We start from the raw sequence: 72,089 nt of genomic DNA, 5'->3' as shown, positions 1-72,089 counted from the left end.
GTACTAGGTGTTATATAATTGTACAATCACAAGGGAGACTTTAATTGTACAATTTATTCTTTAATTGTACGATTATGACATCTGACAGCAATTCTAAATTTCCTGTAAGTGTTTAGCTTAGCTTTGGTCATTGTCCCTCTCTGTGTGGGTCGAGTGAAAGAGTGGTGACATGTCCTAATCTTAACTATTACTAAACGTAAGTCTCGTGGCTACAGAGGCTTCTCTGTGGCAGGTTCTAGACTCTGGAATAGCCTTCCTCTTTATATTAGATCTGCACAAACATTCGAACATTTTAAATCGTTACTAAAGACACATTTTTATGACCTGGCTTTTAACACACTTTGATGTAAAGCCTTAGTTGTTGTTGTTGTTTTAGTTGTTTTTATTGACTTATTTGTTTTCCTACATTTTACTGTATTATTGTTTTGTATTAGATTTATTTTAGTGGCATTTTATATTTTTAGCACTTTGTGCAGCATGGACTGTTTGGAAATGTGATGAATAAGCTCCAGCTTCAGGTGACCCTGAATTGGCATGGATGGATGGGTGGATGGATGGATGTTCAAATTTAAACTTAGATCAGTTTTTATGGTTGCTTCTGCCTCCACATGCCAACATTTTGTTAAATAAAATGCTGACATTGAGGCTCCACAAATAAATGAGTGACATCACAGTGGCAAAATTTAAGTTTTATATGCAGACTTTTGCTACAACAGATGCGATTCTGCATTTTCCATCCACTATCTCTTACTTCAAGACCATAAAAATGATGTCTCTATTGCCAAACCTCAGCAATCTTTGAATGAAAGATTCTGCCCTCCCTTGTAACAAAGTCCCACCAAGCTAAAATCTGTGTGCCCAACTGAAAATCTATATTTGTAACATTTAAAATTGTACTTGGGTATTACTAATTGCTTCAGAAAAGGTTATATGCAATAGAAATGATTGATATTGCAGCTTTCCCATAGTTTCTCTTGTCTTGATTCCATAGAAAGCTTTCCCCAGTAGCTGTCTGTCTGTTGGTATGATATAATTGCATGTTTCCAGTTGTGTGGCTCTTGTTAGATTTGTAGTTAGCACTTCTTTATATCCTACCAGATACTAAAGACGAAGAATCCCTCAGCACGGGTGTGTTTGTTTTGAGCCATCCATATGAACCTAATGCCCTCTGAGGAGCCGGAGGCAGCAGCGACAGGCTGGCAATCTGGTGACCACAGCACATCAAGACAAAACTAGTGGTGATCCACCCTGATCCTTCTAATTGGGTCTTTGGCTCCCACTTAAAAGACCAACCACAAGCAAAGGGGTGTTTTTTTCCCCTTGGATACCTCTGTTGTATGTACAAAGGGAATCTTCCACACTGGACATTGTGGTCTGCAGCTCTGTGCTGTGGTATTTTGCCTTCATTTGGGCACTCTGCCCTAACCATCTTTTCGTACTGACTTTCACAAGTTTCTGTGAAAGGAGAATTTAATATCTAGGTCAAGTCTAACTAACTGTGCAAAACTTTAATATTTCATGAGGCAGACTTGACTAAAAATGCATATACCATGCATTTAAAATGCTGCATACAACTGGGACAGGTTCTGAAACAATTGGATATACTGCAAAAGATAAATGTTTTCTGCATAAACGGAGCTGGAAAGACAATAATTTGGATTCAGATCCCCAACACCCAAAACACAGAAGGCTAAAGATGCTACAGTAAAGCTGGAAGACTATTACCAAAGTCGTTAGGATTTCACTTTTTAGAAACAAACTCCATATTGATTCATGCCATAGTTGTTGAAATATTCCGGTCATCCATTTAACCATCAAACTTGCAAGGATCTCTCCAGTGATGTAATGATGCATTGCACATGCCTCTATCAACAGTATCTTAAATAAAATATTACTCGATATAACAACTTAATTAAATCTTTTGGAAAGAATGAATGAAACTGACAAGCTACTCAAAGCCCAGTGGCAGGTACTTTTTTCACAACACTTGCGGTAGCAAAAAATTGCATTGCTGTTATATCTGTCAGGTGCTGCTCTGCATAATATTAGGGTTGGCTTAATAGAATTACAGAGTAGACCTGAACTTAGCTGTGGGTCCTCTGTGTGAGATGGCAGAGTAAATTTAGCCTCAGAAGGTAAGGATTTGATTGAGAAACATGTGCAAAGCACAATGCCAAAGTCAAGTGGTGGTCATTATAGAGCACACTCGGGAACCCCACCCTCACTCTCCCTCCCTTCTTTCTCCAGCACACGTAAACACTGAGGTTAGAAACCATGGGGAGTTGTGAAAGCTAGAAATCCCTCAGATCTCTCAGACAACACAGCCTCCCAGGAATGCAAAGCTTAAGACTGGCTCACAAGGTCAAAAGCTTTTTTGTATCTTGCCTGGTAGGTATCTCACAGGGGAACCTTTTAAAGCAAGTGAGACTACTGATTAAAAAAGGTTTAAAAATAACATGTTTAATTATTTCCCACCATGCAGCTTGGGAATAGTAAGAGAGCTTATGTAGAGACACATGCATGCTTAAATGCTAATACATACACGCTGACTTTAGGCTCAACCTCCCTCCCCCACTTGTCTCTCTCCAGTTACCAAGGTTTTGTCCCGGGAACTTAGCAGCACTTGCCTACAGCCTCTCGCTCTGAGCTGCTTACATACTACAAACATGCTCAAGGTCTTCCCCTGGGCCATTCAGACTGTCAATAAACACTTTCCCCACACACCCCACCCCTGCCCACCCACCTCACTAATCTGAGCCATGGTCTGAGTAACCCCCATAACTCAGATAGAAAAAAAAAAGAGTCATATACTAAAATTAAAGCTACTTTCAGCTGCTCCTTTATTCACAAGGGGTCCCACAGAAGGTAGCATCCACACATTTGATTTGGGATTTTTTGTTTAATGCTGGATGCCATTCCTGATGCCACTGCAAAGGGATTTGTGTCTCTTAAGATTGAGCTATGGATCTTTTCCTCCTGTTAGGCAAACATGTAAACCACTATATAATGCAGGGACTAAAAAAGAAATCTTGCCCATGTTTATGCCTTGTACCAGGTTTTCTCCATCATGTACTGTATAAAACACACACAGAGCCTCTTGAGATAGCCTACATCACTATCTCTGGCTTTTATGCTCACATGCATCAAATACCCCCCAAAATCTGGAAGAGTTTAAGTTGCTGATGGGAAACTCTTCTTCTAGGCCAGAGGTGATCTGGAACATCCAATATCTTAAAAACAAACCACAACTCTTCTTCTTTGACATGAATGTACTCAAAGGCCGTGTTGACCGTCTTGATACAAGATGTCGCAAAAAAAGAATTAAATTAAACCACAGGAATGGTTTTGTGCACTGCAAATCATTCGGGAGCACGTATTCAGTATTTTTGTTAAAAGACTTATACTTATTCCAACCAGACTTGCGATGTAACTACTGAAGATCAAGATTTGTGTATAAAGAATAAGAAAAGCAGTTTTTCTCCCGTAGACAATGCATGTATTTCCTGGGTAAAAGACTACTTTCATCACAAAGTTACAAAAACTGCATTTTGCAGGGTTTTTCATGGCTTAGAAGTGGGTTTTGGGGGAGGGTGGTAGGGCTATGCATGTAAGCACAATCTGCCTGTGTATGTTAACAATGAATCTGTTCTGCCTCATTTAATGAAATGTAAACATTTCTCTAACATTTCTGCATTGTTGTGCTGATAAAGTGGAAAAAATAAACTGTAAAAAAATAACCTAGTGTAAGGGTGGTTGACTTGAATCCCCCCAAATAGTTTTTGTAACGAAATGAATGCATTCGATTTAATTTGAAGAGATTCACTGCTTGGGTATCATAACGGATTACATAGACTTTCCCTTGCAAAGAAAAAAAGAAACTAAATATAGCTTTCCTTGAGCTAATCATAAGCTCACACAGGTAGAAGTGCAGAGGCATGATCATTTCCAGACTATGCTGCACACTACACCTACTCATATACACAGGTACTCTTTCAAGGCCCTCATTTGACTTAGTCACTAGGCCGAAATAACTTGAACCAATCAGTGGTTTGCGTATGTTTGTCTACGTGCACATTCACACACACAGCTTCCTATAATTTTCACTCTCATGGGAAGCTATATAAAAGTACACATATGGCCACCCAGCTATGTACATTTGTGTGCTCAGTGCTGGGTGTGTTGATTGCTTTTGGTCCAAACCACACTTTACTGATGCATGCTGCTAAAATCTTATAGTCTGCTTCCACATATTACGTTGCATAGGTTTAGTGCTTTGCTCATTTGCAGTCTCATTATGCATATCACAGAAAATGAAATAGAGGGGTGGGGAGAGGGGGGCTGATAACAAGTCAAATGTTAATTAAATGGTGTTGTTTTTTATACTCCCTGGTACTTTTCAGTATTTATTCTCCGTAACTGCAGAACTCACAGTATGTACCTCAGCAATAATGATCTGGCTCCCAGTGAACAATGAAAGAATGAAAAACATTTACTTCCTGTATGACGTTGGAAATGTGTGCCACACTCTCCTTTTTCAGAGAGGAATGTGTTGCGACAGGTAAGAAATTTGAGAGCTTAGAATAAGAACATAGTATGTAGTCTAACAGAGATCTTTTTTTTTTAAATTAATTAATTGTTTTAATGCCGGGAACAAACATGGAAATATGTGTCTAGAGGGTCCCAGGTGTTCTTCCTTTTAAAGTTTCCATGGCACTGCCAAGACAGTGGAGCCTGCCAAGGTTCCAAATGTAGGGCAACATGAAACCTCAGTTTTAAACTAATGAGTCATGGTCTGGGCAAAGGTGACATCATTTCCTTTTAGCCACAGTAGGTCTGGAATCTGAACCCCCTCCTCGCCCACCCTCCAGCCTTTATTTAGCAAATCTGTGAAACTCGTCTAGAGTGGAAACAGTCACGATTAACTGATCAAAACCACTGAGTCAAAATCAAATGTGACGCAAGCAGGCTTGTCTCTTGCATCAGAGGGGTCTTGAAGTAAGCAGGCACTATGATAAGGTGATTTTACTTGTGGCATTTTAACTAGCACAAAGAAAGTAATAGGATGACAGTGTGATTTGGGTGTTTTCCCAAATGCTATTTACACTGATGCACCATAATCTAGGCCTTAAATTGCAGGGTAGCGGCACAGAAAGTAAGCATTAAGCGAGTTCTTCCACCATTGTGTCCCACCTCTTGGATAGAACATTAAGCTAAATGCCAATATGAATGGAGTCATTACTGTGCTCCGATGAAATTCTTTTGAATTTAAAAGGTGTCATGTAGCAGATTCAAATGAAAATACAAATGCCAAGAGTTCAATACCCCGAGAGCAATGGCAAGAACATTGAGGATATTCACTGAGAGACTGCAAAAATTCTGAGAATGATGCCTGTTCCTAAGAATTACATCACCCACACTGATACTGAGACTTACTGCTGATAAAGACGTATAAATTCTCTAGTGGCTTGAAAGGATAAGTGAGGGAAAGCTCTGGGAGCAGTCATGAATTATTGTTGAAATACTCCATATCTTCACAGCTGTGTGGGAGAGACATTTGGCCAGTGAAGTACAGTATGGGAGTGGATGTTGCTAAACAAGCTGCACTGAAGGACTAAACACTCACAAATCTACACAGCACTGAGTAAGTCTTGTACCCACCCTCATTTCATTATAGATAGGAACATTTATGACAAAAAATAAATGCAGATGCAGAATATGAGGCAAAAACAGAGTTTGTACAATTCTAATTCCAAGGTTGAACATCTATATTTGGTATGACCACCCTTATCTTTCTACACACCCTGAACTCTCTTAGGCATGCTCTTCTTTGGATGTTGGCTGCCTTTTTGTTCTGTTCTCTGTCAAGATGACCGCACACCGCTCCAATAATCTTGAGATCCAGGCTCTGGGGAGACCAATCTATAACTGATAGTCCTCCAATGTGTGTTTTACTGTTCCCTGACATCACTGACTGAAAGGCAACCCCAAACTGCCATGTTTCGAAGCAAAGACAGATGGACCCAGAATGCAGACACAGCCAATGAGAGCAGCTCAACAGATATATTTACAAAGACGATGATGACAAAAGAGTCTGAGAAAGGATATTTAGTCCTTACAAATTCTGAGGCAGGCGGTTAAGTAGCCAAAAACACTGCCCTTCGGCTGACTGATTTCCTGAAGAGTGGGCAGGTGGGTCAGAACAGTATCATTCCAGAATTGGGTCTACTCCATCTTACAAGTTCTCAGGGGAGGAAGCACTAGCAGGCAACGTGCCAAGTTGGGGAAGGGTTAGGAGAGTGATCAACGCAGCTGGCGGTGACGCACACACACACACACTGGGAGATTTCTTGGAATAGAAGACAAAATTAATGGTAAGTAAAGATTAAAGCAAAGGCTATTTCCTAAGAGCCTGACGTTACCACTTAAACAGTTGAAACAAAATGGCAAAAGTGAATAAGCACAGGCTTTTCCAGCTGGTGGCCACATTTTCAGAGTCTTTGGCCCAAGCAGATGCACAGCAGAGATATAGGACCAAAACTACCAAGGAAGGAAAGAAACCATGATAGAGCCTGTACTATGTTTTACAAACTGGAGCCTTTCAACGAGGTATGTTCTCCTGACCTCCATCCTATATATTGGCTACTATCTGAACCAAAGTGTCAAATTTGGTTTCTTTAGACGATAATACATTTCCCCACTGATTTTCAGGACAGTTCTTGTATAATTTGGCACATCTCAGCCTTTTCTTCCTCTTCTACTGACACTATTTCTGATGAGACTTTGGCAAATGGTTAACTGACGAACTCAAGGGCCAGATGCATCTCCCAGTTTCCAAAGTGTTTTTGAGGGCACACTGCACACCACACTGTGATCTGCCAAGTTTTCAGTTAATGGCTCTTTGGAAATCACCTTTTTTTTAACCTGTCAAACTTGTGTTATCTTTGGCATTCTCATAGGCTCAATGGAAGAAATGGGAACAAATGATGTTCTTTAAAAACACGCTCTTTGCTAAGTTATCTGTCACATGTAGACAGATCACTGGTTCATCCCTTGAATTAGCTGCCTTTTTTATGCTTGAATGATTAGGCAGGTCAGTGTTAAGTGGATTAAAAACAAACAAACAAACATTCCTTTGAAAATGCTCTGGTACAAGGACTGGACTATTGCTCAAGACCTTTTTAACAAACTACAAGAACGTCTAGCTACTTGTAACCCAAATACAAACAAATATAAAGAAATGAGTTGTGGCTCAAGACTTGTGCACAGACCTGTATATGATAATGGCACACCTTTATACAAATGCATGCCTCAGATATGTTATCTTGTTGAGTCTTGTTTTAAACTGCATAGAGAAGAAGCACTAGCCTCTGATCTGGAAGCAGAGAAGGTCTTTTTATTATATTTTAAAATGAGTTCATGTCGCTGATACCTCTTTCGACATGTGGGAGACTCAGTACAAACAAGGTCTGGTTACACAATGCAAAGTAAGACGACTCATAAGGACTCAGGAGACAAACGTTGCAGCAGCTCAGTTTCTTCCTTTGAAACATACTTTGAAACCAGATCAATCCAGATTCATTTAGACTGCCTTCAAACTGTATTAGACAGTGTTCCAGTGCATCCCGTGTGACCGCCTTCATCATGTTTCAGTTTACCATCAATTTGACTGAATATGTAAATAAACTGAACCCGCTGCTAAACATGCAGCTAAAGGAGCACTTACTATGCCAGCATGCAAGGCTTTGACAGCTGCTGGTTGTGTTCTTTGTGTTCACTTAGAACTTGTAAGGAGTCTTGCATCATTTAGGTCTGTCAGCTTGATGGGTTTCTCTGTTGTAAAACAAAATGAATTCAAAAGATGTGATTTTTAAATTTGGGAGTGTTTGCAAGCACATGGTTAGAAAATTCTCATTAAAATTCTAATTCTAAAATGCTTCACTCAACCGCTACAGTATGGTAGCTTATTTGTATCTTGCTGTGTTCTGAAGGGAGATTACAAGTGCTGTAGGTGGTCTAACAGCACAGTCAGAGTGATGTTTGTCTTTATTTATCTCTAAAGGGAAAAAATAGATGACAAAACACCCTTAGTTTATTTTAGGTCCCTTGACTTGCTTCAGTGTGGAGGGTCAACACAACAGTTTAAGCTCAGGCAAAGAAAACATTGTGAGAATTACAGTAGCAAGTTTCTTTTAAACATTATACAACTGCACATCTGGAACTGGTACCATTTGTATGTAGATGCTGTTTGGTGTTGGTTAGACTCTTAATGTTGGTTAGTATAACAAAAAAAAAGGTATTTTGAAATTATATCATCACAGGACTATCAGTGTATCTCAAGTAAATCAGATTTCCTCACAGCTGAAATGATCTGATTTAGCTGAAACTCAGTATTTGGCCACAGATATTAAATGCACAATGTCCTCCACAAGATGTCACTGTGAGAAAGACCCTGCTCCAAGTAAGAAATGCCACAATTCTCATGCAAAATAATCAGCACACTATAGGAAGAGAACAGAAAATTTTTTCCCTGCAATCGGTTTAGATTGAAACACACACACACACACACACACACACACACACACACACACACACACACACAACTAATTAAAATTTTTCTAATTTGCATTTATCAAACACTCAGCCATCAGAAATATCAAAAGCAGACTGAAGTTGCTGTCAACATCATTAACAACAAAGCAGAATTTCAAATGAAAAAGAAATATTTGATCACTGAGATGAGACGCTCTGCGTCATCCGCCTGCATCCGCTCCGCTCTCCTTCCCCCTTGTGGCTAAATCCAAAATCGGCATTAATGAAGGAGTCGCTTTAAGATTTGCAAGCATGTTTTTTTTTTCAAGTGTCTTCATCCTTACGTTTAGATTACTTTTCCCCAACAAGCTACTGAAATAAAAATAGATTTTTATAAAAGCAAAATAAGAATACATCATTTTTTACACATCCATTCATTTTATGAACAATTCAGCGATTTCGAACAATAACACCAGTTAATGTGAGTCTGCTAAGAGAGCAGGTGTTTGCCTTCACACCACAAGGGTGCGCCAGTGAGCTGCAAATGGAATTTTCAGAACTCAAAAAAAAAAAAAAAAAAAAAAAAAAAAACAAGAAAGAAAAAAAAAGAAGAGAAAATCAGTTTAAGTTTAACTAACTAACTGAGCAGGCTGGCTGTGAGCTTTTAATTGATGATGTAGGTTTTGGGTTTCCATTCATAGGGACCAAACTGGGTCATAATTTACAAACATCATTTAATAATAATAATGCTAATTCATTAGTGCAAGACCCAAGCAATCTCTTTCATCAGTTGAATAGGAGAATGCCACTGGGGCTTGAAAGCAGGTCGGCGCGGGGGGTGGGGGCAGGCAGGGAGCGAGGGTAAACAGCAGTGCACATTCTCCAGCTTAATGTGGCTGCCTGGCGGATTTCTGTGCCTTCAGTGAATTTGTGATCACAAATGAGCTTCATCTGCAAAGTATAAGTAAATGTTTTTTTATGAGACGTTGCGGATATTCTAGACTTGGTGATGTCTCTGACAAAAGAAAAAGACACAAACATAAACATAAAAAAGAAACAAAAACTCTTCAAAATGTTCTTTGTAATAAATGTAAATGCCAGACATATTTCCCATTGAAGATGCAAACGCATTTGGTGTCAGTATTTTCACAAGCAGAAGAGAGAGAGAGAGAGAGAGAGAGAGAGAGAGAGGGATAGAGACACTAAAGTGCTGTCAACAAGAATTGTTATTCAGTCCATTCTTCTTTACACGCGATCAGAGGAGACTACAAAAGTAGAAGGAGAGAAGGATGGCGATGGAGGAAGCTGGGTCTCTCTATTCCGAGTCTGTGTCCGGGGAGATATGATGTATGCCTGTAGTAGCTGTGACACTAGATGTTCTCAGGATGGCAAAGGCATAATACAATTTGAGAGATTTTTTTCTTAGTGTGGGTCCCGTATCACCAGAGGATAAGGACACTTATCTAGCAAAATTGCAGTCCTGAGAGACAACATCAGGTGGCAAAGGAACGGAATTGGCTCTCATCCTGCTCTTTGTGTCTGAAGAATGACGGCAACATAAGCACTTTGCGCGCACATTATTGAACCAGCTCGGGGACTGACTCACAGCCACGGTGAATGTTAAAAGAGAACACGAGCTGCAGACAATAAACAAAAATGAAATTATTGGCAGGGGTTAAATGATATTTTCATATTGAGGGCTTACATGATTTATTCAATAATTTCATTTAGTCTCTCTGCGGGAAAATAATAATAATAACAATTATGATTGTCAAATAATTGATCCAACGCAAAAATAGAAGTTTTTCAGCTTCTCTAACTCCTTGCAATTTGATGATTAATCTTAATTGTTTTCAGAGAGGTGGAGTCTATCCCGGCTCTCACAGGGGGAGGGCGGGGCACACACTGGAAAAACTGCGAGTCTGTTGGTGGCTGGGTCGCGTCACCGTAAGCACGCCGCATAATGCTTACCTTCACCAACGAGGTTATTAAATTATAACTGAGTTGGCGGAGAAGTGTATGGGCCAAGGAAGAACTTCTTCACTTTTGATTTCTGCCCCCGGAGAACTGTACTGCCCCCACTTGTTAAAGGCTGGAAATGCATGTAATATTTGAATCATGTGCCCAATTTCCAGAAATGCCCTAGAACAAACCCATATTGTAAACGGGATAATGGATATTATATTTTCTCTTGACACAATTTAGTTTTCACCAAATTCGGTACAGATAATCTTCAAACGAAGGCTCACAAAAGCAATCATATGGATTTCTAGTTTTCCAAAGAATTTGCCTGGGGCAGGCAATCCAAATCCAAACTGGGTCTAACTATTAAAATCAAACTAAGCACATGGACTTAGGACCACGTTTTTGAGACATTCGCATTTATTTCATACAGAATTGTATACTACATCCTCCAGTTTTCAGAATCAAATAGTATTTAAAAACAGGACTTTCTTAGTATCTGGTAAATAAAGTGTCAGAAAACAAATTGAAACAGCCTGCAAACACACAGTGTCTTTTCTGTCTCCACTTTAGTTTACTTTGCCAATTATACATTATAATCATACAATTCAATGGGATAAATGAGACTATCATTTTAAAACTATGATGTACAGACTAACTGCTGATAAAAATCATGAATTTTAATCCTGTTATTATATTGGCATTATTATTATCTATTCATTCTTCCATTCATTATTGTTATTATTGGTTAAACATTTTACAAAAACTTAGAAAATGAATGCCATAGCTGATCCAGTACATTGGAAAGTTTGTCAATGGCTTTTTACTAGATATTCAGGGTCAATTTGGTTCAGACCTTGTCTATTAAGTCATCTGGTAACAACTCAGGACATTATGCCAGTACCTCAATGTTGGAGCACATTGAATTTTGAAGGTATTTTAGACGGTCCGTCCCCTCTTGAGAGCCGTACAATGGGGAAATGCAAAAGGTGAATTAATTCAGCTGGGAATAAAAACCTTTTCAGTCCTCAAAGACACCTTTCAGTATCTCAGATAAAGTGCCACACGTGACAAAGATTATTACAGTCTTTTGTCTGTATAGCACCCATCTGATTCAACCAACAGAAGAAGAGGTTAATGTTGCCGAAATTAAAATCCCTGAATGTCATTAAGACCTTTGAGCTCTTATTTTAATTTTTCTAGAGTGGGAAGTGCAAACATTTGGTCTGATAAGACAAATAAGACCTTGCTATAACACATGCTTTTTTTCTATTCCTTTGTTTTGAATTACAACATCTCTTGGTTCTCCAGAGTAATAAAGTCAGTTTACCTGTGTGGGTGACAAAGGCATCAGTAGTGGCAACAGGGCAGCAGGTGGTATCTGGATGATGCATTTAAAAGTGTGGGTGGGTGATCATAAATTGAGCCATCACCTTTCTTCTGCCGCTGCAGGCTGCTGCCTTTAGTTCCTTATCTACCTTATTCTCATTACATGCTCCCTCGGTGTGTTTTTCCCTCCTTTCTTTGGTGAATCACAGAGGAGTGGTAAATAAGAGGGACATAGGGAGAATTTAAAAAAATTAAAAAAGCAAGGAGGGAAAGGACCTGAAATACAGGCATCCCTACCTCAACCCTACCTCCATAAACGCTGTTGTCAGTGCTGGGTGCAAGAGCAATTAATCTCAGCCAGAGGAGGGAAAAAGGAGAGATGCACAAGTACAAAAGCTATCAAGATGACAAGACTTCGTAGTGCAATTTACTAGGTTTCTTCTCCCGTCAAGGATATAAATGGATGTTAAACTTGTTATTGTGTGTTGGGAATTTATTGCCGATGTGAGCCCTGTGTTGTAATTGAGATTTTCAATGACATTTGCTTTGCAGCTGATGAGGGTATAGTAAACAATTTAGCACACACACGATGGGACACATCTGTAAGATTAGTTAGATGTTATTTAAAAAAAAAAAAAAAACTAGGAGTATTGTTGTCCTTTGAGAGTCTTGAACATTAAAATCCAGTTTCCACCGGTGAATTTCAGTGAGCTTATTTCTCTCTCTCTCGTTCCTGTTCCTTTAATGTATGCCACACTCCTGTGAGTAGCCTTTTCCGCAATAATGAATTACTGAGACATCAGCTCTACAAGGCCAACTGAAGTGACGCTACAAAGACAAGTGAAATGAGTCTTCAAGTGGTTGGCCCTCACGTGGAGAATAACATTATAATGGCCAGAGGAGAAGGAGCTTTGATGTAGCACCGTCTTCATTTTTACAACCACCAAACAATGACATAAACTAAAAGGACACTAATTATAGACAATGAACACATCAAGAAGTAATCCCTACCTCATGCGTAAGCGCTAAGTGTCGTCTTTATGGTGCATTTCAAACAATGCATTAACATTTTATGACCAAAATACTTCATTGTACACCACAATTCTGCAAACAGGCTCTGCATTATTTCCTAGCACCTACTTAGTCTTGGCCTTTAACTGCATTGTTGTTTGTGTGGCTACATTGCATACTGTCCACTCTAAATTTGGTCTTTTCATTGTCTATTATGATGAGGCTATTAGAATGTCACAGAGAAGCAGGATCAAGGTCGCTCGCTACTAAGCCGACTGTGGTTCCTCCCCATTGCATATTTAGACATGATTCGGTGGGATGCTTGTATCTAAAGAACCCAAGCACGGGATTAGACATGTACAGCACTTCTGTAACAGATGGCATGAGTGCTGTCAGTGATATTTCAAAGAAAATACAAGTCATGGACTCAGACAACTTAGCGCAACTTTACTCCTCATATCACAATGACAGCTGAGTGTGTTTTCTTTAACATTTTCGGAAGTGGTTGATGACTGCGGCATTGACTGACTATATTCACAGGACATCAAACAGGCCTTGAGTTTTTTTAAGTACAAGCAGCAAACAGACTTGACAGCAACTGGGTATGAGTAGAGGAGCAGCACATAGGTAGACAGATTGAAGACATAATATCAGTGTAGTCTCTCTCTTACTACTCTGTACTGCAGATATGTCAATGATACAAATGAGAATGGTTCTGAATTATATGGTTTTACAAACAATATTACCCAGAGGCACAAAAAGAATCCATTTCATGGGCATATGGCATTCAATTAGTTTTTTGTTTTTAATTTCACCATGCCAGTGCACTTTTGTTTCTATTGCTGGCATAAAACAAGCAAACAAACAAAGAAAAATTGCACTATCATTCACAAAAAGTTTGAGTCTTGAACACTTGGTCAAGATGTGGCACAGACAGGAATTAACGTAACACATATCAAGACCATTGTTGCAGACCAGACTGTAAAATGTAGTCAGTTCAGTAGCCCTAAATAGATCGTGTACGCATAGCACGCATGAAAAAAGAGAGAACATTATCAAGCGGGAGAATAATTACAGCTAACAAAGGAAGCAAATTTCTTATTATGTTACAATGCATGCGTTAAAGACAACTGAATGGAGAAGAGAAAAAGATGAAGGACAGATAATGTTCTTTTGTTTAGAACAACTTTATATATTTAGACTTACAGAACAGCGATGTAGCAGATTTATAAAAGCAACTTAACTTTCAGGTAAGTTAAGTTTCCTCAATATACAAAATACTGTTTATACAGAATTTGTTTCGACTGTGACATCATCAAAAGAATTAGACTGATTAAAAATAAATCTCACAAAAAAAATTTAAAAATTAAAGGCATTTTTTTAATAGCAAACTAATATTTATTGTTACATGGCAGACCAGGAAAGAAAGCATCCAGTGGGAAAAATGTATCTGACTGCAGGTTTCCCCAACTTTATAAACATTTGCATAATGACTGAAACTAGCCCAGTGAATGAACATTGGGCTGTGAGGTCAGTTTCTTGATGCAAATTGTCATGACCACTGATCAAAGACCATTGGTCAATGACATTTCATCAATGGCCATGAGTACCATTCGCAGAGATCTGGGGAATGGCTACCCTGAGGCCCCCTCCTCGATTCAGATATGGTCTTTCCCTTTTCATGTACAATGCCTCCTTGACTCCCCACTCAATTCAATAAGGTTTCCCCGGGTTCACCAAAGTTGGACAGCAGAAATCGGGAAAAACGTTGCCTGGTCTGATGAGTCTCAATTTCTGGTGTGACATTCAGATCATGGATGTAACAGTTTGGAGCAAATAAAATGAAAGCCTGCATTCATGCTGCCTTTAATCAAAAGGCTGTGGTTTCCTGTTCATATAAGCAATGAAGTGACTTGTGAGTCTATGCTGTTTGTCTTTTTGTTAAATTGTACTTTTGAGCTCATGAAGGCCTTTCTATACTCGTAGTGAAGAACGTAGAAGGAAGGAGTCTGTTTCATTATTTTTATTCATTATTTATTTAATGAAAGAATAAAAAATAGTGATTGTAATGTTGTGGATAAGAAGTTGGATTTACTGAGCTAGTACATCATATTTTGTCATGCAGCAGCACAGCAGAAATAAGACATTTTTAGAGCTAGTTGTATCTTAAATTTTCTATTAACAATTGGATCTAAAACACGAAGAGAACAAGAACTGAAACCAAAACAAGGATGCACAACACAGCGTCCTTTGGTGAGATTTTAATGTGAACAAATGGTGCTATTTACAATTTTCCAATTTTTATATCCACGAATTAAAGTAAGACTGATGAAGTTAGAATATAATCATCCAAATGCATTGCTGTATATAGCAGCTTAATCTGCTTTATATTTACTAGTCATGTTTTCTATGGAAATAAGAGGTTATCCCACAAGGCCCTGGATCAGCTGATTGGAGTCTTCCCATAATTGGGTTTATGGAAGAAGCAGTTTACTTTTTATACCGCTGAGGTACTGGATGTCCCTGGGACATGAGCAATGGAGGAAATGATGTTTACAGAAGGATCCGAGTGCCCTTCTCTCAGAGGTGCCTAACCACTTTACATTACAAAAGAGAAAAACAGCGACAGGGAAAGCTCATTATGCACCTGATATTTACCATTCAGCCAGACAATCTAACACACTGGGTTGTTTTCATAATTTTTGTTTCTGTATTTGATAAGATATGGAACACAGAGCTGACTTTTAATAAGGCACATGTACCACACTGCCTTTTCTGCTCCCCAAGAATCAACATTCCACCAGAGAGAGGCAGAAAGATGCATACCAAATAGGAAATCATTATTTCTGCCTTTCACAATGCGGAAAATGAGGGGCATAAGGTTTTTCTTTGGTAGCAGAGTAGATGGAAAACATTTTATTTAATTTTTTTTCTCTAACTTGGAGCTCAGCTCTCATATCAAATTACTGTAAGCTTCAGACAGATCGCCATGCTTTCACTTGTGCTATGTGTATTCAGATGCAGACACCCAAAACAAACTAGAAGTCTCTCATTTATATGCCATAAGGCCTATAACCTCAAGCATAACCTCAAGCACAGGCTGACTGATATATGAACAGTAAACAGTGATTTGTGTCTCTAACAGTTTTACGAACTGAGAGAAAAAAAGAAACAAATTCTAATTAATAGCTTGAACCTAATGCTTCTTTCATGTTGTGCATAAATGAGTCAGTGTCACCTGGTCTTGCCCATTAAAAAATATCATTATTTCTAATACAATGTTGGATCCTATTAATGATGCTTTTTCAAATGTTTTGGCCGATGGCAGCTCTGTGGATCCTTTTTAACAAAGTTTTCCCAAAACTTTATTCATCACTGCTGAGTTCTTTTTTCTTTATTCTTTTTTGCTGGTTTGACAGCTTCATGGTCAGACACTCAAACTTATTGGCAATATTCTCCTGTGTCCTGAGGAAATGAGCCCCTCATTTGAGTGACTGTTAAGGAATAGCTAATTAGCCTGATTGTGTTGAGCTGGGAAGTTTCTACTCTGTAATCTATGTCCATGCAGCTGACCTGACGCTGATCTATGGTCGAGTTCAGTTATGGGTGTTCCAGTTCCAGGTTTTCATCATTTCATCTGTTAAACTAAGCTTTTGCGTTAATACTATTTTCCCACTTAAATGGGTTTGAGTGATTTAGGTGACTTTGAATGTGGCATAGTTGCTGGTGCCAAATGGGCTTGTCTGAGTATTTTGAGAAACTGCTGATCTGGTAGGGTTTTCCAACCATTTCTAGGGTTTACAGAGAATGGTCAGAAAAAGAGAAAATATGCAGCTTGCAGCAGTTCTCTGGGGGAAAATGCCTTGTTGAAACCAGAGGTCCGACTGCTTTAAGCTGATAGGAGGGCAGTGGTAACTCAAAAAACAACTGCCTCCAACCAAAGCATACAACGTTGAAGCAGATGGGCTACAGCGGCAGAAGACATTTTGAATAATTAGCCCTCTGAATTGTTTCCTCGCTTGGATTTCTTTTCCTTTTCTCTGCAATTAAGTTAACTACAGTCTGCTTTACCTTTACTAATACCTCTGAAGTCCCTGCTTCAAGAATCTTAAAGAGGTGGCTCTGTTAAGTTAAAGTGCCAGTAAATTAAAACAGTAAGATTTACATTGGATCACCATATCAATAATTTTCCCACCGCTAGAACTTTAAGATATTTGTTAAGTTCTCACTTGCACTTTCCTTATACAACATTATTTTTATTTGATTTATACTTAGTTCTTATAATTATCTTGTATGAGAAATGTCAACGTTAACACAAAACACAGAAGTAACATCCATCCATCATCCTTTAACCCATCCCTCCTCTTTCGCTTATCCACTCATGAAAAACAGTTTCCAAATGTTTGTTCACCTGTGTAACATAAATGTGTGCTGCAGCGTATCAACAAAAATAAAAAATACACGTATTTGCATAACTTTTCTGCCTCAGCTAAATTATAGTGCATGCAGAACTGTTTATGCAGCAACCCCAGTTAAGGTCAAGGCTGTAATACAGCATTGGTCCAAAGTTGAGTGTATTCACATTCGGCTCGTCAGTACCAGATCATACAGCAGGTCAAAGTGCATTTCAGATTTAAATACTAAAGCTTTGTGGTTTATAATAGCTTGACTTGTAGGCCAAATTCATTTTTTCATGGGAAAAAAAAGAATCTTTTCAAGTTTCATATAAACGTTTTCTCCAGATTTGACGTGGCAATATAGACAGTAATAAATTATTTATTATTGTTGGCAGCAGATATTGTTTTACGCCACAGTTTGTAAGGGTTGAAATGAAGTTTAGCTTTATTCCCTTTCCTTTAGTAAGACAAAACCGACTACTAATAACATATATGTACGTCATACATTCATACATGCAACATTTATCATTAAAAACATTAAACATCCAGGGAATTTTGGTCATATAAAGAATTCACAGTCAATACACTATTACTGAATGTGCTTTATGAATATGCATTTATTTTTCTACCAACAGTCACCGTGCACAGAAAACAATCCACAACATGTTATTTGGAAAACTGGCTTAATGCACGTTATTTCTGCATTAATAGAACAACAAACATGGAAAGCAGGTTATTTTTAGAGGGCTAAAGGCAGAGGGATTACTGTTGGGGGTCTCGTCCACCAGCCACTCTGGCTTGCTAACAGATGGCCACTCTGTCAGACCTGGACCACGGGTCAACATTATTTGCATATCAAATCAGTCTCTGAGCAGGAGTCGCTCAGCTTGCTTTCACCTGTTCCCCTCTTCCTCAAAGACCAGTTGGAATACCTGTAAATTATGTTTTTATGTACAAAGCAGCAGACGAATAAATAGTTTATAAAAGAAAAGAACAATTCTCCTACAGCATCCATTTTTATGTGTTTCACTACATATTTCTTAGATTAGCTTCTATAATAAGCTGAATTCTAACAGTGGCTTCCAGTGGCACCAGTACAGAACAATCAGTTCATCTTGTTCTTTACTGAATGTTTTAGTGTCCTCCTCGAGCTCTGGTAAAAAAACAAAAACTGAGCGGCAATGTTCCCTCTAATTTTTCATGTGTCTGAGCGAACACACAAACTCCCTGAGCGGTCCCTTGGACCACTGCGAGCGACATCAGAGGTGTGCACAATTTTGAAAACACAACTTTTTTTTTTTATAAAGCTCTGACTTGTATTATGAGTATGAGTCTGTGGTCTGGGAGAGAGTCCTGTAACTCTCTGTCTGCAAAATACAGTAAATAATGACCGATGCTGGGCAATTAATTATATAGTTACTTGTTCAAAAAAGTTACTGAGTTTTGCAAACAAAGTTTTTTGCAGCTGTTTACCTAAAAATGCAGCCAAGGCGTTTTTTATAACAAACATTTCAAGCTATTTACAGAACAATCAGCTGTTCTGCATCAATTTGATGCCACACAAATTATTTGTGCCACTCCAAAAAATAATTTCTGTCCACTATGAGATAAAGGAGAACAACAGCCTGATACCTGCAGGCCTGACAACAGGAGATGTATCACTCCTGTAACACCCGTAACATTCAGCAGTCGCCTCATTGTTCTGACACACACAACAAAACCATTGACTACAGTACACACTAACTACACAAGATTTGCGCTAAACGTCGCAAATCTCTCACATCTCAAAACACCGCCGTCACTCCTAAAACTTCCCCCCTCCCTAAACAACTAAATGCCATGTTTTAATTGGTCGACATGGTACATTTTTCGACCAATTGGTTTTGTTTTTGCTCACAGGCGGAGAACGCTTTCGAGCATTTTCCTTATAAAACGCCGTTTTTACCGTTTCTTCCCGCAGTAAATATAAACAACGATAGTATTCAGGAAGAAAACCAAACATCAACATCTACATCAACTGTGGAATGAAATGTCCACAGTTTAAAAAAAAAAAAAGGGAAAAAAAAGCTTAACAGAATGATAATTTGTTCTGACAAATGTTAAAGTTTTCTGCAAAATGATTTCTCCTGTCTGAAAGAAAGGCCTTCAGTTGTCATGCCTCGTAACAATGATGAAAGACAAAACCTTTGCAAGGACTTAGGTGCAACATATTTTCTACCTTTTCTCCAGGATTTCTTCTCTGTCGTGGTTACGGACAATGAGGTTTGTAATGAACTCACTCACTTATCCTGCTCGCAGGGAGAGATGCCGTGCATGACTTCGTCTTCCCTTTCAGGTTTTCCTCCACTGCTTTTCACCAGCGGTGTTTGCCGGGACACAATTTGATCATATAACACCGGCTCACCTCCATAAATTAAAGCAGGGAAATGTGATTTATCTTCTTTCTCTTGCGGTTCCTTTCAGCTGACTCTCTGAAATAACAGCAAACATAAATAGGGGGTATAAAAAGGGGGCTCTGAACACTCGAGAGAGTGGATTACGCCATGAATCAGTTTATTAACGGTGGGCCATGGAGCGATGTCGGTGCGAGGGAAATTTATTCATTCATAAAGCAGTGTTTACAGCATTTATCTTCACCCGAGAGCAGGGCCCTAAAATGTAACAAAGCACACTAAGACAATGATATGGCGTGATGGATCTAGGGCTTCCTGTGTCAGGGCCGCAAGCCGACTCTGAGGTATTCCTCTGCTGCTCTAGGTTTGGAGAGGAATAACATAATCTTCGGCGCAATGAAATGGAGCGGACAATGTTACTATTGTTTCTGAATCATGACTGCATCTGGTTAACACAATATAATCCTTAGTCAGAATGACAAAATGAGAATGAATGTTGTGGGACATACACAGAAACACATATCCAAATGCATGCCTCACATGAAGAGACTCACAGACTCAAATATTCTTTCACTACAGTGGTTTCAAACCTTTTTCCACAAGCTACATCTTAATGAGCTAAACCCCTGGAGCGTACAATATGGTCAGAAGAAAACTGTTGACTTTGATTTTGGATCCAAACCATGCGTTTTTTTCTTCTTCTTCTTAAGTGAACACAGTTACTGGAGGCAGACTTTGATGTTCGCTCAAGCTTGATAGCTGACTCTGGTTAGTGCTCTTTAGTGATGGGACATTCAAAAGAGCATTAGGATGTTTGAAATTTCAAAAGATAAATGATGTCAGTGTCAGGCCACAGACTCAATCAGATTCCTAGCTCAAAAGCAGAAAAGCCAAAATACCCCAGTTCCTTTCAATGAAAGCTAAGTGCTTTATACAAAAGAGTTTGGTCTCCTATCAGAAATATAGAAACACACATTAAAAATACTCATTAAATGTAGAAATATATAGAAGGTCCTGTGTTCAATACCACCATCAGGCGGGGTCTTTCTGTGTGGAGTCTGCATGTTCTCTATGTGTTTACGTAGGTTCTCTCCAGATACTCCGGCTTCCTCCACAGTCCAGACACATGCAGTTAGTGGGGATAGGCTAATTGAAAACTTTAAATTGCCCATAGGTGTGAATGTGAATGGCTGTCTGTGTAAATGTGTTAGCCCTGCGACAGACTGGCGATTTGTCCAGGGTGCACCCTGTTTTGCCCTAAGACAGCTCGGTTAAGCCCCCCCCTCCACAAAAAAAAAAGGATAAGCAGAAGAGGATGAATGGATACTTCACACCTGAAAATAATCACCAACAAGAGCAGCTTGGTATGGCTTCTTGAAATTGTTTTTCAAGGTCAACTTTGACCTTGGCCACTAATAGTGAAGGTCAAAGTCAAGAGCTTAGCCAAGAGAAGTACTCATGTCCCCCAAGGCGTAATATCTTGTTGTGAAGTTTGAAGCTGATAATCATGTTAGGTAGCTTGAATTTATCATTTGGTTTGACGCTGACCTCAATCAAATTGTCACCAGAATTAAATCAGCTGGAACTACCATCACACAAAGTTTGCAAATGATATCTTGAAAACTGTGGATGCTAGCCTGTTAACAAACAGACAGAATGCAGCAGATATTCAGGAAACTTGGAAAGTACTGAGAGACTCAACAGATTTTAGTAGGGTTTATAAAAACATATAGGATTTGGGTGCAGAAGAAAATATACATTAACTCAGCATTCTTTTATAACACCCACTAATATCACTGCACTGTCGTGCAATCATATATATTGCAGTGAAATGATTATTTTCTCAGTAAACATTTTGAGTGATACTGTAGATCATATATTGTGGGGAGAAAAAACATCAGGTCCCTAGAGACTAGACTAGCCCCATAATGTCAAAATCTAATTGCTTGCCCGACTCCTCCGAAAGTCCACCAAGTGTACACCAAGCAAGCACAGAGATGGTAAAGGCATTTTGAGATGAAATGTTGAGCAGATGGCATCTTGTGGGTGGTACCGGCCATCTCTGATATGGGCAGTCATGCTGGGTGAGATGAAGTCTGTGGCTGATTGGTGTCTGTCTGACCCACTGGTTGGTTGATTACTAGCATCACACACACCACAGGATGCAAGCCTAGTGTTTGTGCAGTGACAGCTCCCTGAAACAATCATTTACTATGTATTGACTTCATTGGTCATCAAGAAACACAGCAGAAAAAAAAGAAAAAAAAATCAGACAGAACGGTAATCTGTGTCACATAGCTGACAGTCAGAGGCAAGTGCTACATTATGTGTCCTCCTTGTACTAAGGAGAAATTCATTTCAAAATTCCAGGCATGAAATAATCATTTGTGCTGCCTGTTTTGTAACATTTTCAGTGTTTTCACAAAGCATTTCCACTATGTCACTTTTTCTTTACTCACACAAAGGTGCCTCGGCATTGTTGCATCATTAGATCCAATTTAGTAAACCATATGACCCAGCGATATTCTTCTATAGCCTTGATAAAAATAATAGAAAGCAAATGCATTATGTCAAACAACATGTCAAAAGTGCATTAACTGTGGCCAATTTATGGGTGCAAGCCTGTATAAGCACTGAACTCTGCCTCTTTGCTCGCCAAATTACTGTCTGCAAAATGATTGCATTACACACAAAATTGCATTTTCCTCCGAGCCTCTGTATTTAACTGTAGCTGAAGTCACAACACTGGCCTGCTGTGAGTAAAATACTCAGGCTGCATCAAACTCAATTTGTCGAATTATTGCCAGATCTTTTCAAAAGGTTTTTGCCACAACAGCATTTCAGTCTTTGTAGCTCAAACAAGACCTTCCTGTGAAATACTAGAGCAGGGACAGATATTAATTCATGTATATATATATAAATAAAGACAAATGTCTTAGTGCCCTGTCCAGGGTGGACCCTGCCTTTCACCCAGTGTCAGCTGGAAAAGGCTACGGCCCAGCAACCTTGAATTAGGTAAGTACATTTTAAAAAATTGATAGTTGCATCTAAAGATACATAAGAACAAACTTGTTGTAGGTCTCTTTGTCACTAGTTATTCTTTAAGCCTATGAGTAACACACACAAACTGTAAAGTGATTCCAAGTAAAACTTTAGTGAATAGTTATTTTAAAGAAGAACAAAATAATAACGCTAAAAAATTGCTAATAATCTGATGATTGATGTTACTTTGTTTCCATTCATTATAATATGAAATATTAAAATAATAAATTAGCACTGCTGCCTCACAGCAAGAAGGCCCTGGGTTTGAATCAACCATCTGTGCAGAGTTCGCATGTTCTCCCTGTGTTTGCATGGGTTCACTATGGGTATTTGGGCTTCCCCCCTAAGTCTAAAGACATGCAGTTAGTGAGGTTAGGCTAACTGATTATTCTAAACTGTCTGTAGGTGAGAATGTGAGTGTGAATTGGTTTCTTGCCCCACAACAGGCTGGCAATCTATCTGGGATGTACCCTGCCTCTAGCCCCATGGCAGCTGGGATGGTCTCCAGCCCCTCCAGTTACCCTGAAATGAATAAGGGGAAGAATATGGATGAGTGGATAAAGGAGCCAGCTAAGGTGGTTCTGGAATGCCTCCAGAGGGCCTCCTAGGTGAGGTGTTTTTGGGCATGTCCGACTAGAAGGACGCCCCAGTGCAGATCCAGGGCACTTTGGAGAAATCACATTTCTTGTCTGGCTTGGGAACGCCAATTAATTATTTTCGCAGTGATGTATTTGTCTTTGATATATTGTTTATGAAAAATCTAGGGTGGGTGGATAGAAAAAAATACTGGCCTCATTAGTTATCTTGGTCAAATGCTAGTCCTTGTGGAAGCAACTCTTGGAATGAATCCAAGCAGTTATTTTGATGTCACGCTCTAAATTACTCTACTTCCAATGATCAGATAGACATAACATACCGTGTGGCACCGATGAGTCTTAATACTATACAAGCAAACAATTTTGCAAGGCTACATCTTCCCAGCTTTAATATCGGCTCAATATAGATTTCCAACGTGCAAAGCGTCACCACTAATCCCACAGGAGCACTAAACAGTCGCCATGCTAAATGTATTGAAGACTGTGAGGTAGTTCAGGCAGGCTATGATGAACTGAATCATACACACTAGCACTCCCGAGCCTCCTCATGCCACAAACACACATTCCTAATCTGCTGTTCGATTTAAGCTGCAGAATTTCCTATCCCTATGGTATATCAACGCCCTGCACTCCCTATGCAACACTGCCTGCTATTCCAACTCCTCCACCAACACCGTCTCTACTTTTAGGCTCTAGAGGGATATTTACTCACTATTCCCCAATTTCTGTGTGTATTATATTTACAGGGAGCAATGAGCTTGGAGGCTAGATGTCAAATTGTATACTGCTGCTTTAATAAATCAACAAATCAAAAAGAATAGGTTAAAAATAATTGTATTTTTATTACAACACTTAGAGAGCTGCATTTTAGCCAGCATTTTAGACTTCGTAGATAGATTTCTATCCAGGATTATTTGACTGCCATGGCTTACAGTGGCAATGGTAGGCTCCTTAAATTAAGCAAAGACTTTACAGTGTCTGATTTAATCTTTTAATCTTTCATGAGATAAATATCTTTAAGTTAAATACTGTAGTTGATATTCACCTTAAAAAAAAGCCTTGAAATGCAGCACATTGTTGTTTGGCACTCCAGCTGTTACTGCTGTTTTTGTCCCACTAAACAGCGAGGCCCCACTTGGCTCCCAGCATCTCATTTCTCCTCCTTCATTACTGGAGCGCAGAATATTGATGCACGTCAGATTTTGCTGCATTCTGTCGATACGAGACAGGAGAATGGAAAAAACAAAATTCTAACACACAAGGAATATCCCCAGATAACCTGGGAATAGCCGCTGTAGCGACATGGCTGTCAATTATCAACATCACAAACAGCATGTTTATCCCAACGCACCTCACCAGCACCTGAGCAGACTGGTTGACCATGTGTGGGATTCAAGTAAACAAAGGTTTGACTCGGTACAGTTTGATCATGTTTGATATTTTGCTTTGTTGTCCACTTATAGTGTATGAAGGCAGAAGTGTGATATTTTTATTGGGATAAGTCTGCTTTATCTCCATGATGGTTAATAACTGCTAATTTTTTTTCTGCTATTAGTGAAAACACTGAGTGTCGTATAATAATAATAATAATAATAATAATAATAATAATAATAATGCATTTTATTTGAGGGCGCCTTTCAGAAACCCAAATCTAAATGAACATATGTAGATGTTCATATGTTCATTTAGATTTGATGGGGCAATGGTAAACACTGTATTACATACAAGTGAGAGACTTCTCTATTTCAATAAGCCTACATGCTTAAGTGTGCGTTTGTCTGTAAGCCTCTGTTGGGGTTTTTTATAAAGCAGCTGTGGCCAAGACTAGCTGTTGCTAGGAGGCATATGAGACAGCTGCATATGGTGGGGAAAGGCACAAGCCAGCGGGCGGGCAGCAAAGAGGCAGAGAGTGACATGGGGCCATTATGAGCCAGTGGCTACTTATGTCACGGAGCAGAGTTCCTGCTCGGCATACATCACATAAGTGGACAAAAACAAGAAGGAAAGGACATGCATGTGTATGTTCCAGAGCAAAGTACTGAGAAAGAAAGAAAACTACTTTCACAAGTAGCACCTTTCAAGCTTATAATACATGGTGACTTTTCCGATGTCCTAATTTAAAAGCATGTCGTTGACAACATGACCACAAGATTCAATCTAAAAAGCACAGAATTAAAAGTTAAAGCTACATCTTGCCAGCAATTTTGACTACAGCTGATCAACTAAAATCATCACCATGCATTTGCATGTTTTAGCCGACCAGTTAATTGCAGTTTTCATCTACATGTATATCCCTCCTGACTTCTTTTGGGTCAGCATTTTACCCTGTAAGACATTTCTGTGAAAATGTTGACACAAACACAAAAAAGATTTTTGGTACCAGACACTTTTTTTTTTTTTTTTACAGCTGTCACATTTAAGGCGGTTTGGAATACCTGCAAGTAAAGAGTCAGTGAGCGATCAATGCACCATCAGCTTTTTTGTTTGACAACAAAGAGTTTTAATTAACTAAAACTGTTAATGAATTAATTACATTTGCATTGATGAGACAGCAAACAATAACTTGCACACTGAAAAGAAAGCCATTATTTGGATACCTGTTGGCTACAAAAGAAGCACTGGCAAGGCAGTCTGAGATTTATGGTCCTGTTCTCATATCCATTTGTGTAGGTCTTGTGTAGTTATATAGCGATGCAGCTATTCAAAGAGCTAATGGTGTATTACCCACCGGTGATGGCATTATGTGTTGAATGCTGTTGAGCCAAAAGGTTTACATGAATAGGAAAGAGTACATCAGTGACAGTCATGAAGTGAAGGAAAGAACAGAACAGTAATAATAATAGTAATAATAATAATAATAATCATGTAACACCAATTCTTTGGAACTCATTATGCTTGTTTGTTAGTACAAATGATAAATTTGAAACCGACATTTTTCTGGAACAGCAAAAGGATATATTACCACTTGAAATAAAAATATAAAGATGTCTTATTACTCTCAAGTTCCAGTTCAGTTTTATTTTACCTACAGTTAGTTGAAACTGTGAAATATCTACCTTAATTAATATGATTATCATTAGCATCAGTAGTTCTACTCGTGTACCTGAAAAAAATGTTGGTAAGAAATAGTAACAAAGTTTGTCCATGATGTGATAAAAAGCAATCACTTCAAAGTTATGTGGAGCTTACAGTTGGATAACTACATTATTCAAATTTAACAACAATCCCATTTTGGTATTTAGCGATGTTGTTTAGTGAAACTGAACCAACAGATTAAGTGTATTTCTCTAGGCAGCCAAAGCAGCTGTGAAAACAATGCCGTCTTGGAGTCACAGATTGGTATTCTAAAGACCATGAAGGCAAGAAAGGGTGGAAACATAAGCGGGGTGCTTAAGTGTTCCCTCCTGCAGTGATGCTCTTGATTTGTCCGTGGCCTTTTGCACAGATGAAGCATAAAACACTGTCCATGGTGCTGAATTCTATCATCCCCGTGTGCGCACCCTTGACAACCATTAGTTACAATAGCATCTGAGGCCTTCTGGATTATAGGTGTGATCTTACCATTTAGTGAGCTTTGCAAGTGTGGGAGATGTACTCTTATTTAGCTTTAGAAAGTGCACAAAGTCAAAAAAAATTGAAGGTTATTTAAGTTCTTTAAGCTGCTGCATCTTAAAAGCACTCATTTTGTTTCATTTGGAGGTCTTTCAGTGAGAAGCATACCAGTCCGCATCTGGTGCTAGATTATTTGCATGAAGCATTAAAGAAGGGCAGCACTATTATACCTGTTCACCTGACCTTGTGCTAAGAAAAAGGTGAAAAACAGAATCTTTATGTGTGCATCCATAAATTCAAACTACCCTGCTGAAATAGTGTTAAGTGTGCTTTGTAGGCAACCATTTACTTTAGTTTGAGGCTGATCACACTGGGTTAATGCCTTACGGTGATTTAGTTTATGGTGATTATATTTACGGCTCTGCCAGAAACATAAAATGCATCACTTCCTGTGCACCCGGGGATTGAGAACATCAAAGACTTTCCTGAGGGTTTTGGCAAGCTATGTGCACAATGCTCAACTCTATTTGAATTTTTATTATTGAACCTGTTTCTCAGAGAAGATACAAACAGGTGAAGACGGTTCAAAGAATATATTATACTCTCAAATTAGTACTAGTCTTTTTTTTCCTCACAGATGCATGCATTTCATGTAGAACCATCCTGTTTCTGTAAATAAGTGACATAAATGTGCACATGTATGTGTAGTTCTCTCTTATTCATATTGCTGCATGTGGAGATAAACAAAAAGTGATTCAACGCACTTGTTCTTGTGAATAGCAGAGGAGACTATGCATACAGCTATTGTCCAGGCCCCTTGTAGCAGCACTGAGTATACATTTCTAATGTAATGTTTTTTTTAAAGCTATGCTCAAACTCTGCCAGGGATTCTGCACAAAAAGCTTCAGCAGTGCTGAATGCGCTTGCATATATTACTTGCTAAGCATTCATATACAAATCCCTAATCCTCTCTGAAAGTCATGTAGTGTTCACGAACCTTCTCCCTACAGTTATATTGCTAGCTTGCTATAGTTCTACAAGCTGATCTCATCCAAGGACCTTATTAACTACTTGTGAAGGGTCTTATACCGGGGTCTTCCCTCTAGAGTCTTGATTAGGCTAATAAAGCATATCCACAGGCATGTACCGCACAGTGATTTGGCCAATTAGGAAGGTGACAAACCCTGGACGTAATCTCTATGCAGACACTCAGAATCTCACGTTATGATAATGACGCGAGGGGAGAATCTTGAAAAAATGGCCAGATACAGCAATGTGCAATACATTACTACATCCTCCTTTCGTACTGTTGTACCAGGCAGGATACAGCTCTGGAAGTGCCTGCACATCATAAGGTGACAGTGCTTGGATGGAACTCTCTGTGTCTGTGAGAAAAACAAAGATACACACACACATACACTCGCACACACACACACACACACACACACACACACACACACACGTTCTGTTGACAGTGTTTTGGTCCTGATGAAGAAGTTGCGCTTTACCCAAGGCCTAAAGATATTTGCATTGTGGTGTCTACACAGGCTCCTCAATTTCTAAGCTACAGCTTTTGCAACTTTAATCAGCAAATGACATGCTAAAGGCGATTATGTTACAAAATGTCAATTATTATATCAGGTATAATAGTTGCCAAGTGTCTCCTAAGGCATACATCTGATGATAGGATTTTCTTTCTTCATACTTAATATTTTCAAGCAGGTATATTCTCAAGCTGCCAAGACAATTAAGAGAAAACAAAAACAAGACGGCGTATTGATCCCAAACGGCGGGGTGATGTTTGCAGCATGTGGAAGCATGTTTGCCAAGCACTTAGAAGCAGGTAGATTTGAGATGAAGGAAAGGAACATTTTATTAAACTGTGACAGCCTGATATCACAAAGCCAAAACGGAGCATGCAAAGCTGACACCGCCTCTTAAAGATAATCACCAATCCCACCTTAAGATGAATATTTGATATCAAGAAAAGACACAGCGCTGTGGAATGTAGCGTCATAATCAATATGACAACCTGGTTTTGATAATAAAGGAAGTGTGTGTGGGATTTTTTTTTCTTATTCGGAGTGCCAGCTTTTTTTTTTTTTAACCTCAGTTGAAGGTGACATAAATCACTTTCTTAGTGAGAGCTCACATTCCACCTTGAGAGCACCTAGTCCCATTTTTATCAGTATTAATGGTTGTCCCCTTACTTAGCCAAAGCTATTTCACACTTGGTTAAGTGCGGTATGAGAACGTCTCCTCGGCTGTATATTTAGCTTGGCCTTCCTAAATATTTTCAAGATCCCTAATCACTAAGCAAAAGCTACCATGTGCACTAACACACAATGAAAGCTCACAAAACTAATTCATTCTTGTTTCCTCTATTGAGCATTTCTCGGCTAAAGCACCACGATGCCTGTGGTGAGGTTGTCTGTGAATCCTAATTGGTAAATGTTTAATAATGTTGAGCAGCTTTGACTGCGTTTTATGTTCTGGTCTCACTCGCTTACGCACATACAAATCCACACAAACCCAAAGGCGGTCTGATGTCGGCTAGGGATGGGTATTGATAAGATTTTCACGATTCCGATTCCATTTTCGATTCTGTTTAACGATTCGATTCTTTATCGATTCTCTTATCGATTCTTTTTAACAAAGGAGAACACTAAGTTCAATTAGCTTAGAACTTCGTTTTATATCTTCTCTTTGAACAAGATAGAAATTTAGGAGTAACATGGCCTTACAAACCCAACAGTGAGATCTTAAGAGATCCAGACTACGGCTCTTCAATGGGGTGTCACAGGGTCCCCAGAAAAAAAAATTGTAAATGTAAAATAATAAAATAAATATTCTTATAGCAATAACAAAGTATAACATAAATTATTCAGTAGCAATTACACAAGAATATCCAGTAATGTCCCTGCCTACAATTAAACACATTCACTTACCTAAAATTGGGGGCATCTGCTGTGGCAAATGGGTTCAAGCCTTTTACCACAAACTTAGTCACTGTTCGGTGACATTCGTCTATCCTGGCCTGAAAGGAGACGCTACCGGTAGACTGCAGCGAGAACTGCCAGCATCTGAGCCAGACTCTGTCAGTCTCTCTCATCACGGTCACCTAAATGCACAGTAATGGTTTTGTAATAAGGCAGATCGCGCTAACATAATATGCACTGTTAGTTGATTATTTACCTGCCGCATTAACGGAAGAGGACGTGCAAACGTTACCGCTGCTGCTGGGCTGAGATTCACGAGTCCGGAGCGGAATTAAAAACACGACATTCATTTAAGGTTATCACGTGTTTTGTGAGCAAATGCTTTTGCATATTCGTAGTGTTTCCTCCCTTAAATGAAATATCTACTTTGCAAGTATTGCAAGTTGCCCTGTTGTCATCCTTTCTCGTAAAGTATAACCAAACTTTTGAGCGTTTGAGCTGCTTACGCGCCGTGTTTCCTGCCAGGTAAATGACGCTCCGCAACGTGGTGACGTCATTCGGGGCGACTGGAATCGATAAAGGAATCGTTTGCAAAAATGGCAAACAATTCCAAGGAATTGAAACAGTGGGAACCGGTTCTCAACAAGAACCGGTTTTCGATACCCATCCCTAATGTCGGCCCTCTTAAAAACCATCGCCTTCCAGTGATGCTTAAAACGACGAAGCGACTTTTACAAAAGGGCACAGGACTCATGGATTGGACTCTTAATAAAACACTTCTAAGAGAGCCGGTTCACAGACAAAGTTGAACCAGATTTCACAGAAAAGCCTTAAAATTAGACTTCCCAGGGCAGAAGCTTTGCTGGTTAGCTATTGTTAAACTTCCACGAAGCTAGTCTTCATCCCTCACCCCATGTGGCCTCAACAGAAGCACAATTTCTCCCCCCCTCCTGTACTTCCACACACTGAGGGAATGTGGGTCAATATCCACATTGCTTCCTCTCTTCCTTTTAACCCCCAAAATGCTTATCCTCCTTTTACACCTGGCTCGCTCACATTCACATAGATCCAGAAAAAAGAAAGAAAAAACACAAACAAGTGAGCACAGTTATCTCATGCACATGTGCCCACACCTCCATACGCACAGACACAGACAAAGGTGGGTTCTGCACCAGGTGGAAGCATTTAACATTCAATACCCATTCCTAAATGGAAAATTCTGGTTGGCGATCTAGCCATACAGGGAGTGCAGAATTATTAGGCAAATGAGTATTTTGTCCACATCATCCTCTTCATGCATGTTGTCTTACTCCAAGCTGTATAGGCTCGAAAGCCTACTACCAATTAAGCATATTAGGTGATGTGCATCTCTGTAATGAGAAAGGGTGTGGTCTAATGACATCAACACCCTATATCAGGTGTGCATAATTATTAGGCAACGTCCTTTCCTTTGGCAATATGGGTAAAAAAAAAGGACTTGACAGGCTCAGAAAAGTCAAAAATAGTGAGATATCTTGCAGAGGGATGCAGCAGTCTCAAAATTGCAAAGCTTCTGAAGCGTGATCATCGAACAATCAAGCGTTTCATTCAAAATAGTCAACAGGGTCGCAAGAAGCGTGTGGAAAAACCAAGGCGCAAAATAACTGCCCATGAACTGAGAAAAGTCAAGCGTGCAGCTGCCAAGATGCCACTTGCCACCAGTTTGGCCATATTTCAGAGCTGCAACATCACTGGAGTGCCCAAAAGCACAAGGTGTGCAATACTCAGAGACATGGCCAAGGTAAGAAAGGCTGAAAGATGACCACCACTGAACAAGACACACAAGCTGAAACGTCAAGACTGGGCCAAGAAATATCTCAAGACTGGTTTTTCTAAGGTTTTATGGACTGATGAAATGAGAGTGAGTCTTGATGGGCCAGATGGATGGGCCCGTGGCTGGATTGGTAAAGGGCAGAGAGCTCCAGTCCGACTCAGACGCCAGCAAGGTGGAGGTGGAGTACTGGTTTGGGCTGGTATCATCAAGGATGAGCTTGTGGGGCCTTTTCGGGTTGAGGATGGAGTCAAGCTCAACTCCCAGTCCTACTGCCAGTTTCTGGAAGACACCTTCTTCAAGCAGTGGTACAGGAAGAAGTCTGCATCCTTCAAGAAAAACATGATTTTCATGCAGGACAATGCTCCATCACACGCGTCCAAGTACTCCACAGCGTGGCTGGCAAGAAAGGGTATAAAAGAAGAAAAACTAATGACATGGCCACCTTGTTCACCTGATCTGAACCCCATTGAGAACCTGTGGTCCATCATCAAATGTGAGATTTACAAGGAGGGAAAACAGTACACCTCTCTGAACAGTGTCTGGGAGGCTGTGGTTGCTGCTGCACGCAATGTTGATGGTGAACAGATCAAAACACTGACAGAATCCATGGATGGCAGGCTTTTGAGTGTCCTTGCAAAGAAAGGTGGCTATATTGGTCGCTGATTTGATTTTGTTTTGTTTTTGAATGTCAGAAATGTATATTTGTGAATGTGGAGATGTTATATTGGTTTCACTGGTGAAAATAAATAATTGAAATGGGTATATATTTGTTTTTTGTTAAGTTGCCTAATAATTATGCACAGTAATAGTCACCTGCACACACAGATATCCCCCTAAAATAGCTAAAACTAAAAACAAACTAAAAACTACTTCCAGAAATATTCAGCTTTGATATTAATGAGTTTTTTGGGTTCATTGAGAACATGGTTGTTGTTCAATAATAAAATTATTCCTCAAAAATACAACTTGCCTAATAATTCTGCACTCCCTGTAGCTAGTGGGGGCAGTATGTGCATATAGTTTACTTATTATCTAGAAAATATGGAACTTTGCTTTCATAAAAAAAAACCATAAATAATAAAGAAAAAAACTGTATTTCATAGAGAAAAAGTGTAAAAAGGGTTAAAATTTTAAACATTGACATGGTTGAAGCACAAAAACATATTTGTGTGAAAGTCACGCCTGTAACACTAACATATTGCAATAAAAATCCTTAAAATATAACAAAGAGAAACACAATAGTTCCAAATAACTGGAGATTCTTTTCCTTAGAAACTTCTTAAGGGCTTATCTGTCGTACTTTTCTTTAACTGTATCGTTACTGTTAAGGTGCTGGTGCATTACCGTGGCCTGATTCAGCCCGTTAACCACTATTATAACAGCCTGCAGTATATTCTGTGTAGCACACTCAAACACACTAGCCTTAAGATATATCTTCCTGAATTCCTTATAATACTCTTTAAATCTAACAATGCATGAAATAGAGTTTGTTGGTCCATTCATGGCCGTGAGATTTGCCCAAAAATTCTATTTGACTTTGACAAATTCTGTGCTGCACAGGAACAGCATGCAGCATTATTCTGGGGGGAAAAAGGGGGTGGGGTGGGGAGGGAGTCTCAGAACAATTGACTGCAGATAATTACAAAAGCAAACACATTTGGTGGCCATATAGGCCTAAAGTATTTCTAATTTCACAGATGTGATCAACCTTACCGGGAGTCTTTTCTCGCTCCCTGTATGTGGTGAATTGCCTGACTCCTCCTGGATGTCTATGACAGCAATGATGAAGTGTTAAACAGGTTTCTGCTCCACACTTTGTCACTCTGCTGTCTATATGATCCTGAGAGTCTCCTAGGTAGTGGCAGAGAGCTTGCAGCACAGCACTGGACCATGAAAGTGCCAAGTTTGCCCTTAAAGCTGCTGGTATACCCTTGAGAAAACACTCTGACCTGAGTAATTTTAAGGTTTAAAATTCGACTCCAGCGAGGGCAGAGGTAGTGTTAATACAATGATGACAAACATTACTTTGACAGGAATAATGAGTAACAGCTCTGTAGCAGGAATATTGAATGTCAAGGCTTCAACCAGCAATAAGCACTATTGTTGACTATGTTGAACCCAACTGTTCATTTGCCATGAAGGTCAATTGAAAACATTTAATGGAACTGTTAGGCTCTCCTCCTTCTCTGCCAAGAGCCTACTAACATTACCTTTAAGTGCGACTGCAGGTGTAATCTGTCAAATGGGTCCCTCACAGTGAGTCATTGGCTGAGCGCACCGATTCCGCCCAGACCTCTGAAAAAGCCCGTGATTAAATGGGAAGTATGACATAACTCTTGTTTAATGGTAGAAAAACAGCAGCGAGTGTTGGCATACAGCCTGACCCACGGATCATAAATTCTAGTTCCGCACAGATGCTTCTTGTAAAAGGTCAGTATGACTTTGAATCATTTTACTTATAAAAATTAAAAAGCAGAAGAGGCTAAAGCATTGTTTTCATTTGTTTGCATAGCCCCACGCGTAGCATTTGTCAATGCAAGCCTGAGGTTGTTATCAAAGCTTGGTAAAAAAATATGGAAAGAAAATCAATGCAGTTGATCTTTAGGGAAGCGTCACTCCTTATCAATGTGCAGCATTGCACGTGTCTGCAGGCCAGCTCGCCGCATGCAAATCGGCTGAACGAAACAATCAACACAATGCATTAGGACACGGGCTTGTCATAAACTTCACCCAAGGGTGTGATAAAAAAGCTTTTTATTTTCCAAAGAAATATAATTTCTGAAATATTACAGCCAGTGGATCATCATCAAAGTAATCATACTGGAGGAGACCACACACACGGGCTGCGTCCGTCCTTTCACAATTTCCACCCTTTGTTGCTGTGATTAGAGAGCGCTGCAAGATAGGAAAAGATGATTTTGAGGGAGGAAGGTTGCACTGAAAACAGGGGGCGAAGCTGATGTTCCTTGCACCTCTCAATGCACCTTGACAAATATCACCAAGCGTCAGTTGTCTATACAATACGACAAAGTCAAAGTCACTGTTTGCCTGACGTCCGTGCCTTTAAGAAAAAGTCGAGCAAAGCATATGACACAAAATCGACATTGCCTAGGGTCCTACTCAGCACAACCAAAGCGGGACAACAACTCAGTGACTTATTGGGAATGATCGACTTTTCCCTTAGAGGATGCAATGAATAATTCTCTTTTACCAGGAGAGGAGGAAGAAAAAAAAAAGTCCCCCAGGGTATTGAACCAAATCGTCTTTTCTCTCTTCATTAGGAAAAAAAAACGTCTACAAAGTCTTATCAGCATTCTGCATTCTCCACCATTGGAGCTCAGATAATTGATTATGCTTAGGAGGTTCACTATTGGATATGGTGTGCCTTAGTAGTGGAAAGAGATATAGCAGTAAATTAAGTTTACCTTCCCAGGGCACAGTGAGACAGATTCACTGACCTCAAAGGACGCAGTAAAATTGAAATTACATTATAGGGAAAAAGTTTCATTCAGAAGCATTATCCCAATTGGCCACACTGCTTCCTCATATTTCCTCCTTTAAATGACAGATTCATGAAGTGAGTTTTCTTGTCATCTACATAAACTACGTTTTATTGACTCAACTAATACTGCTATACTAAAGCTACTGTTTTACTGTCCAAATAAAAGCATGTAACACTTGCAACTTTTCCCCTACTTTTGCTTTCCAATTAAACAGTTTTTTGCCCTTCAATCCAAAGCACATTTACAACAAGAAGCAATTAAACCAGGCAGTAAACCAGGCAGTTGAGAAATGGCTCTCTGAGTCGCGGCCACGTCAGCTTGTGCAACCATATGAATTACCAGGTGCGTTTCATTCAGCTCCAACTGGTTTGCCAAATGCGGTGCTGGATTTATCTTCTTTTGTTTGGGCTGAACTGTTTGTCTATCGCTTTGTTCCCTCTGATTCAAAACTCAAGTAAAAGAAGATAAAACTGTTGTTCTCACTCAGGCAGTGCCCTTTAAAAGGAGCAGAGTTTTTCTTAAGGTTAGAGCTCACAAAATCATTAACTGACCTTCCCTTTGCCTCCTTCTGCCAGAGTACTTATAGTTGCTCTCTGAAGAGTGTCAAGCTCTGTGCGCTGTACGCGAGAGGTGTTGACAGGAAAAGCCTCCGGTTTTGTCTAGAGCACAATAAACACAACAATCTGCCATGCTCAAAGTAAAAAGCTTCAACTGAAAGGGTGTAATTTCACTTCTTTCATTCTTTAAGGCACAACAAAACTACATCTGGTGAAGCAGTGGAGTTAAAGTCATATTAGAATCAGAAGACGATTCAGCGGGTTTGTGGCTGTGGTAGTTGGAATGGCATCTCTGTTAATGTTACAGATAACAGTTTTTTTTAATCTTCATGATTTGGTTAATATTTTTTTCATGTGAAAACAAAAGAAAGTCACCCACAAAGTCAGATGCAAAAACATTTCATGCGGGAACTTGATATCAAGAAGAATTGCATGTATTGTTATTCAGTCTAGTCTAGGTGAGATTTATGTTACTGCCTGAGTCGTATTAGCGAGAGTCAGAGAGACTCATTTCATGGGTCTTTGTCGGGAAATGTTCTATCGCTCCATCTGGGTTGAGGGAAAGTTGTCGAACCAAGCGAAGGAGTTTATCCATTTCAGAATGGTATTTCTCAGAGTGATGGGAAGGTGAAGCACGATACGGACAGGGGAGATTGCTGCAGCACTAACGCGGCTGTTGCACCAGACTGTTTTGGTGAAGAGAGAGTTGCGCCAGAAGGCAAAGCTTTTGATTTACTATTTGATCTACATTTCAGCCCTTGCTCATGGCCATGAGCTCTGGGTAGTGTCCAAACGAAAGAGATCCATAGAGTGACTTGGCTGCGCCCTGCCTTAGAGATGGATGAGGAGCTTAAACAGTGGTTTCAGAGGACATTTGTCAGTGAAACTTCTGGTGCCAGTTGGACTCGTTAGTAAAGATATCATACTATGAATTGACAAAACTATGTTAATAATAAATGTAAAATCATTTTTCCCCTTGAATTGCTAGTGGCAGAATCTGTACTGTTCTCAAATACTCTAAGGATTCTTTGTAATTTATGCCATGCTTAATTTAGCATTACTGCTTACTGTTCACTCTCAGGCGAATCACATTCAAACTAGGAGCAAATTCTTTAGTCCAATGAAATCTTAATCGGGTTTGTTTTTACCTTTAGTTTCTTTTGCCTGGCAGACGTAAACACGGATATTGTATTCGGGTGCAGTGTGGTCTCGGTTTGGTCCTAGATACAACTCTAAAGAAGTTAATTTGAGGCAAAAACATGATTCAGCCTAAGCATCACACAATCTTTTAGCTCCATTGAGTGGGAGTGTTTTGTATTTTAGGATTCAGCAGAGCACACAAACTGTAGCATTTGTGGTGTAGTGATAGAAGCTAGCCGGAGAATGAATGCGGTCTAACAAGAAATGTCTCTTTCAGCAATATATACACTGGTTTACACTACAGGAATTCCTGCCTTTACTTCTTTGCTGCCTCTCCAGACACATCTGAACAATAGGCCAACTTTTTCAACTAAGGGGAAAATGCTCCAAGTTTACAAACTCATCAGTTACTTTATATCAAAGCGAAGTGTGTTCACTGTATTTTTACCTGTACATCATTTTTTTAAATAAATTATGCAATGCAATTGAGCACAAAGAACCTACAGTGAACAAGAGACAACACCTTGAGTTAAACAGCTACTATTTCCTGTATTATGCAAAAAAGGGCACAAAAAGACCACACCATATTACAAATGATTAATGATTCCATTATACAAAAGAAATACAAGTTTTTCTTGGAGCATTGCAAAAACAGCTCCTCTGCTACATTTCTGGAAAAAAAAATAAAGAAAAGGAAAGTGTTTGCTGAACGTGTGGTCAAACAAACCACTTAAAATCTTCTCTTAGTGTTAATGTCCCCCATAAAACAACCAGGGACACTTGCTCCACGTGAAAATGTATGTTCAGGCAAACAAAATAAACTGCCCACTCTCTCTGATTACTGTAGAACATGGGCAACCATCTCAGAACACTATCTTGGATACTGGCTGAGAAACTGTGGGTTCATTTAAGGCCTCCCGAGAAAGTTGAGACTTTTCCAAGTTGGTTTATAACAAAAACCTCCAATAAAAACATCTGAACTGCAGCTTCTTTTCTTTACAGTCGGATACATCCTCTGTTCATGAATGTTTCTTTTATCACAGTCCACAGAGGGACCTTGGGAGATGAAGGGGCAATTAAGGAAATAAATAAGAGCCTGTACAGACACTTAGCTTGATCAAGACCAAGCATTAAATAATTACTGTAATTCACTTAGGTTTCTTTTAAGCTGTGTAACGATTTTCCCTGTTTCCCTCCTGCATAAAATTGATCTGATGAGGAGGACTAAACAAACGACCTCTAAATTAATTGGGATTCTCTTTGCGCGAAAGTAGTGCATCTATCTGTGAAGGAATTGTAGCAAAGCTTTTAAAGAAGAAGATAGAACATTGCAAATTAAAAAGAAAGAACATTCTGAAAAGGCTGCTGCCAGCTTTGCATCAGCCAGCATTGAGAAATGTAATGGAATCGAAGGTCAGTGATACATTGAAAGAAGCATAGCCACCAAGTGAATTGGAATATCACCTTGTCCTGCTCTTCAAAGAGAGTAACAAAGAGAATAAGAAGAAAGACGGCGGGGAAAAAAATGTTCATGCACACACATTTATCTCCCAGCTCTGTTTTACGGCAGTGTTGAGGTCAGTGAGCTGTAAAATAGACCACATGTGGGGAAGGGATGAAAGAAATAAAGAAAAGAAAGATACTACAACCAGCAAAACCTAAGGTGGACATCACAGGACATGATACAAAGTTAATCTCGACAGCTCTGGCCAAGCAAGTTTAGGGGCCAAATCCTCTCAGAATCAAATCACATTATCTTTCTAACGTGGCTGACGATCCCCATCCATCTTCCAGAGGCAGAGGCGAAGCCACGAAGTGCACAGCAATCACCGCGACGTACTAGTCTATCCATCTCCTACTCCTGGTTGTGGATCAAAGAACCTGTGCTCCCTTTGAAGTGGAGGGGTTGTTCGCTCAGGGAGGAAGGTATGCTTCTTTCAATAGGGTAATGAATCACATTCTTCCTCTAATTATCTCTCTGCACGAAGGGAAATTGCAAAAACATCATTGGTCCTCTGGCTTTCTTTCTCCAGCAATGATGGCAAATGTGAGCACAGCGTTTCTGCAGGTGTTTGACTTCAGTCCATGGCGCTGCAGCTCTGCCTGCTCTGTTAATGTGCAGCGGAGGAAGAAAACCCACAGACGGCATTAACCCTAAACCAAGAGTGATGTTCGTGACTAACGGAGAGACAACACTGACATGTAATCATCATCAAACCAGAAATGATACATTGCAGAACCTCTAATAATAAAATAATTAAAGGCAAATTTCCATGCAAAGCCAAGTCTTTCATTTATAAGATAACTTCGCATAATGATGGAACCGGAGTTTGTGGGGGCTGATGCTACACATACTAATAGAGCAATTAGAGAGAGATAATTTCCAGATGAGCACCACTAATACAGTAAATACACTGTTATTAAAGGTAATTACAGCTTTAAAGGAGCAGGACCGTTGATCATCCTCCCACAACATGAGATCGATCTTGCCTTAAGACAACATGTGTATATGTACAAGCAGCAAAATGATTAGAGGCAACCACGCGACCAAAACAATTCCTCTGTTTTTTTTTTGTGTGTGTTTCATAAATGACTACAATAAATATTTGATTAGTTCCTTGAGACTTCCTGCATGTACTGCAGTATATTGCTCTATTTTTTATTATTATTAACTTTTAATTTATTTGCCACTTAAAGAACATTAATTTGTCAAATTAATGTAGTAATATGAACAAAATGCATTGCATAATGTTGTTTCTAGCTGCACATTATGCTTGTAGCAACACCCCTTATTTATTTTTTAAAAAAATTCATAACATCCAACATTAAACTCAACTTATTGTAACTGCACTCTGTAAAGTGTATGTACTCTACAGGTATGTTGCACTACTCTTTATCTGTACTATGTTAAAATACATGTCTGATAACTACAATATGATGCAACGTGAAAAGGATTGTGCATGTATTTTCACACTGTATACATAATTGCAGACTGCCTTTGAAGTTCACTTAACTGTTTTCATGTAAAAACTGTACACAGTAGCAGGCAGCTACCTTTAGCCAAACAGACCGAGTCATAATTTATCTGACCAAAGAAAAATGTTAGCAAATACCTGGTAAAAGGCTAAATTAGTTGCTAATGGATCAGGCTATTTTCTTACTGGTTGCTCGCTCAAAAAAGAGAGAGAAAATCCGACAATATTCACCAGGTGGTAAGATGCAAAGAACTCTGAATGAATGCTGATGTTGTTTCATGTTTGTATGTGTTTCTATTTCAACTGAATTAGTGAGACAAAGGTCAGTGTTTTGTTGTTTTGCAGCTGTTAGCTCCTGTTTTATATTGTGCATGTTTCTTTCTTTTGTTTCTTTCTTTCTGTGAATGTGAAATTAAGTTTGTGTTTCTCTGGTTTCTTGAAACTTGCAACTTGACTATAATTCAATGTTGACTTTTTTTTTTTATTAGTTAAAAGAAATCCCATATTTGCAACCCAATGGAGACCGTGGAAGAGGACAGATTTATCTGTAATTGAGCAATTTAAATGAAGACTGTTCTCTTTGTTATCTTTTCAGGGACAAGGACCATATCACTGTGCTCTTGCACATGAAAGTATAAAACGCTTAAGAGAACATAACAGCAAAATGACCACCAGTAAAGAACAGATCAGAAAACAAAGGTAGGTTGCAAAGTGGCTTGCATATGTAACAGGAGTTGTAGATAGAGTATGTAAGCAACTTACAGTACAATTTCTATCTGAGATTTACCAACTGGATGCACTGAAGGGCATGAAGCTGAACTTTCAGCTGATATTGCCAGGCATTTTTTTGGGTTGTATGGAAGCCCCAAATGCAATTTCATTGTTCTTGACAATGACAATAAATAAATAAATACAAATACTAATACTAAATAATTGAGTTCAACTGTTATCAGGTGATCTACCTCGACTGGAAGCTGAGCTTGACTTCGTGGCCTGCCTGAACTAACACTGCGGTCAATATTGCTGTCAAGTGAAACAAGATACAGGCACCATCAGTCACATGAATCCTAAGCTGACTAGAGCCCCTTTGGGGCCACAATTTCCTAGTTTCTTTCCTTTAAAACATCTTTTATCAGCATATCAGTGAAAGCACAACATTTTCTCAAAGTCAGTCAGCTCACCACCAATATAATATGTAGACTACATCTGCTTAATGTCCAAGGGCCTTTGGAGGCTTGGTAATCTTCATACAAATCAAATTTTTGGTTGTGAAGATAAAGTTTGACCTCTACTTTGCAATAGCTTGGATGACTTACTTGATTCATAACCCAACTGCACAGACCAGAAGTGAGAGAAACTGCTGCCAGCTGCCCCTTAACGGTCTGTCATTCCTGAAATATAGCTTCTCCTTTTCTCTTCTTCATACTTTGCTGCTCTTTCCATCTTTTCATCCTGGGTTCATTGTCAAAATTCAGATCTATGTTTCACAAGAGATGATCTGCTCAGCAGGTGTCCAGAGAGGCTGACTGGGTCCTGGACGGGGCTGATAAACAATAAGGAAAAAGTTATGGACAGAGACCTTCTCATTTATGACTGCAGTCCTCGACAGCACATATATAGCATTCCTATAGAGAAGGCAGCCTGAATTGGCACCTGTACACAGGCCACAGCTATACAGGCTTCCTCTGTGATGTGTTTGGACAATAATTCAGTATTTGTGGCCTTAGATATGGCCTTATGAGAGGATATAGCAGAGAGATTTCATAAACTTTCCACTGTCTGCTGGGCAAATGTAACTGTAATTCATATGGGCAAAGAAGGTCAGTCTGTGTTGACACAAAACAGCCCTGTGCAAAAACAGAAAACCCAGCAAAGGAACAATAGCTTGTCACATTTTCGTGGTTTATGGCTTGATTCTCTCTCCGTCATATTGTCTGGATTTGTCTTTGAAATATGAAGCGGATAATACAGTCTTGTAAAAATGTTTTTCAAGAGGTGACTTTGGCGTGGAAGCAACATGTCCTTAAAGCAACATTTCTCAAAGGAGATGGCAAAATAATTTATCAAATTAAAACAAAGCGGAAGCCTTCAGCAAATGCCTCTCGTTTACGGCCGTTTCCTCCAAGCCAAGAAAATCTAACATGGTATTAAAAAGTGTCACACATTTCTAGGGATAAGAAGGTTTTAAAGAAAGCCGACTGCCCCCCAGTTGTACTTTCTAAAATAAAGAGATAGTGAGGCTGCACAGATGGACAGAGACTGTCATTTTGAATTAGCCTTCAGAATGTTGAGTGACAGCACAGTTCGGTGTGCACCTGCATCAACTCCACTGGCGTTCGGTGGCAGATGGACAGAAAGGTGGTTAAGGAGACAGCTTCAATCTCATCCAGTTCAATGAAGTCAGACATTTCTGTGGGGATTGCTCTTTTTATTTGCAACCAATTCCAATCTTCTACTTTGATCATACAGTAACGAAACCATCACCTTCAATAACACGAAATTGGAAAATGGTAATAGTCGTTTAAAAAAAATGGGTGTACCAGTATGAGATTTTCAGGGCCGATATCAATTACTTGCAATATAGAACAATGACTAATATTTTAAGCTGCCATGTAAACTTTCATTTTAATATTAATATGGGGGAGAATCTGAAAAATTTGAAGTGTTCAATGAATGTTTCAGCAGCAGACTAATCATTTAAAATTGTTATTGGCAAAGTGACTGCTTCACCCACTGTCTGGGAACCAGTTTTGTTCTTTCACACAGAGAAACTCAGCAACCTGGCAATGGGCTGGGACAAAGGTGGTGTCGGTAACAACATTTGTCAAATCAGCCTGTTGGTAATCTCTTCTCTTGTCAGCAGTCATTTCTCTTCTAAAACTGAAAAATACAGTTTGAAAACTTCTGAAAAAGCAATCTCAGCTTTGTGCTCCTTCTCCAGGTTTGTTTTTTGAGCCCTCATGGGGCAGTAATGAGTGCCATTATGGCTTGGTGCACCAGAATGAGGGCAAATGAAATATTGTTATCATGGAAACAGGTCATAACAACTGTGACTTATCCTGAACATCTTGGGGGGAAAGGCATCTTTACCTTTGCTTTTGCCTTTTGCCTGTGCTGCAGCATGTCTCTGACTATATATCAACTGGGGACGTATAACCAGTCAGATAACATAGAATCATTCAGAGAAAGGTGCCTAAATCACTGCTAGAGGAGTGCGTTTTAATTTAATATGACAGTTATATAATCATATCAGACAAGTACTCATTTTGGTAGCTGGGAACACAAATACTGGATCTGATAATCAGCAGGGGTGATAATTGATGAATCCCTAATTTGCAAAGTATATGGCTACCCGGTAATACTGTCAAAATCATCATCAGACACAAAGCAACTGGATCTCTTTTGTTCTTTCAGTCATGCAGCAAGGATTCGCCCTTCATCAGATTTCACTGGCAGCAAAAATAATTTCTTTGTAATTTCGAATCATTTGCAGCTGAAACCAAAGACAAATTACATTGAAATACAAATTGCTTAACATCTGTGTTCTCCGGCCTTGCTTTGCCTGGAAATTCTTACTTTTGTCTGGGGGATAGAGCAGGTGATGAGGCGAAAAGAGACACAGCCTGCAGCTCCTCCTTCGGGAAATGGTTTCTCCAAGGTTGCTTCCTAGCAAATAGCGAGAGAGGTTGGCAAGAATTGAGATGCTAATAAAGATTAAAAAAGGAAACAGTGACAGTGGACTGACTTTTTGCTGCACTTACTATTTAAGCTAATAACCTCTATACATCTTCCAGATGAGTAAATGTTTCTAACAATGTGAATTGTCTTATCTAATGCAACTAGTGCTAACTATTTTCTTCAAATAAAACTAAGACAGATTTGTCGATGATCTATTTTTATTACAAAACTAAGTAAAAAAAGAATTATTTCAAGATTACTACTGACTGTTGTTATTACCTCATAATTGTCAGAGTAAAGACAGATAACAGATAAGTTAACTATGGCAAGGTCTTATTCAGTGACCTGCAAATTGATCTGCATGATCTATCACCATTAGCAAGCTCTTTACACTCAGTTACATCATGTGTCTGCCAGTAACGTTGCCTGACAATAATGTTTCTTGGGTGAAGGTCTGTGTGTGTGTGTGTGTGTGTGTGTGTGTGTGTGTGTGTGTGTGTGTGTGTGTGTGCGCGCCCTGAGGGGAGGGGGGGGGGGGGGGGGGGGGGGAACAAATCTACAAATTACAGTGAGAAGACGGGAAAACAAAACCATTTTTACTAGGATGCGTTTATTAAAATGCAGCACGGGTTATTTTGGTAGCCAGTAAGTGTTAAAAAAGTGACAATTTAATGTTAAATACATGCGTAACTGACAGGGACAAAAAACTGCAATGTCATAATAGACCACCAGGGCAGAGTAGGGTGATTATTTAAAAAACAAAACAAAATACTAATACTACTACTACTTCTAATAATATTAACAATAAGTCCTCACGGTAAAAAAAACCCATTTAAAGAATGTCCTCTTTTCCTACACCTTAGGGCACTTTCTTGAATCTATATAATGACTTTTGCCCAGCTCCCTCCAATCATATCCTCTGTGTGATTCAGCTCTCTTTGTTGTGCATCCTTCATGCTCCATCGTCCTGCTTCAGCCAGATTTTTTTAAGCACTTGCAGCTGTCTAAGCAGTAAGACGTACTGGGAGATGTATTGTGTGTTATGGCTTGGGAACAAATGCATTTTAGGAATGCATCATCGCTACTGCATTTCTACTTGCCTCCAAATATAAAGACTAACATCTGATTAATGTAGTTTTACAATCAAACTACACACATCATGCAAATCTGTATAAATTCTAATTTTTAACAGTGGAAAAGCAGATCTTTATCAAAACTGCACAATGATGCAGTGGTTCCCTCACAGGAAGAAAGTCCTGGGTTCAAATTAGGGGTGGGTTTTGATTATCGATTTATCGATTAAAATCGATTCTGGCTTGGATAACGTGATATCGATTCATTAAAGTCCTGAATTGATTTTTTAATATAAATTTATTTTGCCCGAAATGCCAGAATCTCAGGTTAAACCTCACAAAATTTCAACAACCACCAAACAGCTAAAGCAGTAAATGAGAGCAGGTACACGGATTCTGCACAAAGACATAAACACACAGCGTGGACCCACCGATGGATCAGAATCAGTGAGATGTCGCCTTTCTCACCCAATGGCACGGACACGGTCGGGGCTGAAACCCAACATCTCACTGATTCTGATGCTTTTTGCACTAGACTCAGAAGCTGCAGGTTTTATCTCTCTCCAAACAATATTGACTGAACCAGCAGCAAAAGAAGATCCAAACTACGCTTCACATAAACATCGTCATGAATTCCCTCTGACTTTTGCTGTTTTGCTTTCACCACGATAAAATCACACTTCATGCACAGCTCTCTCTCTCTGTCTCTGTCTCTCTCTCTCAGTACTTCAAGAACAGTTTCCCGTCTAAAAATCAGTAACTTGCTTACTCTCCCCCTGTCTCTCTGGCCTCCTCCAATAGTCCAAAGACATGCATGTCAGGTTAATTGGTGATTCCATATTGGCCTTGTGTGTGTGAAAGGCTCTCTGTGTTAGCCCTGCAGTAGACTTGTTACCTGCTCATGGTGTACCCTTCTCCTCTTTGTCTGACAATAGGGGTAGAGTCCAGTGCCCGATGCAAACCTAAACTGGATACCGTGAAGAATAGATGGAAGGATGAATGGAGAGAACCAAGATAAATTGGTCCACAGAGAGGTCCAGCTTCATTGTTCATGGGTCTCATCTATAAAATCAATATCTGACAAATGACTTAAAAAGAAAAAAGAACAACAGTAGTGTTAATTTTCCATTATTCACAGATTACCCTGGACCCCAAATCACACTAATATGCATGTGCATAGCTGTTACACTAGATCTCATTTTATGTATGTCTTGAAGCTCCACAGAGAGGTTTTTTACAGCTATCTTCTTTGGGTTTGCATGTTTTCCCTATTTTTACAGTAGCATCTAATCTCACAGCACCAAACATTCCTTATATGACTAAACTGGCAGTCAGTAGCATGTTCTTCTTCTGTTTTTGTTGTTTAAAGGTAGCTGGCAAACAACTTACCACCGCTGCCACTTTCTGACAGTAGTAGCACATTACATTTTACCGAGCACTGGTAAAAACAAGGAAAAGTATATTTTAAGACAAAAAAATTAATAAATAAAGAGTTTATAACTAGTAGTTATTTGCAAACTTCGACTTCAGCCATGTTGCTAACTGCTTATCTAATCATGGTTGAGGCTGCAGCTTATCCCAGCTGACACTGGGTGAGAGGCATGGCGCTGGACATCCTGCCTGACCATTAGATGCTTAATACAGAGAGGGCACAGACTGTGATGTGTTGTGAAGCCTTTTTTCAAAAGCACCAGGTAAAGCTGCAACAAGTCTATTCACAACCATCTCAAATCGTCTGCTGGGAGTGTGGTGAGGTTTTTTTGTTTGTTTTGGGGTTTTTTTTAAGAAGAATTGGATTGTTCCCAGTAAATACTGGGTAGAATTATTGAATCAAAGTCCAGAAACTTGCTACTGTCAACATTAGATTTGGCAGAAGTGAGTTACCTGCTGGTTGTGTAAGGTTATCATGGTTTTGGATGCATATGAGTTAAAACCTTTTCACATAGAAATTAACATGTGCTATGCTGAATGCTAGGTTGAGCAAATGGCCCCAAATTTGTGTTGCACTGGCTACTGCAACTATATACCACTTTCAAGCATTCATGGCTTGGCTTTTATGTGTATGCACTACTTCCTATCATTCTGGATTTCCATTGGTCCTGCAAATGTATATCAAGCCAGCCATGGTTGGAGTTAAACTGCACTAAAGGCTTTGCTATTGTCATGGTCCGGACTCCGTGTTTTTGTTTAGTTTATTAATATTCTGTGGTTTTGGTCGCCTTGGGTGTTTGTACTCCTCTGTTTCTTGGTTCATGTTCCTATGTTCTGTGTCCCCCAGTCTGTGTTAAGTTGGTGGGTTATGTCATTGCGTGTATGTGTTTCCTGTTTTATTGTGACGGTCTGCGTCTTATGTGAGTGTTTTCAATTTGCCTCCCTAGTCTCGTCACGTAATCACTCCCAGCTGTGTTCCCCACCTGTGTGTAATCTCCCTGTGTTCTCTGAGTGTATTTTAGTTGTGTCTTCTGTCATGGTAGTCGCTGGTTCGCCTGTGTTGTTTCCCCTCGGTCTCCCTGCGTCTCTCCGTATGTATTTCCCCGGACCTCCCTGCATCCTCGTTTCTGGTTTGTCTTGTTAGTTTACCCAGTTTAGGTTTCCAGTTTAATGTTTTGCCACCATTGCTGTTTGTACTTACCCACCCCTGTAAATAAACACTCACCTGCACCAGAGCTGCCGCCTTTTTGGTCCTTTCTACAACTCTACACGGCTTGCCCCGGCAAACCGTGACAGCTATAGTGAAAAAACATTTTATATGTGGAAGGCCCTTTGGGGTTATCCAAGCCTATGATGAACTTTGCCTCTCTGTCTTTTTATGCTACCTAGTTTTGTCCTGTGACCACACACTCCCACTCCACTCTTTGGCTTTGTGCGTTAATCCAATATTTAGTCAACCAAAAAATGCATGTTGATTCTTTTTAGTGTCCTCTATCACTGCTGTGAGCTCATCTTCCAGAAGTTTTGTTGTTCTCTTGTGGTCCATGGCTATTCCTGACTAAGCCTTCATTTGTGCTAGCATGATGTAAGGGGGGAAATCACAAGGCATGCTCCATAAATTAAAGTCATAGATGAGATGCTTAAAACCTACTTAAGCAAGATTGTTGCTATTTTAATGCCTAGTAAGCACGCCACTGAGAAAGATATTCTAATTAAGCTAAAATATACATGTAAAGGCATTTCTATAAAAGAGGGACCTGATAGAGATGAGACTAGTCTGTGGGACATGAGATGTGTTTTGGCATTTGACTGCTGAGTAATAAGGCTAAATGCCAACAGGCTTTATTAAGGCAGAACCTAGGCTGAGATTTCAGCTTTGGGCATATATACCATTGTGGAAGATTGCAATGAATCACCCCCTCAAATCCCTATCTCACCCCCTCCAGTCTTGTTTTTCACAACAACATGACTGCCAAGGCATCAACCCACCCGAGCTGCTGCACCTTTCTTCTCTTCTGACATAAATTGGCTAAAAAACAAACTACTTCATGGATGTTTTTTCTGTGCCCTCACACACATGCACAAAAACAACCCTCCGCCCCAAATACAAAATCTAATCCTATTTGACTGTGCCATTTTTGGGGACCTGTGGCAGGGCGAGGAAAGCAGTAAGCTGCTCTTGTCTTAAGGGCAGCATGTGGAGAGCAAGACACATTAATCACAAGGGCACAAGGAAGGAGCGTGAGAGAAAAGATTGGAGTGTGAGGTGGGTGGTTGAAAGGTTGTATTGGCAGAAATTACCATCACTGCTGTTGTCTCGCACGCTGCAGGCACCTGCGACCAAGATGGAACTGAATTACTATTTGTCCACGCAACATCGGGTTGAGGGTAATCACATCACAGCGGTTCTGTTTAATGAAAACATGCAAGTGATAAGCAAAAACTCCCACAAGATGCGTCCATGAAGATGCAAAACAGTTTTCCGCCAGTTCATTGTTTTGTGCATCAACAGTCATGACTTCAGCTGCTCGCAAATGCTAATGAAATTGGCTTTAAATTTGTAATGGCAAGTGAATCCTGAGAGACCAAAGCAATATTAGGGTAAACCAAGCATGTTAGAGTATTCCCTTTAGATTTAGCTGAGTTAACAGTGGAGGTTTGAGGAGCAAAAATGGGTTTTGGAAACCATGCAATAGCAACTGAGGTGTTTAAAAGGGTTTAAAATTACACTTAGATTAATGGACAAATGAACAGACATGCAGATAGGAAACAAAGAAACATGTGCCACTAAGGAAAGATACCTTCGTCTCAAGGGGAGAAAGATTTCAAAAGTCAGAATTGGCAACATTTCCCTTGGGGACTTCTAGTTGACACAAACGCCAGCCAAGGAGCGATTTAATGAAAAGTGAATTCTCTGCAGGGGATTTACCAGGTAAATTTCAAGATCAGTTTCTTTTCAGAATCAGGAATGATTTGCTGATCTGTTGATAACAAAGGGGGGATTACACATACAGCAACAACAATGCAAACATCTGCAAAATCATACCACAGTGCTGATCAAAGCTGTATTATTTAACGATTGTACAGGTAGCAAGTTAACTGAAAATATATGAGAATAACAGACTTTTCTTTCTCAGCTTTTTGATCCAATCATGATCAAGTGATCAGGATTGTGATAAAAATGATCTTTTTCCACTTTTTTCCTTTTATTATTTATCTTCTCTAAAGAAAAAACCCCCACATATGAATCAAACTGTGGTTCTGAACAGCTGTAACACTCCTATTAGTTTGCAAACCTGGATAAACTGAAGCACTGGAAAAATAGTCCCTTTCACTTAATTTATCCCTGCAGTATAGCAGGCCAGAATATCAATGATATCATTATGTTTGATGCTATTTTAAAGAAGATATAATAATTTGGAATACTGGCTGCACAGGTTACCATCTACATGAGATTTTACAGTTGAAAATGATGCACCTCCGTCTCCTGCTAATTTGTCCAGTTACATTTATAGATACACGTTTCTAACTATGGCAGAGTTCCCACAGCAACAGTCAACAAGGCCATCCTGTTAAACTGGAAGGCGCAGCACTGTCACAACATCCATATACGGGAAACATGTTTTCTACCATTGAACATTTTCTTGCTAAATTTGTTTTTAATAAATGCTGAAGAACAGTTTTAATTATGGAGCTGCTTTTTGAAGGTCGCAAATAAATCGAGATACTTTCTAATTATATCTTTTTGTAATCATGTAATTTTGAATGGTTTGTTTATCTTAACAAATTTGAATGAATTTCTTTGGGTGACATGGTCTCTCCGTCTCAAGTTGAAGCACGAAAAAGGTAAAAAGAATCTGAATCTTTTGAGATATGAAACCTTTAAAGTTCTGAATACTAAAGCACTGCCTAAAATGAAGACATTAGTCCAAAACATGTTCTTTAAAAACTACCCAAAAACATTCAGCCATCTATTTTCTTAAACTTATTTTCTTAAACCCAACATGTGTACTTTGAGCCAACCACCACACCGCCATCCCATGGCAACCCAAGCCAAAACAGCTGAGGGTCTTCATCAGAAATGCTAAACTGTAGGAGTGTTTATAGTTGGGAAATTATGTTTAGCCAACTGTGTTAAGTGTAACTGGTGACACTCCAGGTATGCCCATTGTTAAACACCCTGCTTGGTCAGTGCATTTACTAATCATGCTCACATTGATAGCTTGCATACACAAGTGGGACAAGGCACTGGTTCTGACATGTGGTTTTTCTTTTGTTTTTAAATAGACAAATACATTAAATGCAGTACTTTACATTTGTTTTTGTTTGCTGCAGACCACCACTTACATCACCATGCCTCTAAGCTGTTGGTGTTTGATCTGCACTGGTCTTTATCTTTTCTTTTTTTCCCTTTCCAGTGATAAAAAGAATCTGGCAAATTCCTGTCTAAACCTATATGTTGCAATAGACCCCATGCTGATATTCAGCTAGAATACAGAAATATCCTGAGACGTTAGTCTGTTAATGTAGAATTATCTAGCTGCCAAATCAGTATTTCCAAACTGTTTTATCAGTCTAAATATATTTCAGCTTTGAGTTAAAGATTTAGGAGTACGACTGTAAAGCCAATGCTTCAGTTATCTCTGTTTGCTAATGCTTACAGTCTAAACGACAGCCGTGGCACACAAACTCTGACACTTTGGTGGTATGGATGCTTTAAGTCCTGCTGATTTCCCCTCTTGACATTTAAAATCATGCAGTCATTCGTTTTAGCCCGAGGTGCTTCGCGGATCAGATGAAAGCTGTTTACAGATTTTCAAAGGTTGTTCAGAACCAAAAGAGATTGCTGAAGATGCCATTTTCCATGTGCTTTGTTCTTCTTCAAAACTCTGCTTGCAGATTTGCCAACATTTGATATCTGGCTTGAGAAAAAAATCTGAGCTATTAAGATCAGCAAATCCCACCGTATGAAAGAAACTAAATATTTTCTGTACTTGCACACAGATCACAGTGACCTGTTGTGTGTCCAGTACAAACATTTCACTAATGGGCTCTCAACTACTCTCACCATGGTGACCACATCGCTCCTGCTGAGTGTAATTCTGGTAGTTGAGTAGTCTGGCTTGATGGACTTCCTTTTTCAGCTCCTTACATGTCAAACCAGGAGAATTATGTGCTTTTTGACTTCTTTCCACCAACAGGAGCAACATTTTTCAAGAGAAACCCTTCACAGATAAAGCAAATAAATGTTAACATTTAAACACTGGAATAAGCTTGTACTTTAATGTCATTGTGCTTGTAACGGAGTGATAAATTCCGAGCATAAACATCAGAGAGACAGCAAACGGTTGCAGTCAGAGCAAATGCAGAATGGAATAAAAGCACGCCTTGATGCAAGATGAGGGAAACATGTGAGATGGTCAAAAGGCTCTTGGGCCATGAAACATTTAATTTCCAACATTTCGTGTTTTTTCCCACATCAAACCACTCTCACCAAAAACCATCTATTCCCTTTTCAGTAGGAGCCTCACTCAATACCCCCTGCCTTGCAGTAGCCATGCAAAACTGGGACCATCTGTAGCTTCAGTAATGATGATGGCAGAGAATCCTAGAAAGGCTTTGAAAGCCTTCTCTTTGACTTTGGTGGGCCAAGATTAGCAATCAGGATCCAACTGCTGCTCTTGGAGCATTGGCCACATCCTGTCACAGACACAGGTACATAAAAGGTATGTAGACCACAGGATATGAAGTTTAAACATGGGCTGCTTCCTGTTGACAGAGATGAGAGCTCATAAACTTTCACATTATAAAGTATGTCAGAAGCAGATGAAACCACACAGGTCTTACTTGTTTAAACTCTAATGCAAAATATATTGTAGAGCCCAGAGTGGACATTAACACTCAGCTAAAGATTAATTAAATAATCACTTAATTCTTAAAGTACAAGAGCAAGTAAACTAAACAGTACTCTGGTCCTGCACTGGTTTAAACTCTAACAAGTTAACAGAGTGAACCCTTTACAGGCTCGGGCACTGATCATGACGGTAGAGGAGAAACAGCTGTCACATCATTTTTATTTTTATTATTGTTATTTTTATTATTATTGTTGTTATTGTTATTATTATCACAAAGCATCTGAAGCACTGTTAAAATGGTTTCCCACTGCCTTTCAGAGGACGGTTTAGGAATGTGACACTGCTGCACTCTTGTAGACTCTTATATGATCCACACTGATCTGACTGCAAACTGTTAAATCTAAAAAACTTTATACCTTTTAATTTCCTATAGAGGAGCAGAGCTCCAAGCAGAACTAGAGCCAGAAGAATCACAGAAACCAGACCGGCTATCATGGCAACGATTGGGGGAGGAAGAGGAGGAGGCGATGCTGTCCCAGTACACGGACATGGAGAAGTATCGGGAGAGTTAACAGGAGAGGTGCAGGCTGTGGTGAGGATGAAGATGGTTCAGTCAGTTCATTATCAGGTCAGCAGGTGAGTGCTTGTCATTAAAACAAAAGTGATGTCAGTGTTCTGACCTCTGACCCGCAGAAAGCTCGGATGAGATTCTCCAAATGTGTCAGTAGAACATGAGTAGAGACCTTCATCAGACTGCTGGACATTTGTGATGATTTAGATTCAGACCCAACATGTGAAAAGTTTCTCTTTTTTTCACCTAATTATGAGAACAAATAAATTTGTGATGCTTTTACATTTCAAAAGCAAAACGTCTGAATAATTCACTAGGGATCGGGATTTTGGACACAACAAATCTTTCATGTTTTGAAAAATGTGTAAAATATTGATGTTCTCCTTGAATCTATGCACAGTCAGAATCCAACAGGAGACATAAATCATGCGCAGAGTTTTCTTCTATTTACAATGCAAAGCAATTTAACGAGAAGTCTTTTTTTTTTTTTGCCACGCATTCATTTACTTTGAAAATGTGTCAGGATGAGCTATTGTGCAATCAAACATCTTTTCTCTGAGATTTACCCCGCTTCCTACCACTTAGTTAAAATGTGCATTTACATTGGATCACATATCTATTAATTTTTTTTTTTTTAAGAAGCAGCAAATATTTGCCATGTTTTCAGATATAAAGAACTGAATCAATGTTTTCTCAGTGTATTATAAGATCTACAGCTTGCCAAAATTAAACTGGAAACTTTTCTTATGTCTATTTTTTTTTAACATTTTTTAAGACATGTATTTATTTGAACTAATCGGCTAATGTTTTATTACAGTTCTTTTGCCATTTACCAAATTTATAAATTTGCCTAGCCTAGGCCTAGCTGTTTTACTTTCATCTGCTACTCCTTCACTAGGATTTGCTACTTTGGATAGATCCACATATTTGATCTGGCACTTTCAGCCTTCCTGATGCAATCCTTCCAGGGACCACAACACTCATAAGTCATGACAGTTTGGATTATGATTGTTATAATTTAATATCTTTCTCTGACACAGATTTAGTTTCCATTTATAGCAGGATAGTAAACATGGCCACATGGATATGTGTACATATGTGCATCCACTATGTCCACATATCCATTCTCTCACGCTTATCCATTTCAGGGTCGCAAGGGGACTGGTGCCTATCCCAGCTACCTGGACAGATTACCAGTCAGACAGACAACCATCCATACCACACTTACACCTATGGGCAATTTACTATCACCAATTAACCTAACCCCACTGTGGGAGGAAGCCAGAGTAGCCGAAGAGAACCCACACACCACACAGGCTCTAACAAGATGGTGGATTCGAACCAGGACCTTCTTGCTGTGAGACAATAATACTAAGCACCGCCCCACCAGCATGCACTGTGTGAGTGGAGAAATTGTTTAGTTACTTTCTTCAAATATTTTAATTGAAATCAGTAGCTTCTCCAGTGACTCTTTCATCCTCTGGATAAAATCAAATTCCAATACCGTGGACTTTAGCAGATGGTGATAGGTCTCGTTTGCTCTGCAGCATCTGTAAACTCAGTCATGTCACACAACAATCCATTCTACACCTGCTGCAGGTTGTGGTTAGTGTTTAGTTCCCCGTTGATCTCCAGACTAAAAGGAGGACTGGTGTCACCAACTGCATGCCAGACAGTGAGGTAGCAGTTTGTTCAACAGCAGAATGACATCCTCTCTGATATCAAGGACTAACACAACAGCAGCCTGGCCAGCGAGCCACCTGAGGGGAAAACCAAAATATGCAAAGAGCCAAAGCTCACTGGCTTTGTTCTCTTGGATGAATAAATAGCAAAAATTAAAAATGAAATGCTGCAGTGGGGTTCCAAATATATTTGAAGGCCAAGTAATATACATCAGCAGTATGTCCAAGTAAAGTGTTGAAAAAACAGAGGCGGGGGTTTACGACACCAACTCTCTGCCATCTATAATCCAGTTTTGAGTTCCCTTCCCAGACGCCTTAACGCCCACTCACATCCTGGGCCATCTGACCTCAGGAATTCGCATGATAAGGTGGGGCCAGGTTTCACAATGAACACACCCGAAACTCTGGCTGATTGGGACCCACGCCCAGTTTCCCACCTTGGCTCAGGCGATTAGAGGATCATCAGGGGGTCCTTTTGTCCCTCTGTGGGGGGTCACTCCCACTAGGTTTATATCTGGGACTCTCCACCATTTGACCTTAGAACTGAAGAAGCTTCTCGGATGAGAGGTGAAACGTCTTCAAGCAACTTAAAGAAGTCCAGACGCTTTTCTTTGCAAGCTCCTTTGACTGTTGAAAAAACTGCTTTTACCTTCAATTAGTCACCCGACATTCATCCACTTAAGGTTCATGAATTACAGTAGTCTGAATCATTCAGATACTCCCTGATCTCTATTTTCTCTCATCAACTCGGGAATTAGTAGCAAAGACTGTGCCTACGCAGTTCTGCTGCTCTGTCTATAACAGAAGGTTATGCGTAACAGCACAGTGTCCTGTGTGAGTATTGTGCGGGCTACGTGTGATATGCTTTCATTCCAAATTAAAAGTTAGCGTGCCAGGAGGTGGCGGGATCTGGAAAGCAAAGAAATGAAGACACAAAGGTTTGCTTAGAGCATTTAAAGTGGAAAGCCATGGCTGTACAATATATGTTATATCATTATTAAAAACACCAGTGGTGAGTGTTCTATAAGGGGAGAAATTACATCAAAAGCAACTACATATGACTCTTTTCGAGACCCAGAAAAAGGCTTTACGGGTTCTTCGTAAGACAATGCTGCTCCTAATCCTCTCTTTTACTGTCCATCTATTTCCTTAGTATGCTTCACACAGTTCATATTCTAAAGAATAAGAGTAAATACACAGCAGAGCATCGGTCTACAAATATCTACATTTCAAACTAATTAGATCTGTCTTCTTAAAAAAAAATCTATGATTTTTATTGCTGCATTTACCGCAGAGTTAAAGCCCACAGTGGATGTTTTTATGAGAGTGCAAGGCAGATGAGATTTAGGTTGCATTTGTCATTTGAGCTCATCAAGAAGGGAGCATTTCCTGTGTTTTTCATGGTGTTTTCTCAGAGCGGGGACTTATGGTTGGAGGAACTAATAGAAAAAAATATTTAATACACTTCTGTGAGAAGTAACAAAAGGACCGAGACTTAAAATGGTAAATAATTTATAACCATTTCCTTAGGAGTGATGTATTATGTCAGAACAATTCACTGACAAAACTGTCACCAGTGTGAAATGTAAAAAGAAAATTTTGCTCTGCTTCCATTTTTTCTCCAAAGCCCAATCTCCCACAAACTGTCATGTCATCAAGGCCACGAGATTTTCCCTTTTCAAACGCATCTGAAGCAGCAAGTCACAAGATGTCTAAGAAATCCCTTCAAGGAGTGATCTTTTAACTGTGTTGTTGCGACTCACTAAAATCCTTGTCAGCTGCGAGATGCGTGTCAAACATACAAAGTAACAAACCAAGGGTTGTTGGTTATGATGACTAATTATGCATTGCGTAGAAAACGGGTTACCGCTAACTGTGGATCATACAGCCCGTGAAAAAGAAAAAGGAACGATTATGCATTCTCCGTCAGTCACAGTTAAATTCCCTTCATGCATTCAAACAGGTTTTTCTCAGCATTGTGCAGCAATCTTTTGCACAGATTATCTGTAACATCATTTCCCTCCATGTATGGCTCTATAATCTTTAGATGCACAACTTAGCAAGTCAGGAATGAAAGTCAGAAAAAATAGAGCCAAGGCAGACAAAGAGCAAGGACAAAGATTGCATGCAGAGGAATATCATTAATCTGACAGTATATGTGGAACAGGTGCTGTGCCTCGCAGAATGAATATAAACCAGGGGTTTTGCTTAATGACCATTCTAATCACTGGATTTCTAATCCAATCTGTCATACCCATCATCCCACAGGATATTGTGATTGAATGTGATTGATTTCAACATCCTGGAATGAGTCTAGGATTACATTAAGAGACAGAAGCAATTGACAGTCTGAAGCCCCGGAAGAAGTCTGGCAGGTTTTAAAATGCTTGGAACAAACCTACCTGCCAAGTACCCTGATAAAGTGCATAGTCAGATTATTGGTGCATTTATCAAAGGTTGGCACATCAACTACTGATAGAATCTAGTTTCTGTTTCCGTTTACTGCACTTGTATTTATGATTTTTTTTTAATCTGCACCATAGGTACTGTAGGCAGCGTATCTACAGAGTAGGATGTACCAAAGTAACGTGTTCCTGTAATCGCATTACATTTGTCAGTAACGCAATAATGTAAATTTAGCCATTACATTACAGCTTAGTTCTTCAGTTATCTGCATGTCAGATGGGTAAAAGGCGGAGGAGGGTCACACACTTCAGCAGCATTTGTAGAGTAATTTTTATTGCACAAAAAGACAAGAGTGTGATGTTAAATTGCAAACTGTGTCCAGAACAGAAACAACGGCATTATATTCCTAATAGAACTTCGGCTCTTTGAAAGTATCTGCACAGAAAGCAATGCTATCAAATATTTTTAGACATAAGTTGTAACAGCCGGCGTTTTCTTTGTGAGCATTTATTACACGCCGTACTGCGGGGAAAAGCCTGTTCTAACGTTTGAGTCTAAGGTTTATTTTTTAGCACTTGGCGGCTCTTTTTTACTTCTCATCCGTAAATAATCTGCTCTTTCACGTGATTCAGTTTATTTTGAAAAGTCTCAACAGGATCTTAAGCTTTATTGCGATGCTGTTACCGTCGTTGTTGCTAACCACAACGCATAAAAACAGGCGCTTGTCCGTCCGTAGTGTGGTTATATTAAATATAAGAGAAAGAGAGAACTTTAAGAAAATTATATAGCCACTACAGTGACCATCAAAAGGATGAAAAAATATTGCCGTAAACAGTTTATTTTGCGACACCACGAAACAAACGATAGCGTAAAATGAAACGATAGACGTTTTTATATCGTCATCCGATATATATCGTTATATCGAACAGCCCTACTAATTGATACTAAACGTTACTATAGAATTAGATGCTCATTTACAACCTTTTTAGACCAGCACAGCCACAACTTCACATACGAAATACACAGCCTCTCTCCTCACTAGCAGCTGAACATGTGAACAGTAGAATCGCATACTTGAAGAAGTATCTTAAAGATTGTCATCCTACTCTTTCTGAAGAATTCAAGAGGTCAGTAAAGCTTCTGTTTCACCAATATCTAAGTATCCAACAGTTATAACGCATCTGTTAACCTTAGCCATTGAACTGTTAGCAACTAACCACATTAGCTGTGTGTGGCGTTATTACTGAGCAGCTATGTCTTCTGCTTTAACTATGTAGTGCTTTGGTCAACAACTGTTGTTTTTAAAAGTGCTATATAAATGAATAAACTTGAAACTGGAATCTATGTCTAACAATAAAACAATAATGCTAATGTTGGAGCTGGGCAGTAGAGTTATCAGTCCTGCTGAACTGTAGTATTAAAAGTAGTGTTATTTTAACATGATAACACAATTACTATGTTTCACAATTACAGATTTCTGTTGACTGAGGCAAAGAAAAGTCTACCAGCAAATAGACAGAAGCAGTGGAATCCTACCTTATTAACTCTATTTGACCAGCAACAAACATATAGTGACAAATCATTAGGAACACAGGAGATAGACAGAACTCTAGTGATATCATGAAAAACCTTATTGTATTAATTAAACTGATAATTTAAAAAGTTTCTATTTTCATCTCACTTTATTTGAATTTTTGAAAGGTATATATTTTTCTATGTTATGTGAGAAAAAGAAAGCTTTAAATGGAAATGTCTCTGGGGATTAAGCTGTTGGCTCACTTAATTAGCACATCTAGTCAGCACTCAGGTGTGTGCAAAATTCCCTTTGGAGTGATACATTACGGCAATCACACAAAAAGAATGCCAACCAAGCCAAGGCATACACAATCACCTCTCCACCACTTAACATAAATACTCCACTTTAAGCAGACCCAGACTCCAACATTGTGAGTCTGTATGTAATAGTGGGGAACCTTTGATGCACTACAGCTATTGCTGTTCAGTGCAGGATGACAAGGTTTACATTCAGTCCAGAGTGAAAAATATAAGAGCATCAAAGTTATCTCTCTCATCGTGATTCAGCGAATTTGTTCTTCCGAGCTGATGCAAACAAAGAGTGCTGCTGCATTGAGAATGAAGATCTTTTATATGCAGGCACATTCAACCTGTTAAAAATTGTATGTGACACTTGAAAAAGCCTCTGCTGTAACGATTAATCTGTGCCACAGACGCTGTTGTCTACATCTATTAAAAACACAGCGAGCCTTTGCGCACTGTTGCATTGGATGACATCTTTCTCCGATCCAATAAACACTTGACATTGTTGTTAAGTTTGATTGTATTCCCCCGATTGTAAATACAGGGGAAAATCAGTAGAATCGACAGATATTATATGTACTAGATGTACATTTCAGTGATGTTTGGAAAGAAAAATATATATTACTGGCTGTGTAAAAGAATGGATGTAGTGCAACGATGTTTCTATGTCAGCTCAATATGCAGGATCTGTCTTTCACTGACCCTTATAAGCAGCCCATGAGGGATGATAAGCAGATTCACATTTTGCCCAACTGATGAATACTGATGGGATTTTTTTTGACAGCGATGATGAATATTTTGACAGGTCCCATTTCTTCAGCCATTGCTGATGATGTGGAAAAAAAACTCAAGAGGATATATATATATATATATATATATATAAAAATTTTCTTCATGTTAATCCATGTGAATTAATGTGAGATGTCCATGGTTCAGTGCATTCAGAGTAAATGCTGAATAAAAGCTGTGAGAAACAATAGACCTAGATAGGAGCTGTGATGCTGTTTGCCTTTTAAGATTACACTGAGCTGTCATCATTGGCTTATACTAATGAAAACAAGCTTATAAAGATGATGTGGCACCATTCTTTTACTTTGCGCACTCCATTATGAGTCACAAGGAGAGATTCCAACTAAACACAGCATGCAGCTCTGGAAATATTTGCTTTTAGTACTCAACTCAGTCTCATTAAATCCCCACTACAGTAAGAAAAATCTTATCAGTCTAATACCAGTGCTTTTATTGCTATAAAAACAATTGTTTTTTAGACCACAGCCTGGTGATGTCTTGTTTATAAAGGAAGCCATTATGTTTGACCTTGAGACATGTGTGTATCTAATTGCTATTCCTGCTCAGCAAAAAACGCTAAATGCTATGACTGGCAAATGGAAAACAGCTTTGTGCACACGATGGACAGAGAAAATGTCATGCACACTTGTAGGTGGATGATCTGGAAATAAACTGGACAAGAATTAATGTGGGCAGGGAAATTAATCCAAACTTAGCTCATAAGGTCAGTCTACTAACTTTTTCTCAGACTTAAATTTCTCAGCATTGGAACAGATTTCCTTTAAAGTTTCTGCAGACATTTGTGGATCCCTGGAGATTTTAATGAGCCTTATTTTCTCACCAAAGCGAACAAATTTCATACTAGCATGCATGTTCCCTGCAGGAAGAAAGCTGGAGTGTTTCCACAAATTCTATGCAATGCTGCTTAAGCCTCACATAAATATTGAGCAGCTTTAAGACTAAGGGTAAGGTAAAATTTCCTCCCCTGGACTGACTGAAAGCTATAGAAATTGATACACAGTCAGCTAAAGAAGCTAGAAGTATGGCAGATATTTAAAAAAGTTGTTAAGCTATGTGTAAGGGGAGTTTGTGAGACTTTGTTGTCTTTATAAAAAGACAGATCCTACTCTAAGTGTGTGGGCAACAAAGGCCGGCCTCTTTGCTCTCATCCTTCAGGAGAACTACTGTACTGCAAATTACTCATAACCTAATAGCAGCTATAATGAAAAGGTGTCAGAATAAAGTGCGTCACAGCTTATCATGAATAGAGCTGTGTATTGGCCCCTGCACCAAATAAAACGCCTACAATTGATCAGCATGGCCACTGGAAAATGGAGCGATGTCAAAAAGATTTACCCAAAGATGATGTGGCAGTAGATGAATTATGGGAGGAAGGCCAGCCACCAAATGCTGTGGTCCTAGCATTGATGAAGATCTTATTCTGACCACCCTCCCACGCTTTGTTGCAGACTATGAACAACCCTTCATGGCAGTGTTATGTGCAGTGCCCTGCCACACTGTCATAAAGAACATGCCAAACATGATCTTTAAATCTGATCAAGCATCTGAGGGATATGACACAGAAAGCAGCCCAAGTACAGCACAAAGTCACTACTTGCTTCTTTTTATTTTTGGAAGTGGGAAACAGGTGTAGTGATTGATTAAAATGTGCAACCATCTACTGTTTGCACACATTGTTATATTCTCTGTCAAGATGATGTCCAACTGCTTCAATAATTTTGAGGTGTGCGCTGTAGAGAGGCCAGTCCATTACTGTGTTCCATTGTGTGTGTGTTTTATATCCAGGTATGCTTTTACTGATTATTCAGTGTATTTTCAGTATTGTCATGCTTTTTGATGAGATCTTTAACACCATTGACTTAAGTGGAACACCAACCAATGACAGAGCCTCCACCATGTCTTATAGATTTCTATAGAAACGCATTGGTGTACCTCTTGGCTGACCTCCTCCATGCATATTGATGACAATTTAAACCAGAAATTTCAAAATTGAATTAATAACTAATAAGACCTGTTGCCAGTGATTTTCAGACCAGCTCTTGTGTTATTGGCATGCCTCAGGTCCCCCTCTTTCCCTTCTTTAAGAATGACTTTCTTTTCTGCTGAGATCACTTCTGATGAGACTTTAGCAAACAGTAGATTGATCAACTGCAGGGTCAGATGCATCCTTCTTTTGTCCTTTCTGGCCCAGTTTACACAAATTCTTTTTAACCTCCTAAATCCCGAGGAGTGAACTTCTGGTTTCACAGGATGTGACACCAGGTTTGTTGTATAAATAAAAAATAAATCTCACCTAAAAGATATTTGTACGAACACTAAACACAGCTAAAAGAGCAAGTAATCAAATTCTACAAAAAATGCAAAACATGCATTTTCCTCTTCACCCGACGGCATGTTCTCAGACAAGCAATGTATCAGATTCCTAAACTGGAAGTTTCATCACACTCCAAACAAAATTCACTGAACGAGCAGCAAAAGGGGACCAACGTTATGCTTCATGTTTGAAAAACATTATCATGAATCTTCCAAAAGCTTCCAAAACTTAAAGGTACTATAATAAAAATGCACGACTTAATCTCTCCGTGTGCTTCGAGAGCAGTATCCCTTCAAAAATCTAGATTTTCTGCTTTGTTCGCTTGTTTACACATAAAAATAAATTATGTACCAGTCTACCATTGTATACAATAGTGTTGTCATCTATGCTTTTGCTTTGTTTTGTTGTTTTCAAAAATCAACTACAATGAGAATTACTCTGTTTCACTTTGTCAGCATCATCCTTTCAAAGGTAATAATCAAATGCTGATTCATGGTTTCCTTGAATTTTTGTTTTACCACACATTTTCAAAAATATAGAGAAGAAAGGATGGCGTGAGTTTGTAATAGCAGACAAACGGTCAAACTCCTGTGGCACCAGACACCATGCTGAGATATGCCAAATTTTTGCTAATAGCTTTTTGAGAATCACTTTGTTGGTGCTAAAATACTATTTTATGCCTAAAATAACTGGCATGTGTTATAGTTTGCATTTTTCATAGATTCAAAAAACCAGGAACTGTTTTTCAACTGACTCATAGTAATAAATTGTGTAATGATACAATTTAAAATTGGCTCTTTGGTTAGTTGTCTGTTATGTGTAGACCCAGCACTGGTTCACCACTTCCATAGGAGCCTTTTCAGGCTTGGAGGATTCATGGATCAGTGTAAAATCACTTAGCAAACAAACAAACAACATAGATTCTGTTCATATTTTCCCTGGGCTGTACTGAAAATAGGTGAAAAACCAGCCAAAGGCCTAAAAAAAAAAAGCAACCTTAAAAAATGACAAGTCTGGCTTTTTGGAACCACAATTTGAAGAAATAAGAGATGGTTGGAGACTTTAGCACAGTGCTATAACTGCTGCTAACATACCTGGTACTATGGTACTATAGAACAATTTTGAAGTCTATGCCTCACCAGATCAAAGCTGTTTTGTCAGACGAAACTTCAGGAAGGTGGGTTTACTGTTTTGACTCATCTGGTAGATACATATATTGACTAGAGAAATAACTCTCTCAGCCAGAGGAAATGCCATTTATCCCAGATCAATCATCAAGTCAGTTCTTGTCTTTTGATTACGTTCATCCATTTTGAAGTTCATACAAGTGAACTTTGTTTATCATAAATGTCTGGCATTCTTTTGATCTTGTGGGTCATTTTGGAAGATGATCTCAAAGCCTGGGGGTGTCTTTGTACTTCAGTCATCTGTATCCAAAGCATGACACAAAGCAAGCTCACTGGTCTGATTAAAGCTTGACAGAACAATCACAATTTCAGGAACAAATCAGAATTTTTGAAAAAGAAAATGGATGTAAAATGTTGAATATAGTATTTTGGGAATAATTTCCTTTCCTCTTGAAGTCCCCACTGGAGAAAGGGGGGGGAAAACAAATTAGAAATAACCTCACTGGGAGAGGGTCAGGCATCTGCTACAATCTCCCCTCCGTCAGTTGGAGAAAAGAGGCAGCTTTGCATTCTGAGGCACATACAGCTCCCCTGAGCAAAACATAAAGTCAAATAGCATAGAAAGATTTCACTACCATGACCTCTACTAAGACGATTCCTATATACTACACACAATTACTGTGTTATTGACTTGCAAAACAATGTTCATGCCGTATCTATCTGGGACCGAGCAAGTAATCAGTGAGACATATGGGATTAGGTGTTGAGGGTAATGATTGGTTCTGTTGTTGTTTTTCCTTTTTTGCCCACATTTATGGATAAATGAAGGTACTTAACATAAGATTCTTTATCTGAATTCCCAGCCAAAGTCATTGTTTGCTCCTTTTAATTCAGAACAACACATTTTTACAAAATAGTCTTTACAAATGTGTCAATATAGTTCAAGTGGCAAGTTGTCAAATTGTTATAACACTATGCTACATAACAAAAACATCTGTTGTAATGAGCCTTTAAAAGCACAAACCAAGCAGTCTGCAAAAGCACTGAAACAGACTAATGTTGGTGTGACCCGGCCATGCTAAGTGACTCATGTTATGTTCATTTTAAAAGATAACCCACACTGAAAAAAAGGGATTGGCCAGCTCTTGGATTTACGTAAGCATCTTGCGTGTATTTAACACAATTGCCTCATGCTTTAAAGTTAAGTGTAACTATATAGTGTAGAAACTACATGATATGCAGAGAGGCTAGATTAAATTGTTCATATCATGTTCAAGTGAAGTAAGTCAATAAAATATCAATGTTAAATCCCGCGACACTGCACGGGTTTCAGACTCGCGCTCTTTAGATCGTGGTTTCAGGAAGGCATCCATCTCAGTCAAGTTGAGCAGCCACCTCTACTTTTTTTAGTATACCAAAAAAAAAGTAAATTGGGTAGTTGTTACATTAAAAAAGTCTAACTTGTAATTTAAACACAATAATTTCATGTTTCTATGAACGTAACTAAATCATGAAGAATCTGTACGAATTTCAACAACTTAATTTCTTCTTGTTGAGACGACCTGATACAATCTAGTAAGAGCGGTTAGTTGCTGAACTCATGAAATTCACAAGATCGCACAAGATTTCAAACTGCAGGAAAATCACTGGAGTTATAAGAGGCAGACAACTACACACGCACCACGTGCATGCTATTGCTATTTATTGTGTATTATTACAAAAACAAAACAATTCTGCATCAAATACAGGAAATTATAGCTTTCCTACATTTCCTAGATTGTTGGCATGGTGGTTAGTGCTGTTGCTTCACAGTAAGAAGGTCCTGTGTTCAAATCCACATTTTACAGGTTTCTCTCTGGGTATTCTGGTTTCCTCCCGCAGTTAAAAGTCATGCAGTTATTAGAGTAAGGGTTAACTGGTGATTCTAAATTACCTGTGAATGTAAGTGTAAATGGTTGTTTGTTTCTATGTGATAGACTGGTCAGCTGTCCAGGGTGTACCCTGCCTTGTAACCTATTACTTCAGGGTTATTTCCCAGCCCTCCTGCAACCAGGATAAAGATAGAAGGATGGTAGTTGTTGAAGACCCATTCAATTTTCATGGTAACCAGGATCTAGACTTTGTTGAACATTATGTAATATGAAGACAGCATGTAGTATTTAAGTGACCAAGTAGTATTGGGGTAAAAGTTATTGAATAGTGTTGAAATAAAATGACAAAATTGTGAAGGATTAAAATATTCCAAGAGCTCAACTTACTTCATCTGAATATGTTTCAATCGCGTTTTATGAACACAAAATGCACAGGTTTACTGAATATGAAAAAGTTGTGTTGATTTAACTCAGTTGTTTAAGTTTCTGCCAAAGCAAAACATTTGTGTGCAACCAATGTCCACTATTGAATCAAGTAAATCCAACATGGCCTTTTTTTCAGTGCATGTTTCGTATAGACAAAGAAGAGGCTTGAAAACTTCTGCCAGAGTATGTATTTCACTAGTTTTTGGACTCCATCATTGCCATCTCGAGAATGATCTGGCAGTTTGGATTCTTTCTCCAACATATTTAGTTCAATTAAATTCCGTTTTATTTGTATAGTGCCAGATAACCACAATAGTTGCCTCAATGTGCTAATATTGTAACACCCTACAATATTAGAAAAGAAAAAAAAACAATAATCAGAAGATCTCTTCTGAGCAAGCACTAGGCCACGGGAAAAACCGCAGCAAGACCTCGAAAGACCCGGGCTAGGAGTGAGGAGAAAGCAAACATATTTAACCTGTGTATCCAATAACTGCAGGAACTAGCTGTGTAAATATCTGTGACAGTCTGAGTGACGGTGACCACTTTCTGTGGACTTGGAGTTTTTGTTTTTTTTAACCAAAAACCAACCAAAACTAAATCAATGAATCCAGTCGAATCCAATTTGAATTCATTTAACTAATTAAAGCACATTTAAAACAACAAATTGCTTATAAATTATATAAAGGAGAGGATTACATAAAAACAAATACAAGCTACAAAACACATAGACCCAGGCACACATACCCATGTACACCAGTAACCCCTTCCAAGAGGCTGGTTTTTTAACTAATGGATATAGTTTAGTGTGAGCCTCAGTTTACAAATCCACTTAGCCTTTAATCTTATTGTAACATGTAAGGCACTGCCTGCAAAATGTCAGTAAAACAGTTTACTAATTTAATCCCAGATAAGAAAAAAAGTTGAAAATAATAATGCAGACACTGTGTGGATTTGATGTGGACAAGTATAGCCTATGCTAAATGACATGTTTACATCCAATGGAATATTTCTTTCAGTTCACTGAAAAACTAGCAATTTTGTATTCATACAGTTTCTCATTTAAGAAGTGTTACCCTCATTTTATGTGAGCCACCTTACACAAAGATGCTAAGCGTAGATTAGAAGGGGCAGTTTGATTAGGTAAGGATTTTTCTGTCAGGGGGAAGAAAAGGTAAAGGTTTGGGCCAATGCTGGCACATCCCTCCTTTCTCTTATCCCTATACTGATTAATAGCAGAGTCTCACAGTCCTCTGACAGATCACTGAGGCCCAGGGAAACCTCCAGAGATGAGGCTCCCTGCCAATTACCTTCCTCAATAATGTCTGTTCAGTGCCTGAATGACAGGGACCAGCCCCCAAGGATCTTAGTGGGCTGCTATTAAAATGAAAAGGTGCAGTCCTCATGATTGGTGAGGCTTCATATGAAAACATCTGTAGGTAGGGAACAAACGAACAGTATTATTACTAGACTTTTGCCATCTGATTCAGATTCAGCGCTGTTATATACAGGATGAGTTTGAATGTGGAGAGCCTACTAGTCAGTGAACTGTTTACAAACACACACTCAAACATATGAACTCATCATACATACGTTGTATACATAACCCCATAACCCAAAACATGTCTTAAGAATAGCACACAGCTTACCATGTGTAAAAAAGAGCAGAAATGGCATGAGCAGAAGAGATAGGAAGAAACTTTTTGATTACATGTCTGGGGAAAGGGGTGAGAGCCTTCAAGGGCAGGGCACAAGGACTTCAAACTGTGCCACCTTTGGAGAACTTCCCTCTGAGATAGTGCAGATAAGTGGGGCTGAAAGGAGAGATTAGGAGCTCGTAGCAGAGTCTGCTTCTCCCTGCTGATTTGGACATTCATTTTAATGCGACACTTAACACTTATTCAGAAGCTAGACCTGAAGACACAGAGTTCCTCTTGCTGCAGCCACACAAGTCCCTAAGCAAGGAAACGGTAGCCATCGTGGGCATCAAAAATGCATAACCCTGTGCTCTCTGTTTGTTCAGCAGCCTCACCGGTGGCATGGCTTACTGACAGCAGAGTAGTTTGCAGTCTGAAGAGAAACAGACCTGAGCTACGTCCAGCAAATTAAATAGAGATTCTTTACATTTACATTACAGATACACAGAATTACTCCCCCACTGTTAAAGTACCTCACATTTCTTATTGTTTATTTATTTATTTTTTCATGATGGAAACAATATGCTGCCATAGAGACATACTCTGCGACAATGCCCTCATTCTACAAAGCCTGGTGTTATGTATAGGAGGAATTCTATACATTTAAAAAAATACCCCAGTATTTATCTTCATACCTCTGTTAACAATATAGTGGAGAGTTTTAAACCTAATCTACAATTCCATATCAGAGAAGAAACTTTTTTTATCATGTGAGGACTTGATGCTTAACTCCATTCTTCTACCAGCATACAGATCGATGCTGTACCAAAATCTCATTAATTGCTGCCCTATAAAGCTACTTACATCCTGCCTCCCTGAGAGTGGGACCATCCAATCCAATAGGGTCAACAGACACTCTAAAAATCAATTCTAAAGACACTAAAGGCATAAAGTCAACCACTCTGATAAGGAGCATCAGCAAAAAGGTGTAACTGAAATTTATAGAGAGTTGCCTTCCTCTGCAAAAGTTTTGTCTCCACCTGTAAATTGCTTTATTGCTTTGCCTTTTCAACACTGGCAGGCTGTAGCAGAATGCAACTCGGTGTAAAACTGTGCCAAATACTTTAATAGATTAAAGTAGCAGCCACTAAATACATGGGGAAGGCACAATTTCCAAAAACTACATACGGTCAACAGATTTTTTGTTAGGTACACCTGCCCAACTACTTGTTAGTGCAAATATCTAATCAGCCAATTTAGTGCATTTAGGCACACAGCCATTGTCAAGACTACTTGCTGAAGATCAAACTAAGTGATGTTAAGTGGCCTTGAACACTGGATGGCTGTTGATGCCAGACAGGCTGGTCTGAGTATTTAAGAAAATGCTGATCTATTGGGGTTGTTCCTAACAGCTATCTATTGGGTTTGCAGAGAACGGTCCAAAAAAGAGAAAACATCCAACGAGTGGACGTAAAGACATGATTCCAGAGGTCAAAGGAGAATGGCAAGACACTGTCAAGCTGATAGAAAGGTAACAGTAACTTAAACATCTTAAATCTTAAAGCAAGTGAGCTATAGCAGGAGAAGGCCACACTGGGCACCACTCCTGTCAGCTAAGAACAGGAAACTCGGACCACAATTCACACAGAATCAGTAAACTGAACCATAGAAAATTGGGAAAGCATCATGTGGTCTAATGAGTCTCAGTTTCTGCTGCGACATTTGAGTGATAGGGTCTGAATTTGCCATCAGTTTGGCATAAACAACACGCTTTGTATCAACAGTTCATGCTGGAGTAGGTGGTGTAATCGTGTGGCAAATATTTTCTTTGCACACTCTTTGAGTATTTTTGCTGTTCATGTTCATCCCTCTACGACCACAGTGTACTTGTTTTCTGATGACTGCTTCCAACAGGATAATGCAACACATCACAGTCCGGTTAAGTCATCTGAAACCAGTTACTTGAACGTAGCAATGAGTTCACGGTACTCACAGTGTCTGATGAGTGTACACAGACGAGATCTGCTTTAAGTAGCTCTACAAATGATTATGGAAATAGCAAAACAATTCAGACATGTTGAGTTACATTGTGCTATAACCCTCTGTGACAGAAATCTGTCATCTCTGGACTACTCATTCACTAAACAAATCATTTGCAAAAGATAAAAGGTGAAATTTCCGATTCAGTCGTCAAACTAAATCGCTGTATTTATACGAGACCTCTGTTCTTGTTCACTTTCATGCTAAAAATTTTCTAGAATATGTGGCATGACATCATAAATGGATCTTTTATAAGATGTTTTTGCCTTTGCTTGACAGTATAATTCCAAATAAATCCAAAACTCTCTGGAGGAAACTCATTTCAAGCAATTGCAGCCACAACAACGCAGCCAATTAGAATGAGTGTACTGCAACAATGGCTCACTATCAAATAATTTTTCTCATTTCCCCTTCTTGTCCTGAACAACAACAGTGCATGGTGTGAACATCCATGTCTTTTCCTGGGCAGAGAAATTGTTGTCTTCTTCACTTCACACTGGCAAGACATATGGCTAATGGAAAAAAAGAAAAGAAAAAGTTTGCGGGCAGAGTGGCACCGGATTTTGATTTTTGTAGACGTGAGCACACCCTGGTATTTCCCCTGCAAGAAAACAACAATTTGTTCTCTTGCATTAGCTATGGCATTGACATTCAGCTCTGCTCTTGCACCCTAGCACCTAGTATATATCTACTACAAGAGATGTTTCATTTCAAGCAACTGTTGCCTGTCTTTTCCTGGTTAAAACAGACTACGTAAAAGGAGTGTAGTCCATATTCAGTGGAAAACACTACAAAGAACACTTTGTGGGCAGAATATCAATGCGTTTTTTCAGAGTAATGTGACAAGCATGCATCTTGGCCTATGGGCTCTACTGAGCAGGAAGAGAAGAATGGGAAGCCTGAAAGTACTTAATAGTGTTTTAGTTCCAAAGGCTGGAAGGTAAAAAGAAAATTAGAATTATCTGTAATGTGGTAACAAGAAAAAGTGGATCGCTCAAATGGTGCATTTCCAGATTTAAAAAAATAATCTAACTACCAGAAAGCATTCTGGCTAAACTAGAAAAATACATGTATGACGGGTGACACTTCATAATAAAATGTCAAATGTCTCAAGTCAATTACCAGAATTAAAATGGCCTGTTTGAGTTAATTACACCAGTGAAATTTAAAACTACTTAAAATGTCAAATATTTATTCAGTACATGTCAGCCTGCAAATGGCCCAAGCCTTAAAAAAGTGGAAATTATGAAGTGCGTATAACCTTTTGTACTGAATCATGTTCACTGTATAAATTATTGCTTTGCTGATGATACCTCCCCTATGTTTAACAATTCATTGGAAATTCACAAAGGGAGCATTTCATGGCACCAGCAGTGCCACAAGCAAGATGCACACTACACAGGGTATCAATTGATAATCGCTCTTTTCATCTTTCTGAAACCCAAACCACCCTTACACACCCTCGACTCCCAACACAGAAAACTCACGGACACGCTTGAACAAAATTTTACCAAAGAAATACGATACCAATGAAAGGGCAGAGAAGAGAGAAAGGATCCACCTCTTTGTTTGACTTGCCAGCCAACTGAATTGTCAATCCATTGACCTTCTGTCTTCTGCCTACAGGAAATCAGCGAAGGTGGCATTTGAGCGGACCCGCCTCTTCAGCTGGCTGATGAAGCTGAGGAAGTCATCGATACCTTGGTGTTTACGCTCGATCAAATCAGTAAATTACAGTTAGGTGTGAAGCATAATAACTGTGCGCATGCAAACATCTAAAAAATTTTAAAAAATAAATAAATAAACAGAAATAATCACTTCTATCATCGCTCCAAAATGATGCTGACATTCGAACAGCTCTTTTAAATGTGTGAAGTCAGGGGCAAAGATGTGTACAGTGGTAGGCCTGCTGTAATCCCTGCAGGTGCGAGCTGATCTCTCTGCCTTGGCTGGTTTTACCCATATCACTCAGGATTCTGAGCTATTCTGAGCAACTACTCCTTTTCCAGATAAGGGAGCATTTTTACTGTATGATGAACCCTACAGAGTGACATTTTAGTGCAAAACCTTTCACAGCTGCAGTAAATCAAGATGTATCCTAACATAATCACCGATTAGTAGTAAGGAGCACCACAGAGAATAACCACCAAACTCTACATAGTCCGTTAGGCTAGTTTGTATCATTGTTTTGGTTTTAATGTTCAAAGTACTCTTCCTTATCTACTAAAATGTAGCTCTCAGGAGAATCATGCAGCTTTTCCTATCAGATACAAAATTCAAAAATGCTATTAGAACTGACGAGACAAATAATATAGAAAGGTAAAGAAGAGAAAAAAATGGAAAAACACCAATAAACAGAAAAAAAAATGGAAAAACACCAATAAACAGAGAAAAAGAGATAATTAATGTTTAACTCTTTAGCTAGTCAAAAGAAGGCCAAGTGCAAGGTAGCTGCCAAATGCTGACCCCTTCAGTAACAGGCAGAGCTCTCTGATAGGCTTAATAGGAAACTGTACTAATCGCATTAAGTGACAAACATCATCGACTGGTCTGAGTAATAGGGGCCAGCTGGTGTTAAATAGTTCAGGGAGGTTAACAGGCTCTGAGCTTTTTTATTGATTGCAAGTCTGTGGGGAATGGTGAACAAAAACATCTCCCAACAGGCCTTTGTTCTAAAGTTGTGCATGTGTGTGTACGGATAGTGTGGCAATGAGAGGAAACTATGCGATCAGAACGATGCCACCTTGAAATGAAACCGAAAAAAAAATATTGTAACTGAAATAAATGTACTGAAAAATCTTGTATTGAAACTGAAAAAAAAAATTGATAGTGAAAAACAATTAATTGAAACTGGAATTTTTTTGTTTTCGCTTACAATTTTTGTTTCAATCCATTTTTCGGTTTCAAACCATTTTTCAGTTTCACTCTGCTGGCACTGTTTTGGCATCCGGGGGCGCGCTGGGGGCCGGGGATTCTGACCCGCATGTATTTGCATATATTATAATGCTGACCTATGAGTGGAGAAAACACTGACGGCGCGGCTGCGGTCACGGACAAATTGCATGTGTCTGTTCGGGAGTGGCAGATGCTCAGAGGTCCAGCGGTCCTTCTATATGTCAGAAGCAGATTTTGTATTTACTTTTCTTTTGCCAATCAAGATAACTAAAAGTATAATTTTCACCATACAATTTTTTTTTAATTTTTTTTTTGCCTGTCCCATTTGGTTCTTTAGCCGTCAGAATTGTTGTCTGAAGACCAACAAGGTTTTACCTTGCCAAATATCTGTGAAGGTTCTCAGTCATCCAGGTCATCGTAGTCAAAGGAGCTTGCAAAGAAAAGCGTCTGGACTTCTTTAAGTTACTTGAAGACGTTTCACCTCTCATCTGAGAAGCTTCTTCAGTTCTAAGGTCAAATGGTGGAGAGTCCCAGATTTAAACCTAGTGGGAGTATCCCCCCACAGAGGGACAAAAGGACCCCCTGATGATCCTCTAATCGCCTGAGCCAAGGTGTGAAACTGGGTGTGGGTCCCAATCAGCCAGAGTTTCGGGTGAGATCATTGTGAAACCTGGCCCCACCTTATCATGCGAATTCCTGAGGTCAGATGGCCCAGGA

General features: G+C 39.2%; 1 long non-coding RNA gene across 1 annotated transcript; it reads right to left on the bottom strand.

Annotated features, from left to right (window-relative positions):
• Positions 1-43,369: 43,369 nt before the first annotated feature.
• LOC309713691 lies at positions 43,370-48,288 on the bottom strand. Its single transcript, XR_014278646.1, has 3 exons — positions 48,222-48,288; positions 45,385-45,456; positions 43,370-43,404 (listed from the first exon to the last, which is right to left on the bottom strand). It is a non-coding gene; the product is annotated as an uncharacterized lncRNA (long non-coding RNA).
• Between the last annotated feature and the right edge of the window lie 23,801 nt (positions 48,289-72,089).

Source organism: Aulonocara stuartgranti (genome assembly GCF_965226115.1).
Source record: "Aulonocara stuartgranti genome assembly, chromosome: 9".
Lineage (NCBI taxonomy): Eukaryota > Metazoa > Chordata > Actinopteri > Cichliformes > Cichlidae > Aulonocara > Aulonocara stuartgranti.
This window is presented reverse-complemented; position numbering and strand designations above follow the sequence as displayed.